The sequence below is a fragment of the Apostichopus japonicus genome, chromosome 2 (assembly GCF_037975245.1).
Source record: "Apostichopus japonicus isolate 1M-3 chromosome 2, ASM3797524v1, whole genome shotgun sequence".
In the NCBI taxonomy this organism is placed as follows: domain Eukaryota; kingdom Metazoa; phylum Echinodermata; class Holothuroidea; order Aspidochirotida; family Stichopodidae; genus Apostichopus; species Apostichopus japonicus.
In genome coordinates, this window is record NC_092562.1 from 11,251,491 (window position 1) to 11,305,593 (window position 54,103).

Consider the following 54,103-nt stretch of genomic DNA (forward strand, 5'->3'; position numbering starts at 1 on the left):
TTATATTTGGTCTTTGGATTTCCTCTGAAACAGACCCGGTGTCATTTTACAGAATGGGGAAAAGTTACGATATATCACATTCCATTAGTCAGGAACCTCTCCATGGCGACAGTGTCGTCATTTCGGTCAATGGTACAGATTCCGAGCGGAGTTGGACAACGGATGAAAAGATTAGATATTTCGCAATAACAATCGCATTGGCGACGTGGTTCGGAGCGACATTCTTTGTCGCATTCTATCTGAACCACCCTGACAAGTTTTAACTCATCTTCGTCAGAAATATAGCCCATTTTACGTCATGGCGTCAACTATATACATGGGGCGAGGATCGTTGTGATCGCCATGGTTACCGTCACGGTGTCAGCCATCTTGTTTTTAATCTTCCTGCAAAATGGATAAACTAACCCCGAAAGCTGTCTAATTTTGGATGTCTGCAGTAATGCTTTGGTTTCGACACTTGCAACACCATTGCATGTAGCTAAACTAAGTTATACTTAGTAGCTTAGTAAACTATTGTACCAGGATATAGTGACAGAAGACTGGTAAATGATATAAAAACATTTCAGTGATCCACAGACCAAGGATGGATTTGTATAGAGATACCGACAGAACCAACCCAGTACACCTCGGCACACTTGGAATGAGCTGTCGGTGAACAACACACAATCATCATGTTTCGAGATATCGCTGGAAACCACGTGAAACGTTATATATTTGCATAACACTCGTGTGACTGTATATGATCGTATACCAAAGTTATAATTTCGGTTGTTCAGTGTGTGAGTATAGGAGGGACCATCGATAAAAAGAGAAATATATATTGGATCACATTTGACGTGACATCGGTTATGATCATACGGTTTCATGTCCGATGTATGGGGATCGGCATGGGTTGAGAATGGATCAGTTCATAGCGTCATTATAATACGGATTCATTCTCGATGTATGGGGACAGGCCGTGGTTGAGAATGGATCAGTTAATATCGTCATGATCATACGGTTTCATTCTCGATGTAAGGGGACAGGCCGTGGATGAGAATGGATCAGTTAAGATCGTCATGGTCATACGGTTTCATCTCGATGTAAGGGGGCCGGGGTTGAGAATGGATCAGTTAATATCGTCATGATCATACGGTTTCATTATCGATGTAAGGGGACTGGCCTGGTTTGAGAATGGATCAGATAAGGTCGTAGCGTGGGTTAAGTCGGCAAGTTTAACACCTTACCGTATTAATTATAGATTAGCTTGTAATTAATTGAACTTTAAAAAGAGTATCTTTATAAAATGAAATGGTTCTATTAATTTTCTAATATTTCTTCGCAAACTGTTTCTCATTCATATAGGCTCATTATATAACATGTAACACTCAATTTGAGAATTGGAATGGGTGGGGGGGGGGTCGACTTTTACTTTATCTTTAGAAACAAGCACTTGAATAGTCAAGCTAACCAACTAATGTATTTATTATAGTGATGAAGAGAGAGAGGTAAGAGATGAACCTTGAAATTGAAATTGAAAATATGCAAGTATTATCTTCCAGATGTATGATAATCTCTTCAAAGTCATAAGATATTTTCTACGGGAATTAATATCCTTATCGCGTACTGTTTATATGAATAGCAATGCAATAACTAAATCAATACAAGTAATGCCCATATAGTTAATTCGAAAGTTGCCTATTTGTATTTGAATATTTATATATTTCATTATTTTTATTTATTTCTTATTTTTGCAGTTTTCGTTTTCGTTTTCTTCAGCTCTCATTTCTAACAAGATGCATTCATACTATTAAAAATGTGTGTGTGGGGGCGGGGCGGGGGGGGTATACAATATAAGACCATGTCCACAAGTTTAACTCAATATTTACGTTATTCATGATGTACACTAGATATTGTATTTTTATAGCAAAGTTATAGAACATTAAAGGATAACAAACACTGATTTATTGTTGTATTGTTTTGTTGCATATCACGTGCCGTTCATTCTCATACTATTAATCCTTCTCCGTCTCAAATCAAGCGCGCATTTGTCGAAAACGAAGACAAGTTTGACTACATGTGTAGTGTATGTATGTTGCCATTAGTTGACGACGTAATTCTTATCGAGGCAGACTTGTGACGTCAGCGAGCCACATCGATATAGTTAACAGAAGCAAAGCAAAATCCGTTGCCAATCAACAATCAGACCAAAAATATATTTGAATGTATTTATTAAAATAACTTGATAACTCCAATTTGAGCTATTAGTTTTCAAACTGTACTAAATCAATTATTTCAAATTATTCAATGTGTCATGATATTATTTGTAACTGGTGTCTCGTTTAACAACAAAAACAATATGGATATCATCCTGCGCAATGGCAAATCGAAGCCATTTAACGTTAACAGTTAGGCCTACTTATACTAACACGTCAGGTCTACGTAAGGACAATACGGTAGGCTGAGCAGGTTAGGACCCGTGCACTTATAGATTGGCATCTTTACAACATGATAGCATCAAAGTCCGCGTGGTAAGTCAGAGAATGTGGTGTTTTGGCAGTCCTTGAAATTCGTTGGTAGACTCTGATCAGTGCCCCACCAGGGAGCAGATAATGCAAGTTTGTTTGTACACGGAGTTGCGAGGGCGGACATTTTAAGCCCCGGGGTCATTCATCATGTAATTCAATTTGATTTGAAATGTTGATCCGTAATTTTTTCTTTCATCCTGTAGGAAAGAAAGTGTACATTTCCTGTATTAAATCACATTATGAAATTGAACATTATCTTCCAATTGTTGTTTGGGGGGACTTGCCCTAATTCGTGAAGGTATGTGGTACGTATGGGATTATATCTTATGCTCGGCAGCTCGGTCCCTTGAACTGCTGTTGTTATAAAACATGATGCAACAACGTTCGCTGACGGGTCGCATGGTGTCACAGGTATAACACGAGGTGAAACACATGCAGTGAGAGGTCTCATAGAGGGAATATGAAAGATCAAAAAGATGACAAAGCCAAATAATTTATGATAATATATATTAACCTAGATATTAAGGGAATTTATCAATGGCTTGCCTCTGTTTGCGTCCGTCTAAAGAATTTGAGTAATTTGATTTAAAAGATGCTTACTGGCAATTGGCTGATTCAGCTTCCAAGCATTACATTTATAGCTTTCTAGAAGTGCATTTTTCAAATGTATGATGCCATATTTTCCACAGAAAGTAAACTCTCCACCCCCACCCTTTCACTAATGTCTTTCTGCTCATATTTTCATGACTAAAGTAATCATTGTTATTAATGAATTCAGTCTGTAATATTTAATATACGACTCAGGTGCACATATCATGTAGATACAGTAAGCCATTTCACGATTTTATAACTGCACCTGCGCAATACACAGTTGTGATTGAAACTATAATAGGAAACTCGACTATGATGTTGACTTGAACCCCTCCTTACTTCTCGGAGTTGACTAATAATATGTGATTAAGTTTAAATATGCATGTGCATGGTACACACTTAACATCACTCACCAACCTTGAAAGAAGGATATTTGGTCTTTTTATTTTTCATGATATTTATAGACCAAGCGAAAATGAGTGCAAGTTTTTTTTCTATTTATTCTGGTTTTCAAGATATGAACATTGCAAATATATGCTTAATCTTAGGGAACCTCTCCTTTAAGGCTAAATTGACGATGACCTCGGCGCATAATCCTAATTAACGTTTATCTCTGACTTCTAAAAGAGAAACGGTGTAGTCTATAGATACATTCGATACGGTGAGAGTTGTAATGTAATTGGTATTTTTCTGTGTTGTTATAAACGCCTGTTGAAAAAAAAAGCCTCCTTGTTGTTAAAAAACCAATCCAAACTAGATTATGTTTAGTATCAATTCCTTACATGTAGGCTATATCTGTACACGATGCACAGTGTAGATCGCTAACCAACCTTTCACCTGATCGTACTCATAGGCTATATTCCCTTTCCATGGGACTTTTGATATCTCCCTCGCCGGTTACGGTCTTGATGTCAGGGGACTAGCCTGCATGGTTATTTGGTTTTCCTGTCCGGGCTCTATCTTGGGTAACTTTTCTTAGAAAGGATTTCTTTCCTAACTCCATGGAATCGTCCTAATGCACTTGACGTAACACTTCGATTTTATGCAACACTATACCGTAAACGTACGTTACTGTATAACTAAAGACAGGCTTTCCAACTACCACAAATAAACGAAATAGTACTTTTTGTTCGGTGTTTAATCAAGTTTAACCGACGACGATATGTTAAGTTACTGGCCATGTCACCAATATGCACTCTTTTCTGTTTGGGATTGAAAAGTAAATCCATCAGGATTGCAACAAAGGCAATTCCCTCTCCTTGTGCGGGAAGTAAAAGCGATGGCGCTAGCCAAATAATAGTTTCATTTATATATTAAATATTGTGATGAAACTTGTGAGCTTCCTTGGTACAATTTTAGGAGGATAGCGTCTCATTGAGCCACGTATTCAGTGGACATGGGTTGCACACATGCCGGTCGCAGAGAGTGTTTTGACCCTCTGGCCAAAGGCAAGGATTCACGCACGCCACCTAAAATGCTTCTGGTCGACCTGATCAACCGACCCTCCCGGGTTCTTTTGCGACAACAAGGGAGACATGGCACGGGATCCTAGGCCACCAAAAGCACCATACCTACAGCCGGAGGTATTATCGCCTCCAGTCTGTCTCGAACCCTAGCCACGGTTTTCTCGATTAGCAGTGCAAGGTCTTTCGCTTACACCGTCGCGCTAACCAACACATCAGCTAGAAAACTAACTTCAGAACTAATACTTAATTTCTTTCAGTTTATTCACATTTTCACTTTACAAACCTACTAGAAAGCAATAAATACAGGATTAAACAAGAAAGAAAGACAAGAATTACTTATGTTTACTACCTAAGAATAAAAGAATAAGTTAATCTACACTCTAACACTACGGTAACTTAATTTGTACTTCCCCCGTACCATTACACAGAACGACGAACCATGAATCCACGTTTTCATAAATTTGATTGCTGACCATCTTCTAAGATCAATTTCAATGCCTTCTTGTATATCTCTTTTAATCAATTTGACCACCTCCTTTATTATCAATAATTCTCTTTTAAAAAACCAGCCGCCATCTTCTATTCCAAACTATCTTTTTAACAACACTAAAAACTAAAACAAGTCTTTCCTATGTTAACCTACTATATTCCAGGGTTAGGAACACCACGTAAAAATACATCGCAACTTGAGTTAAACATTCCTACCAACTACTCTTTCGAAAAATGTATAAACCCAGGAAATAACTCTCGATATATGTGGACACTCCCAAAACATATGTAGAATAGTTTCTGGATTTTTGCAAAACGAACAGAGACCATCCCCAATCCCCCACCTGTGCAGTTTCTCTGCCGTGCACATTGTCCCGTGAGTAATTCTCCATTGCAATTTAAAACTTTAAACTTATTACATAAAATGGGGAGAAACACCATTTTCCAAATGCTGTCCCAGTCGCAAGATGGACTAACTTGACATTTATGAAAACGTGGATTCATGGTTCGTCGTTCTGTGAAATGGTACGGGGGGTAGTACAAATTAAGTTACCGTAGTGTTAAGGCCCGGTCACACTATACCGATTTTTTATCGGAATACTACCCGATTTTCCCGGAGGAATCGAAACAGCCAGTTTTTCGTTCGGGTCTTCTAGCCACAGTGATAAAGGACCTGATTTGCTATCTGTTGAGCCATTCCAATGTGGAATAGCCCTCTCCTAACTTTTGATATTGACTCCCGTTTCCTTTTATCGGATAGCTATCCGATTACTCTTCCGATTGTTATCGTTTTTCGATGTGACGTCACTTCAGAATGTAGTCCGTTCCAGAACCCCTCAGATTTGGAGTAGGTATTCGAATATTCCACTGCATTCATTACATTCACTACCACAAACCTCACTCTTCGGCCTACAATCGGAAAAATCGGACCGTATTCCGATAAAATATCGCTGTAGTGTGACCGGGCCTTTAGAGTGTAGATTAGCTTATTCTTTTATTCTTAGCTTGTAAACATAAGTAATTCTTGTCTTTCTTTCTTGTCTAATCCTAACTTGACTGAAATATAGAGGTAAAAGTCAAAATAATATTTTCTTTGGTTGGTTTCGTACTCTAGATTTCAACTTCATAGTCCTCTGCTAAACCCACTGAACTATCGGACTAAACTTAAAGATTGAATTGAATTGAATTTAACATAATAAGCTGGGCAAGTGAAACCACCATTGCTAGTTGCAGTGAAGCAGAAATCTACGGAAGCGTAGAAGGGACATTGCATTGACGAGTTACCAACTTGACAAAACGACAATTATCTGCAAATTGACGAGTTGTCGAGATGGTAACGTGACAAAATTCAGAAAATTGACGTTTTGACGAGATAACGGATCTCGTCAATGCATCAATTTTTTTAATTTTGTCATCTTGTCGAGATGGTATACGTAGTAAGTGTGCAACTCGTCAATTTGCAATGTCCCTTCTACGCTTCCGTAGATTTCTGCTTCACTGCAACTAGCAATGGTGGTTTCACTTGCCCAGCTTATGTTAAATTCAATTCAATTCAATCTTTAAGTTTAGTCCGATAGTTCAGTGGGTTTAGCAGAGGACTATGAAGTTGAAATCTAGAGTACGCTTCCGTAGAAATCATAGCAGATAATGCTTGGTTTGTAGAGCGCAATCTTATTATATTTTTGAAAGTGCGCCACTACTTTCACACTTAAGAGATAGCTAAAGAAGTTGGCAGTAAGTGATAAGAAGGAAGTTTAACAATCTTAAGTAAATCGTTCATAATCTTACCCTTAATCCACTGGATCCGCGCGAGATATTTTCAACCATTTATCAAGGAAAGCGTACAGCGGTTCATTACATTAATAATTTGTGTAGATGAACATTATATTAATCTAAACTTTTTCCCGCATGCGAATTATATGTGAGGAGGGCTACCGTATTACCCGTAACCACATGTTACTCAAGTGACGTTTTTTGTTTTACATTAGTTTCAATTATAAACTTTACGCTGTGGTAAACCTTGTCGTAAGTACGACTCCGTTTACAATCGCAGCACTTTAATTGCATACACGTCCAGCTAAATGTCTTGGTATTTTTGTGAACACACGGCAAGGAGTGTGCGTGGATTTCTTTTCGGACTTAACGAAGGTAGCAGGATTAAGCCATATATTTGCCTTTCAATTGGATTCCTCTTACGGAATGCGGACCATTATTGTGTAGCTACCCTCATGGAGATTATCGAACAATAAGTTGGAGGTTAGAAATTTTAATTATATATCTAGCCAACAGATTATTGATAGTTCTAATTAACATTAGGCTTACGTTAGGCTATCAAATGTTGCTTCCTATAAGACATGAAGGATTTTACATTGCAGAAATACTTCCTTGACGATGGATTAAAGCTCAAGTGAAATGCTTTTTACCACAAATTAGTTGCCTCCGATTAAATCAACTTTTAAAATAATCAATGAGGTGCACTGGATTTCTAAGTGAGTGGGGGGGGGGCGGGCGCCTTTTCCGCAGAGGTCTAAAGAACACTACCAAAAGCAACATTGCATATATTTGCATTATCTCATTCTAGAAGGGGGGGGGGGGGGGTGACACGAGTCTGGAGAGCACTTTATAAAGGCTTGGGATTTGCATCGTTTGATGAGGTTTTATAGTTTCATTTTGATAAGTCAAATGGACAGAGAAGTATCCAAATTATGCTCCATATCTACTGAATAATTAGATACACTTCCTGTATAGACTCACCTTCACAAATTGTGAGTAGCTCTAAATAGAAGACATACCACTATCACTGAAATAAAAAATATAATAATAAAAAATTCCTAAAGGTATTCTCAGAAATGTAGGCATAGCTCAATGCTAAAGAATCACTTTGATTCTGGAGATGGAAAGGGTCAATAAAAGGAACTGTTACGAACTATACACTTTGTCTGTGAAGTTAACTTCTCTTCACAAACTCAGAAATGATTCAGCAACCACACTATTATTAGATTTGTTTGTTTGTTAACTGATTTCCTGGTGACGTTACATGACCCTCACCTATGTACATCCCTTGTTTTAAAGGCTAGAAGAAAAGTGGTGGGTAGGGGAAGTTGGGGGGGGGGGTTCTCGGGGTCAATGAGGAGCCCCGGGTAAATATGATCAAATAAAAATGTAGGCCTATATGCATTTTCATAATGAACTTTCAGACTTTCAAAAAGGGACCCGATGCTATAATTGCCTCGGGGCCCAACATTGATCTCGACGCCACAGGCAAGGGGAAGGGGTACAATAAGTGGGTCTAACATCTAGACAATTTGATCACGTTACTGACGTCTATGAGTGAAGTAAAAATCCGACATGAAAACTTTACCATCTGTATAGGAACACAAGGAGAGAAGTCTCACGAGTTTTAAAAGTGTTTTTTTATTTTTTAGTAAGTTTAGTTTTTGAGTAAAATTAGTCACAATAAAAGCAAACGAAATCTGTTGTAACGTACGATTTGATTATTACTAGGAGTTAGCTGATACAAAAAGAAACTAAGCCATTAATTAATAAAAGACAAACTACGAGGAAGATTTCCTTCGTATGTTTATGATATATAATACGAAGCTCGATTAGTTATTCAAAAATGACACACAAGACAAAAGTTACATGGAAAATTATTTTTAAAAATTTAAACAGCAAACAATTAAACACGCTGGGGTATGCTCCTCTGAAGAAGGTGCTCTGAAATGTGTACATGAACGGAGAAAAACGTTAAAGACCCTGTTTCCTTGCCCTGCACCTCCTATCAATGTAACAGCCCCCCCCCCACCCCCTCTCTCTCTCATCTATGTACTTGTCCACTTAATTAAGATTCTTAGCCAACCAGTTTCTCAAGCAACAATTTGCAGTGCTATGTTTACAATGTTTAGTGATTTACGAAACTTAAAAAGCTCGATTGATATTTAAATCGATTTCATTATTTAAATTTTGGACGGTTTTGCCATGATCCAGGAGAAGTCACTTTCGCGGCACTTTCTTAAACACGAATGGAGTCCTGACCAGACAGACGCGATCCAGAAGTTATGTTAATGAACTTTGACCTAAGGTCTATAGTTTGGCGGGAGGAGTGGCCGGCATTATTTGTTGTAGTTTCATCGCAAGTCCCATGTTCCCTTTCATCTTCATCTTACCAGAGAAAAAGGCCTGCCAAGAAAAGGAAAATACAGTTCTTACAAAATATATAAAGGCCGAAATGGAATGAAATATTCGGGCTGGCGTTTCAAAATCTTGTTGATGTCCCGACTGGACTCACATTTCAGTGGCTCGATTTTGGGGATACATTCATTACATTATGATGCATGGAACGCGAAACGTGACATTTGACACAGGTACACGCTTTACAGTGTATATCTTTCAGAGAATCATTCTATTGTCTGGTGCGTATTTTCGCCGTTCACTTTGCCTGCCACCGAAATATTTCTTAAACATGAGAAAATTTTATTTTCCACGAAAATAGAGAAAGAAGCCTCACAATGATTCAATATGGGGCTACTGCTATAGTAACTAATCTCTCAAATCTTTGTGGTTTATTTTTATACACTGTATGTGGAGTAGGTTTTAATGAGACAGTATATAAAGAAAACAAATAAAAACTCAAAAATTCATTCGTGGCAATATTTATTAATGAATAATAATAATAACAATCGAAGAACCTGATTTTTGAAGCTTTTTTCGTAGGAGACCTTACCATCCGTCGTGACTAAGTTTTAGTATTGTAATCCCTCCTTATTGTAATCCCTCCTTATTACCTTTTAAACAAACTGTTATTTTTCCGTCATATCTTCAAATTCATTTCAAACACCCTAAGTTAACCTAGGCATATATACGTAACATTTGAGCAAAAAGGGGTACAATACATGCAGCCTAGTGTTATTCTATGAAGTATACTGTGACGTGTTAGTAAGTTATACCTGTTGAGCTTTCAGCTTTCCTGTCATGAGGTCGAAAAGATCGTTGTCTGTCATCGTAAATGTACAATCCGCTTTAACTGTAAAAACAAAAAGAGGAAAGATTATATAAATACCACAAAAGTACAATTAACGGTGCTACATTAATCAGAGAATCTTTCTAGCTTATTTTTACACAGAAAAGATTGGAAAAAATAAACACAAATGGTGCGTTACAAATAACAATTTCATGGTCGATTTTGTCAACTGTCTTACATAGCCTATTAAGGTTTCTTACAAAGGTATAACTATACCAGTAAATATCAGTCTTGATTAAAAGGAAACAGTAAATCCAATATGGAGCTGCATGTTCAAAAATTTAAATTTAATACAATGCTGCATTAAAATTCGGATGTTTAACATTTTAAAATATTTTTGTCATCTATATAGTTATTAATGAAAAACGTTAATCATATCCTTCGTAGAGACGTGAACACGTACCTTTGCTTCCCCTTTCTACCGAACCGTTGCCATTCTTAACGTCAACTACCCAAGTCTCGGACGCTCCACCAGGACCTTTGGTTACGTTGAATGAATATATCCCTTTAACTTTCTTGACGTAGTTAGCACCGTCCTGATGAAAAAAATTGAAGGAATATTTGTGAAATTTATTGAAATTATTAATTGAATAATTCGACTCATTCATTCAGTGATTATATTCAGGATATTCAGGTATTATAATGTTATGCGAAAAGCAACAACTAACAAATGAATCTGTTACAGATGATTTTATAAAGAGCACCGAAATATGGTCCTCTCCTGGGTTTCCCTGGATTTTAACACTGATTACCCGATGCCCCTCTGAAGACGTTATACTCAGTTGCGTAAACAAAGTCATTTTCTCGCCTGCCAACATATACTGAGGGTTGGGTATATAGCTCAGGTATATCAGAGCAGGGAGTTTCCATAACAACTCCCTGATCAGAGCACATGTGTAAGTAAGTAATCATTCCGCAGAACGAAAGAAAACTGCGAACATCACTTTCCTTTTGCTCCAGCATCTTGTGTGATTCATTGGCTTGACCTGTAATCAAGTATGATTGTCTTTGTCTTAATTCAGACTCGAACAATAAAGATTCAATCTCGCAGCATCATCGAACCGTAATAAGTCGGTCTCGCCTCCGACCCGTGAATATCGGGGTCCAATGACGGCAGAAACGATATATGGACACAAGTGTTGAAGTTGAAACGGCACTTGCAAAGGGAGTGTTAGCTCAGTGGTTAACGCCGGTGCCTTTCAGTCATAAGGTCCCGAGTTCGAGTCACTCCAAGATTAATGTATGTCGTCCAGTTTCAGAGTTGTTGACAATTGACAATTCATAATCATGGACGTTAAAATATGAATCTAAGAGACTGACTTCGGTCAGCTTGCGGCCTTGATAAGCCAATGATGGCTTCTTTGCGAGTTCCTGCTTGCAGGAGGATATAAAATACATACATACATACATACATGTTAACGATGTTCGAAAGTTATTTGAAAGCAAGATATCTGTCACTTGTCTGGATATCCATTATGCAAATGTAACACATTTTTAATTTCAAATAAAAGTTGTAACATACCTTCTGTAAAGCTTCTTCAATCAGTTTAAAAGCAGGCTCACTTTTAAATGGCTCGGATTTTGCCTCTACTGGTCGGATTCTACTATAAAAAGATAAATTGTTATAAAACAAGTATATGAAAGTCGAGGCATGATTTCAACAACAACAAAAAACAAATTACAGAACGAGTTTCTTAGATTTATTTTAACTTTGTTTTTTACCAGCACTATAATACTTCGTGAAGATTAAAACTTACATGTTCTCCATCCTGTAACGGTATGAATTCTTCGCCTGCCGACAGAAATAAACATTTTTATCATCATCATTCACATGTCTGAAATCAGATAACATGTTGTATAGCGATCATGCGAGTCACCATTACCTACATGGGTGTAATCAGATAGAGGTATAGGGAATATTGTTTCCAATCAAACCTCACTTTTGCTCGCGCACCGCCACACATATCCTCTTGTCAACCTCCCATCGCCCACCCCACCACCCCATTTCCATCGAATGTGCAATTTAAATACCACATACCTTCATTAACTAACACATTGACTACAATATGAAATACATGGCAACAATTACAAGGCAAACCTTATTTGCGTAAGATATCCTTTGCGTAAGACAACGCTTTATCATAAATTTAACCGCAATGATTGTTAAACTATCATCAACGCCACCATGGGCGTCAAGAGCCAGTTGGAGAATCTGGGATAATAATATCATCTTCATTGTTCCATATATTTTGCTACTTTATGAACATGAGAGTATAAATTATTCTCAATCCCATATTTCCCGGGCACCGTCATAAGTACTCCGAGTTCCAGGGATGTATCCCTCTGACCGCACCCCCCCCCACCCTACAACCTCTTCAGGCCCGATCATCAATACATTTACTATAATTGCTCCAACCATGTTCTTAGTCGTTGCATTTCACCACGACTTCGACTTATCACCATTTAGATCATTCACACTATCATGACAGAAGTTAACTACCATGTTGCCACAACCATACGTTTTATCGTTATAACCACCACTTTATCAACAGTACCTTATAAATCACCAGTACCGCTATAGCATGTAAGGAACGTTATACAATAACCTCCTTGGTTATATCATTATGCATATCATCATTTCATTATATCGTTGACGCCATCACAAACACTGGCATGGTAGAAATCTGATTACCATCAACAGACCCGCCATCGTGGTACCCCCCCCCCCCCACCCCTCCAGCGCTACCACAAGCATCATCGTCATTGTCAATGACACCGACATAGCCCCTAGACAATACATCGGGGCGTGGCTGTGCTGCTCAACGGTATTAACAACACCGCCCTCTGTATCAAAGCAAAATAGTTCATGAACCTTTCCCGATGCCTTTTCGACAGATTACTGTCTGAAAATATATTTTGAACACATTTTATCGTCGAGAAATTAACAGTGTTATGTCTGTAGCATAATAATGACAAGCAAAGGGACAAACCAGACATTTACTGATACATCATCGACTATGTATTTCTCATATAAATTATCAAACAAAAATCAGATCCTAGTTTTTGTACCACAATGATGTTTTTGTCACTTGAGACAAATCGATCTATTTTCATATAATTTTCATGTCCAGCATGATGGTGTTCTTGATTGATGTAATTTAATCATTCATTCAGTATTATATACGTGTTATCATTCGCGACTAACACAGAAGCTTAAAGAATAAAACGCGATTGAATTTTCCTCACATGACTTCATTCTATGGCAAGAAGATTTTCTTAATCCCTGGTCGATTTCCAATAATCGCTTAAAGCTATAGACGTCATTGTAACCTAATAACCACATAGTAATACTCTAAAAGTAATACTTCAAAAAATGCACTTACCTTTTCAGTAAAGATATATATTCAAAGTGAGATTCTTCTCAAATATGGTAATGGCCGATGCGATATGAGAAGCGTAAAGACAGCCAAAGGGCGGGGGTATATAGTTAATATTAGGGACATATAGGCCTAAGCTATATTAAGATCTCTCTAGGTTTGATCTTTGCCCTTCAGCCCTTACAAGATTTTATCTCTTTTCTGTCGGATTAAAGAGCCTTTGCTCTTTGATAACAGGGCTCACTAATTACAGTAGAGTAACCACATATAAACTAACCTCACGTAGCTATGTGTACAAGATCTCTCTATGTACATCCTCAATGTAAATCTCTCTGTGAGTTCGTTTATCACAGCTAGCATTGTCTTTCCGATAAGGTATCACTGCTGTAAAAGAACCAATTTACGATGCATGTAGGCAGTTTAGTGAAGAGTCTCATATATATATATATATATATATATATATATATATATATATATATATATATATATATATATATATATATATATATATATATATATATATATATATATATATATATATATATATATATATATATATATTTTTTTTTTTTTTTTTTTTCAATTTAAATATGAACACTTTTATCTCAAAACATAAGCACACTACCCTCTGGTTCTGGAGTGCAATATGCTGACTACATTTACCCAATCAAGGAATCAAGGGTGTTCATGTTTTAATTTACAGCATAAGAACGGTTCGGCAAATGTCATCTGAAGAAACACAGCCCACCTTAATTCGGAGTATCCCCAACCCCTCCGATCCCAGCCTCAACATACCCCACACCTCCTCCATATTTCCCACGTTGAGACTCTCAAACTCCACATCTCCTTCAGCCGACATCAACTTATTTCCGACCCACAGGAATGGATCCGAACTAGCCATGTCGGATACCATATAGTGTCGGTGAGAATCACAACCTTGATTGGCTGTTGGCAGAAGACATTACATCTATTTTGTTGTTGTTTTTGTTTTAATGAACTTGTCAATAAATATTTGTAATTCAGACAGTACATCGTCGATACAACCCCCCCCCCCCCGATCCTCCACACCTACATATACCACATCTTTGGCCTTCTTTTCTAAGCTGCAAAGTAAGAGAAATGACATAAATCGTTACTATATATCCTCTCCCGACTATACTCGGTGTGCATGTTCGATATTACTATGGGTGGGAGTGGAGTTGGAGGAGTGGTTGTGCGATGAGAGGGGGAGGGGACAATAATTTATACGAATTAAAATTAAAATATCTATCAAATGCCGAAGACTCGTTGTTTTACACGAGTGAAAACTCCTTGTTATATTTCCCAGTCGTCCAAGCTGTTATCGTTTCCATGGTAACCACTCGCCATGTAAGTGGAGTACAAATTATTTTGCTAGTTTAAATGCGTTAATATTACAAAATCTCGCAAGGAAATATGTTACTTCAATGCAGACGTTCACACTACCCTTAGACGTTCCTCATTGCAATAGTATATGTGACTAGAAAAATCTAATTTGCAGACAATAATTATCGGGACAGACTTGTAAAGGAAAGTCATCCAGATGAAAACTTCGGAGCGAAAAACAAACAAACTCACTCTCAGGTCCAGTCAGTGGCGTGGGCAATGGTGTGTGTGTGTGTGTGGGGGGGGGGGGGGGGTGGGTGGTTGGGGGTGGACAGGGACATCCCCAGAACAGGCAAATCCATGGAATACAGCAGGAGATTTTAAAAGGAAGGAGAATCTGGCTCCTGGTGGGAGGTGCAACTGGATCCTGATGATTTTGAGCTGCAATTTTGTTTTAACCACTATACTTTAATTTAAAGTTGTAAAAAGTTTTCAAACCCTTTGGTGAAGATGTTGCAACACACTTCATTGACTACACTCGACAAGCTTAGGAGATAAATAATGTGAGTTACGTATAACGAATCATACTAATTCCTTCTCATGTTTAACATCTTTTTATTACGTTTCATTTCATTCATTATTTATTACATAGTTATATAGTTACATAGTTGTATATAGTAATAGAATTTTTCTCTGGTTGCAGAAGTGAAATAAGGAAATGATAGGATAAAATATGATAAAATAACTGACCCTACAGCCAAGACGAGATAAAAAAATATTGAATTGATCTTTGATATAAAACCCAAGGACACAAATCCACAATTCCCCTGAGTAATTTGCTGAAGGAATTTTATTTCCGTGTGACACTCTTCAAGTGGACAAAACAGGACGGTGAACCACCATTGTGACATTAAATATGAAGTACTCCAATTCCCCAGACCACCATTGTGACATTAAATATTAAGTACCCCAATTCCCCAGACCACCATTGTGACATTAAATATTAAGTACCCCAATTCCCCAGACCACCATTGTGACATTAAATATTAAGTACCCCAATTCCCCAGACCACCATTGTGACATTAAATATTAAGTACCCCAATTCCCCAGACCACCATTGTGACATTAAATATTAAGTACTCCAATCCCCAGACTGATTGTAAAACCTTCACAACGTATCACACAACATCAAGATCATGAATAGTATGCATAATACCAACTATCGCTATTCGATGATGATAAACATTGATGATTATCTTATTTTACTTTGTTGTTGTTGTTGTATACCATTGGTACAACAGATCACTCCCACCCTGTGCTCCTTCTGTCCCCCTCCCCCCATCCACATCCTGTCAGATGTTGTAGGATAACCCTAACCTTCTTCACCCCGCCCCCCTACCAGCACCATCTGATGGCTGTAGCTGGATAACCCACATCTCTATCCCTACCCTTCCCCCTCCCCCCCCCCCATCAGGACCTGATAACAGTTGTAGTAGGGTAACATCAAAACTCCTTCACCTCAAGTCACATAAATGTCAACTACTGTTAATAGCAGTAATCTTTTTTGTTACATTGTAAAATTATATCTTCCTTTGTCTTCAAAAGATAAATATGGAAAGATGCACACAATTATCCTTTACTGAATAATCAACAAGTTTTCCTTATTTCATATCTTGCAGTACGGAAGGTCACTGCAAAGTCAGTTTCTTGTGAATCCCTCTGAACAATATTAACACCCAATATCCAACTCCCAGTTCTGCGGTTCTTTCCTTCAAAAACACCATGTGATCATCATCACTTGAAAAGATTTTAAAACTGCTCGAATGTAACCCGATCATAGTTACATCACACCACCAAATTCCCATAACTTATTTAAAAAAAACAGATGTTAATTATGAAAAGATGAGTCCCTGAACCAGGAAGAATGGGAAAATATATGAAACACAAGGTAACAATCATCAAAGAGGCACAACTGTTCATATTTACTGTAAATACGTTATGGATTAACGTATTTAACGTTAGTTAATTTAACGTATTTATCGATTTACGTTATTAATAAATCACAATTTAATCTCTCTCTTTATTTAAGGTAAAAGAGCTATAATTATTTTATCTTCCTCTTCATAAGCATCATGTATGTTACATCATTATTAAAGCAGATAGCAATTCTTTGGAATTGACTGAGTCAATTTGAGTCCTTTTTTCATTTTGTGGGGTTTGGTGCCGATTAGCGATCGAGACACCGGTCATGTTTCACATCTGATCATTGCATCTGGAATTCGGAGGCCAAATTTGAGCAGCGCCATAAAAGCTTGACCACGATCACAGGTTAGCTGGTGGAACTTTTGGCATTATTTGTTGAAGCTTCATCGCAACAGCCATGTTACCATTAAACTTCATTTTTCCAGAGAAGAAGGCCTGTCAAGGCAAACAAAAACAAAAAATTATAAGAACTGGCAGAAAACAAACAAAAAGTATACTATTCATTTAATTTCTTTGTATAATGTGTGGAACTATTTTATTTGAAAGAAAATCAATAATTTAACAACAAGTACCAACAATCATAAAAACACTTTCCACCAATCACCTCCCTGCATTTCTGACTTACATTTTACTCTCATCACACCCCCTCTCCCACTTCTCATCACACCCCCTCCCTCCCACCTTACATTCCCCTCCCTCCCACCTTACATTCCCCTATATTTCCCTGCAATTGCTGAAGTTTTAGTGTCCAAATTTGTCAAAATCCCCCAAAAAATCACTTTATTGTTACCTTCTGGGGATGGGGTTGGTGGTGGGGGGACAAACATTCAAGTTACCAACTTCTAATCCAATGTACAATAAAGCACAACATGACCTATAAAACTATAGTAGCTCTGAAATTGAAATACTTCAAATTAGCAAGAACTGAAATAAGTATCATTCCCAATTTTTAACCATGTATGGAATAAAATCGCCTACTACAAAATTGTTGTGAGTTTGCTACACAATTTTTGCCCTTTATCTTTGATCTTCACATATTGTCAATGTTAAGGACAGTACATGCTACATAGTGATAACATTTTGGGACCAATTTTAATTAATACTCCTAGCATAACTATTTATAGCAGATAAGGTAATATGAATATGGTCCTTACCGCTTGAGGTTGTAGTTTACCCAGCATGAGGTCGTAAAGATCTGAATCCTTCATGGTGAATGTACAGTCGGCTTTCTCTGTAAAATTTTTCAAAGCAAAGATCCAAAATTACATGTTTATTTGGGCTAAAACTGAATGCCAAATTACTCATATCGATCGACCAACACTGCATGGGTCTCTCTTTTTCTGCTTCTGAAATGAAAGTGCATCTCCAAATAGGAATAATTACATTTGTCTGTCTGAATGTCTATCTGTCTGTCTGTCTTTCAATGTTCTTCTGTTATCTAATATTTGTAGTGAAAATCTAAAACAAAAACTATCCCCCCCCCAAAAAAAAAAAGCATCTCTCCATATATTCCATAATTTTCTATTTATCTGGAAGATAGTACCACCCAGCAGGTAGAATATCAATATATATGAGTGATGCGATAACCCTCATTGACAGGGGACAACCTATTCCGCATAGTTAAATGATTTGCAGAAAGACAAAATCATCGCCGATTTGTACACAAACTTAGTATTTTCAGAATTTTAAGGATAGCAAAATTAAAAACAACTCAACAGTTTTTATGCAAACTTTGATAACTTAATCACTTCCATCCAACTATAAAAGAAACTTTTGGGTCTGTAATTGTCAGAAAGCTAGTCTAAGGTCCATCTGCACAAATAAGTAGAGGAGTACGGTTTTAGACTTACTGTTGCTTGATCCTCGGGTCACTGACCCATTGCCGTTTTTCACGTCGATGACCCAGGTCTCCTTGGCACCTCCCGGACCATCGGTGACGTTGAAAGCAAACACTGCCTTTACCTTCTTGACGTATTCTGCCCCCTCCTGAGGTTATTGAAAAGATTTTAAAATTTGTGAGAAAAACTGATGGATTTATCCAACGACACATAAAAGACAGAAATGTTAGATTTTCAGATTAAAATAAAGAGGTGAGAATGAAAGGTAGAGCTAACTGTAGCCTAGTCAAATTTCTTGCTTAAATATATACTGGAATACTCAGAATGCGATAAGGTTCCACTGGTGCTTAGAAAATATGAGCAAACATGCACTGCTATCATATTGCTGTATCATAAAATCTCTTTGGGGTAACATGTGGGCGGTTCTTAGGCCAACTGCTACTTAGAGCAATGTTTCTGTAGGTTAGGTGACTATTAACCAATTTAAGGGTACTTTGGACGAGATCATATCTTGGGGGTAACATGTGGACCAATCTTAGGCCAACTGCTACTCAGAGCAATGTTTCTGTGAGTAAGATGAATATTAACCGTTTTGAGGGTACTCTGGACAAGATCATATCTTGGGGGGTCACATGTGGGCCATTCTTAGGCCAACTGCTACTTAGAGCAATGTCTCTGTACTTGAGAAGAATACTCACTGTTTTGAGGGTACTTTGGACGAGATCAAAGACTGGCTCGGCCTTAAAGGCCCCGGCTGCTGTAGTGGCTGGATAGAGAGCAGTTCTATTTAAAGAAAAGAAAGGTAGAAAGGACATTAATATTTCCAAAAGTGATAAAATTTCCAACTATCAAGCGATAGAAAATGGAAGCCTTACACTGTAAATAATGAGTTCATTCCTACTTTTGCATTGCATTAGCAACTTGTCATAGCCTTTGCTCTCTTGTTGCCATGGCAGCAATGAAGTATTGGGTTGGATGTGTGTCCTACCTCTTATACCTATCTTAAAGCATTGATAGACCCTGAAGATGCTGTGCTTCAAAGTCAAACTTTTGAACGCAATTTCAATCTACTTAAGCCTCAACGTAAACAGTCAAGGACGGTAACAATTTTTCTCTTATCATGCGACATGTGCTATCCTTCAGGTTGTTCCTATATATGAATATGTATATTATAAGAAAGAAGTTTTACAAAATGAAAGAAGGAAACATAGATCTTGTCTGCTGAGGCATTATCAGGAATTATTTCGCCCATTTATCCAAATCTATAAAATAAACTATATTGAATGCTCAATGTTTGCCGATTTTTTTCATTAAATTGTTCCTTCTCGCTTCGGTGGATAGCAACTAAGCCATTGATTTAATCATTTAGCTTCCAGGCAAAACTAAACCATAGAGCGACATCATAAACGCTGTCATTACTGTTTTCCTTCAAAAGAATAAATCATGCTCTGAACATCGCAGAGTCACCACACACCCTCTGATTTTAGAGTAATAAGGATCATGCTTACTGTGAATATTCGGGGAACCCCTTCTGATAGAGGGCGACAACCACTGCTCCACCCAATCCGATGTTATGTTGCAGGGCCAGCTTGACTCCAGGCACTTGTCTCTTGTCTGCTTTGTTCCTGAGCTGCCAATTGAGTTCTGTGCACTGAGCAAGTCCTGGCCAAAGGAATGTTAATGAAGGCAGAAATCACAATCTCTCATGAATTCCAGTAAAACTTACGGCAGGAAATCAACAGAACTAATTGTTGTATGCTAAAACTAACAAAAGGCCGCATCCTCTCTCACTAGTGTAACACATGCAAGATAGGTGCAGTATGAGCCAGAGCATCAAGGGAGGTCAAGAATTGGGTATACGATGGGGGGGGGGGGGTAGATGCATGCACATGTGTATTTCATTTTCATTGTCATATATTGCCCTAGTGTCTGTTATTACAAAACTGGTGGTTTAATTCATATGAAGTTTTGAAATTAATGTCAATATGTACAGTAGTGTGTCAATGTCTGTCCTAGTGGCAGCCAGAGGATGTCCAATAGGAAACCAGTCTACCAGTAGGGTCAATAACACACTGTAAGCTTGTGTGTCTGGCTTTATGTACAAATGTCTGTAGGTGTGTATTATGGTAATATTCATACCTGTGGCACCCAGAGGATGTCCTTTAGATATCAGTCCACCACTAGGGTTTATGACATACTTTCCTCCGTAGGTATTATCACCGGCATCGATAAACTCTCCTGCCTTTCCTTTAAGAGAATTAAAAAAAAAGTTTTTGAATTAATTTGATCAGACCATGTTAGTATTGATTAAGTCACCTCCAGAGATAGCTAAAAAACTTTATACACTTCTACGGCTCTGTTAATTAAAAACACTTGATTGTACTTTCTCCTTGTAAGTATGAGAAAATGGTAAACAAACCTCACCAATGTTTTAACCTAAACCTTGCTTTGAGAGTGATATTTTCAATAGCTTTTTTAATACAAGCCACTTGCAGCACCTTGTACTGAATATACAGATTTTTTTTTATCCCAATTCTTATATTTTTCCACACAAGAAAATTTTTTGAAATTATCTTTAATTAATTCCCTATTAATTTATATTTTTTGCAGTGATGCAAAATTGGATGGTGTTGAAGTTTGATAATTGCAATCATTTTCTTTACAAATAGTATTAAAACTAGCTGTAAACTAAGAATCAGAAACAGCATGCTGTTTTTAAATAATGACTTCTGAATGAGGTATCAGTTCATCAGACTGCTGTGAAGGGAATGTTTAAAGGGTGTGAAGACTGGCGCACAAAGAAACGTCTCATGCCAGTTATCTGACCTAGTATCGAATGAGGTGTAACAGAAGTGTTAGACACCATCATCGATCCCAGAAAATACACACACAGCTTGCTACCGTTGGTAATTAGACACTAGTGTACAGTCAATACTTACAGCTATGGTCAATACCTACAGCACAGTATACAAACGATACAGCGATGGACATCTCAGGTCCAGCTAAAGATAACAAGGTATCACGTTTCATTACTGTCTGCATTTTGTAGCGACAAGAAGAAAACTTCACTTGCAAGCAACGGAAAGTTAACTTTTTCAGAGCACGGCACGCGGTTTGGGGAGAGTCTTCAATGCCTTTCATGTCATATCTTAGACATTCTGCCACTAATTCGAACTAATAGATCTTAGCAAAACTTAATTTACGAGCATAAATCAATTAAGGACTAAATAAGAAATAAGCAAAGTCTTCTTGAGAACTTTTCGTTTTCGGAATAGTCTTAACGTACAGACTTCGGCAGATGGTCAGTCTTACCTTCTGGACAGAGTCCGAGGGCTTCATAGGTGATCAATTCATTCGCTGAGAAACAGTCGTGAAGTTCAATGACCTGGACATCCTCCGGAGTTTTGCCGGCTTTAGAGAAAACTTTCTCGGCTGCTTTTTTGGTCATATCGTATCCAACCTTCGAATGAATGAAGATTGATCAAAACCACTGAGTGCTAACTGTAACTTTCATGGTTTAAATACTTAAATATGAAACCATTTAGCATGGTCTAATAGTAGCACAGTTTAACTGTAGTAACAGTGCAGTGAACAATTTACTTGGTAACGCAGAGCAACATGCTGTGCAGAATGGTTTAATGATAGCAAATAATAATATCATGATTTGACATTAGTTTGTTGTTCTGTAGTTCTGTAGTTCTGTACTGTATTAGAAGCACAGGGTAATGGTAAGCTGCATAAATAATAGCAGAGTTTAGTAGAAGCAAATTAGCAATCAATAACATAGTTCAATGATAGCAATAATATCATGACTTAACATTTGTATGTTGTCATAGTACTATACTTGAATGGATCCACTTGGTAATGGTAATGGGTTTTATTTGTGTGTAAATTTAGTGGACCTGACGTTTCGATCCTAGCAGGATCTTCTTCAGAGGCTCTTCATTCAAAATAGATGCTCGTGCAAAATTAAGTACTTGTACCCATGCTTTGAGCCTTGTACTGGAAACAATGGGAATTCTACTTGTACTTGTAACAATGGAATTCTACTTGTAATTGTAACAATGGTAATTCTACTTGTACTCGTACTTATAACAATCGGAATTATACTTGTACTTATAACAGTGGTAATTCTACTTGTACTTATAACAGTGGTAGTTCTACTTGTACTTGTAACAATGGGAATTCTACTTGTACTCATAACAATGGGAATTCTACTTGTACTTGTAACAATGGGAATTCTACTTGTACTTATAACAATGGGAATTTATACTCGTACTTATAACAATGGGAATTCTACTTGTACTTATAACAGTGGTAGTTCTACTTGTACTTGTAACAATGGGAATTCTACTTGTCCTTGAAACAATGGGAATTCTACTTGTACTTATAACAATGGGAATTCTACTTGTACTTTAACAATGGGAATTCTACTTGTACTCATACTCATATGGTTGTTCTCGTCCTACAAGACTCGTCTACAAGTATTGCATATGATAGGGCATTACCAGTTTGATGGAACTTTTGTCGTCAAATGTACTGGGACCGTCAGTAACCATTTCCATTGCCAGGATCTCCACAGCGTTAGCCTGCAGGTTGTGCTTGTGTACAAACTCTTCACTGCAGACAATAGCAGCAGCACTGCCATCCGATGTTGGGCTGCAGGAAGAACCATAAAGGCAAACAAGGGGTCACTAAAAACAACTAAGTATGTATAAAGGACTATGTGATACTGCAAACATATAATTGAAACATGAACAGCTATTGAGTTTTATCCCACAAGCATACATGCAACTGTTTACCACACTGTATTCCAATAGACACGTTTTAAAACACATGTTAGTAATGTTACATAGCAACCACATATAATCCTAGTGTGAGCGTCACACACAAAGATATTCTCGTCCTAGTAAACTCAACCTCATCACGAGAAATACAGTAGTACAATGCGTACAGTGATACAAATGGTCGTACAGACAACATGTGACTTTACAGGTTTTGATCAAGCCTGAAGCCATTTGGTTAATTCTTCTTATAAATATCTCCTTAAAGGGTGTGAAGACTCGCGCACAAAAAAGAAACGTCTAATGCTGGTAATCTGACCTAGTTTCAAATGAGGTGTAACAGAAATGTTAGACACCACCATCGATCCCAGAAAATACACACACAGCTTGCTACCGTCGGTATTTAGACACTAGTGTACAGTCAATACATACAGCTACGGTCAATACCCACAACACAGTGTATATACAGTAGCAGTGATGGACATCTCAGGTCTAGATAAAAGATAACAAGGTATCATGTTTCATTACTGTCTGCATTTTGTAGCTTCACGAACAAACATCACTTGCAAGCAACAGAAAGTTAACTTTTTCAGATGGCCGCACAGTCTGGGACGGTTCTTCAATGCCTTTAATGTCCTGAAATTACTGACCCAGGAAAGATTATGAAATTATCATCAAAATGACATCATCATTTACTTTGTATCAAGAGGTAAAATAACTCCCACCCTTACTAACCTCTCTTTTCATATAGAGATGTTGTTTACATTAAACGGTCATCTATAACAATCAAACAGGCAATACTTTAGTGTACACACAATTTCAATGGCAGTTTTTAAGTTTATGAATTTTGTCATATATAGTAATACCTGAAGAAATTACAAAATTGCATTTTTGCAGCAAGTTTGACCATTTGCATTAGATTCTGTAAATTCGATACCCGATAAATGATTATTCATTAAGCATTTGACACTCACCAACATTGTAACTTGGTAACAGGATCATGAATCAGTGGAGATGCCTTGATTTGATCCAGTGTGTATTCATCTTGAAACTGGGAATATCTGTCAACCACAGATAAGAAATATGTAAATATATATATATTTATTTCTGCTTTATTTTATTACAAACTGTCGCTCTGTCTCACCAACACCATAAACCATAAACAGATACAATGATAAAACTATTAAGATGACTCAAAAGCATTTTGACATATCTTGGCACTGTTTATTTAAAAAACAAATAAGAGTTGATATAAAGCTACAACTAATTTACATGAAAATTTAATATTTCCTGTTGTACCATTGTGGAAAAGTTCATCCTCCTACCAAGCTTCAAAATAGCAGATCAGCCACAAAAGACCAAAATATGAACAGGCTCTATGTTTATGTAATCCTTTAGGATTTTATTTGCCTCTTTAAAACCCATTGTAAGTTTGTGTATTATACTTGTCCTATTTTTAGTTTAAAAGACGCTTCGTATGACAAATCTTTTGGTATAATTTCTTGTACTCCAGTAGATTTGTGTTTCCATTTTACGGAGGACACGTGATGCTGCGGTAGGCAAATATCATATGTATAAAGTTTGCTGTTCATGAGAGTGATTAACATACAAGCTACGCAGGCTCACAAGAACTTACAAATTCACAAGGCACTAACTGAAGTAATACCATAACATGTTATACCTCCATTATAGTGCAGAAAGCATGGATACAGTAAAATATAATAAGTCACTGACAGCAGTAAAACCATACAAAAATAATATATTTTCATGATTACAGTAATAGTATAACCTACAGTAAGAACACACAATACACTAAATCATATCAATCCCATTAAATACTGTTATCCATGACAGCCATAACAGAACCTATGGACACACTAAATAGTAATTTGCTGTGACACAATATAACTGTTATCCATGACAACCATAACAGAACCTATGGACACACTAAACACTAATTTGCTGTGCCACAATAACACTGTTAATCATGACAGCCATAACAGAACCTATGGACACACTAAACAACTAATTTGCTGTGCCACAATAACACTGTTTTCCATTACAGCCATAACAGAACCTATGGACACACTACTGTAAACAACTAATTTACTGTGCCACAATAACATTGTTTTCCATTGCAGCCATAACAGCACCTATGGACACACTAAACACTAATTTACTGTGCCACTATAACACTGTTTTCCATGAGAGCCATAACAGAACCTATGGACACACTAAGCAACTAATTTGCTGTGCCACAATAACACTGTTTTCCATTACAGCTATAACAGAACCTATGGACACACTATGATGCAATAATTGCAGTGACACCATAAAACTGTTACCCATTACAGCCATAACAGATTCTATAGACACACTAAGCACATTGACATTGAGCCCATAAGAGTGGTATCCATTATGTACAGCACTTAAAAGAACCTATGAACATACTTAGAAGTAATTACATTAGCAGAAACAAAAATAAACCATGATAATTCAGCACATGAGACTTAAAACAACAACCTTTATAATCTACAATCCCTGGATGAAACAGATAACACCTTGAAATTGTTTCAGGTTTCTTATTTTATCTTGCTTTAATCTTTCCAACTTGTTCATATAAAGATAAAATTTCTCATCCCTTGTAATTTGAATCATCACATGACAAAGAGATAATTGTTTGGATACTAATTATCAAAATTAATATTTGCTTCCTACCATCTATTTCTGTAAAGTTCAAAAGTTTTTTCACCCTTAGTTTTGGTGATAAGCAATCCTTTGACCCCATCAAGTCAAGATCATAAACAGTAAATAACATCAAACTTTGAGCGGCTACTGTTTGCATTGATAGGCTGATTGAAGTGTTCGTTAGGAGATACTGTGACGATGCAAAGAACTGGAAACAGAGCTCTCCGTTGGCATTGGGAACTTAACCTGTCACTTGTTTAGATTTTTGTGGTTTCATATCATGAAAATAGAAACCACCAATAATTTACTATTAACACTACTACTGTATCTCCACATATTTTGCAAAAAAGAATGAAGATGTATCTTCAAATTTAATCGTAAATAGAAAGTAATGGGCAAGGTCATAGTTAGCAAGGGTGTTAGGGAGGGGGGGAGGGGTTATTTGGAGGGCATGTGTCAGTCTTGACAATTATTGAAACTGGCATCTCAACACCAGTTTACCTAACAGGTGAATAGCAGGTGGGGCAGGAACATGCAGGTCTCTGTAAGCCCACCCTCACCACCTAAAGCCCCACCTACTACCACCTCCCAGTAGCTGAAGCAAGGACCTTGTTTGAGGAAAGGACTGGATACTAACCACTTGCTCACGTAACCTTATCACTTATTAGTTTGAGTACAACCCCATCAGTACAAGTACAATCCCCTGAGTATGAGTACAACCTTGAATTGCCATTGACGGAAGTACAAGCACCAATACAGGTTCTGAGCAAAAGTACAAGTACTTAACTTTGTACTAGCAACTATATTAGATTCCAAAAGTGCCTTGGGTACAAATATGAGTTCAAATCCATGAAGGTGAGTACCAGTGCAGACAACTTATGGTAAGATATCTGTAAAGACTCACGACAAGTCTGCATACCAGTCTGCTTTGTTCATCTAGGGACTACACTTTATTAATTGTGAAAACCTCCCAATAATGTCTCAAACACTTAAATAAAAATTTAAAGAAATTATAATATCATACTTTTGTAACAAGGCATATCAAAAGCAAATTCCTTACCATAATAAACAAACTAGAGAATCGCTAAGGTTTTAAGTTGTATTACAATCTAACAAATCAATTGTTGCTATGGTATTAAGCATCAATTCTATTCTATGAATTGCATGATAAAAGTCAAAACAGTCTGATCCTGTTTGATGTACCTTGCAGAACTACAGAAATACTTACGGGTTCCTGGTGGAGTGCTTGTGGTTTTTCCAGGCGATCTTGGCGAAGTGTTCGGGTTTGGTTCCTGTCATCAAAGCAACAAAGAAAATCCAGCGATGTTAAAATTTATCCAGGAAATATCATGTAAGGTCTCTAGGTACCTCGTACACCAGAGAGAAATCAAATACTGCCAGAGAGCCTACGCCAATAAAGTCACTAATCTTCTCAAGGCCATCTACCTTGTCTAAAACATCTGACATACAAATAATATGTAGCGTATGCCATAATAGGCTAGCATTAGTACCAGCACAGCAGTTGGTGGACATGAGACAACAACCCCCCCCCCCCCCCATCATTTCCATCCCATTCCTGCCCCACTTGAAGCCAGTTAACCCAAATTCACATAAAACAGAAAAGAAACAAAAATAAAAAAATCCACGCTCTTTCCATTACTTTTCTTTTTCCTCTTCCTTTAGAAAATTCTAGTTTCATATAAATATCAATGTTTGGAGAAATCCTCAATTTTATTGAGTGCTCAAAATATTTACATCATTTTGATGTCTGATACTACTTTGCAACCTATTTCCTTTGATGATGGGGAATCAAATCAGTTACAATACCTCACAATCTGCTTGCACGGTATCAAGGAACATTACAGACAAAAAGTCAAACATTGACATCAACCATACCATTGACTTCATTAACATGATTCATCTGTTAAAATTATGATAATTTTTAACCACTTTCAGCCAAAGATATTTCTTTGAATGATTGTCTGTCAAATATTACAATATATATATATAAATATATATATATATAAATATATATATATATATATATTTATATATATATTTATATTTATATGTATAATGTACCATCTTGCCATGATGCCTCGTATTGTTTACCCGTATTAATATATTTGCATATTGATGCTACAAATTGCTTCATCTGTTCTCAAGCCAAGAATTCCGATAATGAGCTGATGTAAAGCAATCAACTTTTTAGTCTGGTAAATAATGACAACCAGCAACTAATTCTGGACTGGTTGAGTGCTTTAATATTGATTCAATAAATGAAGAAAACATTAATTTGCACCCATTATGACATCATAATGACATCCAACTCACCATATTTGGCCATATGCTCTCTGCCAGCGTTGGCAAAGAGTTGAGCAGCTGGAGGAGATGGCGCAAATCCCTGGAGCTCGGCCATGAGGGTCACAAAATCTTCCATGGGGTTAGCTCGATCGCTGAACTACAACATTAGAAAGAGAGAGAAATACAAAGTACTTGTAAACAGAACAAGCAAATCCCTTTCAATTGGAGAAAATAATTTAAATCCTATCCAGGTCACCAGTCACTTTAATTTAAGGTCTAGTCCAGCCATTTTCAGGCATTTCTTCAAACGTAGTCAAGTCAATGACTCATGCTACTTTACCAAATGGATTTTTTTTTTTTGGGGGGCCAATGGAAAAATTTCAAAAAATTGTTTGAACCACTTCACTTTTGGAAACTTAGTGACATGAGTTACGAACATTGTTTATTAAAAGCGGCAATATGCGGCACATACTAAATGGTGATTGATCTTATATCTGGAGGAGTCTGTGACAATTACCCGTCAACTCTCATTTCCTGACTGATGTAACAGTCCCACACACTTACTGTAGATGAATAGGCCTAATGATGAATACCAATTGTTTTTAAAGTGGTTCTATAGACTGGTATGTTTGTTTCTATAATAAACTAGGCATATCATTCAATGAGGCACTCCATTGGTTCTATAGAGAGTGATGTCATATATGTCCTTATGTGTGTATCTCCACAATAACAGACATTCAGCTGCACAAAAAAAACTGCTTACAAGGACCTAAAATAAACTTGGAGATATCAGGTATAATCAGCTTACAGTATTTTTCAGTGAACCTGGCTGCATCTTTTCAAATCCTAGAGCGAGCACACAGTCAGCGAGGCCTCCCTCCACCAGATTCTTGGCCAATATCAGGGCGGTAGAGCCCGTTGAGCAGTTGTTGTTAACCTGGAAAAGAATTTCATATTACCATGTATACTTGTACACTGTAAATTAATGTTACATGGTTTCAGGTAAAACAGATTGAAAACGAACCTAATTAACTTAACATTTCAGGTCAAACATAACTGCCTTACACTTTTGGTAAATTTCGGATTAGAGGTGCATGGTGGCCTTTCTACCAAACTCTTAAGGATGTATATTTTAATCAGTATTCGTGTTTCATTACTTATAAGCAATATATACAATTCATTTATTACTCATTTAAATACGGTTTCCTTAACTAAAAGTTCCGGTTCTTACAAAACTCTAAAGATGTCTTCAATCTTGGAAGATATATATACACGGCACGCTCATTACCAGACTGACTCATTCAGCATAGATTCTTGAGATTTTATCAAACCTGATTTAATCACTAGACATTAATAGAGGGTTTTCTTTTTCTGACTCATTTCCTTTGTTCCTTTGTACACGAAAGTTCTTTTTTAAAGTTCATTTTGTTTATTTTAAAAATAACAGTGTTCCATCATTGTTAATTGGGTTTCTTTGTTCCAAACAAACTTCCATCTTCTAGTCAGAGTTATCTGTTTGAAGCTCAAGCTAACATCTGACAGTTTTGATTACATCCAATATTTGTCTTTTTAACAGTTTATATTCCAGCAATCATATTCAGTCCACTTTTCTAGATGGTAAGACTAAACTCATGTTGAGATAAAAACAACTATATAACCAATAGCTAATTTTTAATGGATTATAATCAGAGCTTTACAATACCTCTATTCTCATTTCAAAGAAGTTCAATTCTAAAAAGAAAGAAAAAAATTTTGTTTCAAAAGAGATTAAAAACATCAGCTTACATTATAGATCGGTATGCCTGTCATTCCTACACCATAAAGCGCCTTCTGGCCGCAAGTTGAATCACCGTAGCAGTAACCAACGGCAGCCTGCTCGATCTGGTCGTAGGTTAGTCCGGCATCTGCAAGGGCTTTATTAGTTGCCTCTTTTGCCATCTCTGGGTAGTCATCATGAGTACCTCTGCCAGGTTTCTCAAACTATGAATAAGAAAGTTTTTAACTAACTGTAGCTGTACGCTTATAAAATGTCAATCAGAGATTTGTAGGTAATTCCGAAAAGTGCAATAAAAATACACTAGTTATAAGTACTGTACAACATTATCCTAAAAGGGCATCGATGATGCAGAAGCTCAACTTTGTCATAGTGTGACAGCATTGTATGAATTACATATAATCGCCAAACAACTGCAAATGTAACACTTCTTTGGCAAACAAACATAAAATATCAAGCACACTGGGTTGTTAAAGGGGGAAGTAGTCTGGCGATCTTCCATTTAGAAAAGAAAAAAATATTCTCAGATGGGGCATGATGCATTGAAGCATAGGTATATATTTATGTCTACATGAATGGTTGTACCAACAACTACTTCTCTATTTTTTTTATGAGGAGCTGAAAGGGAATGGTGAGAGAGGGGGGGGGTGAGGGGTGTTAACTAAATTAATACTTCGTCACGGTCAACTTGTTTTCCTCTTGGGCAGAGCAAAATTGCACTTTGCAAGATTTTTGTTGATAAGTCAGGTCAGAACTATGGTATGAGCTGGTGCACATAGGGTTCAAATTATTCTTCACTTAATAAAATGGGTGCATGTACACATGTAACATGCATAAACCGGGCAAGATGGCTAATAAAGGCAATTAATTTAGCACTTAAAATACCCATTTGAAACAACTATCACCACCAAGTTTTCTCCCCCCACCTCTCCCCAATACATGCAGAATGAACAATGACTCCTCCCCCCTATCAGATCCTTACAATGAACGGCTTTAGACAGCTAATATTAGCATTAGAGAAAGCAACATAACTTTAATGATGCGTAAAAATACCTAGCTTTCTTATTTCAGTGGTCTAAAATTAAGTAGTACTAAACTCAGTTAAAATGTCCAAGTTTGTATAATAAAACAATTTTTTTTAATACTACTTTTGCCACAATAACAACTGTGCATAACTACAGTAGCTTAATGCAAAGTAAGAGATATCACTCCTGAAGTGCAAGGACCAGGGTTCACTTGAATTGTAATGTTAGTCTTTACTAAAATAAATACTGTACTTACTTTTGTCATCCCAACACCCACAACAAATGTCTTGGGTTTATTTGGTGCCATTTCTTCGGCAGAAGCAAGACTTGAGTTAGTCTGGACGTTAACTGAGAGAATAGAACTGTTGTTTCTCTGTGAAATGTTTTTAAGTGAGGTTGACAATGTGGACCTCGAAATAGAGAGCATTGATCTTATCATAGCTTAGCCGGGATTATGCCAACTACCAAAGTCAAGTTAACGTTACACTTAATTGACGAAGTTTAGTTGATACCTCATCCCTGGTAATTCTAAACGAGTCATTAGTCGATTTTCAAACAAGGTGACTTTCATTAACTGCTGTATTTACTTTTCGTGGAACAGGCCTAACATGTACCAACACTTTTGCGAATAACATGCCCTTTGCTCTCTGTCAGGCACCAACACTTTGAGCTTAGGTAAACAATTAGGGCAAAGTTCTATTATGTAGCCTTGCAAACTTAGTATTTAGAATAAAAGCCAAGTATTTCACAGAACCAAATATATAAATTTTCATTTGTGACGAATAGCTTCTTTTAACACTTGTTGAGTCAGCATTTCTTACAGTTTATTCGACTAAAATACTTCCTTTTCCTTCGATTCGAATAGTCTGATTCGAATCAAGCAAAGAAGAACTGGGAAGCCTTAGTGGAAGATGTCAAATGTTAATGCATCCTCTAATTACGCAATAACAACCCAGGACGAAAGAAAATGGCTGCGCCCATGAGAAGAGTCGCTTGTCGTTCTTTCCTTGCGTTTTCGCTACGTCTTCACCAAAATACAACTTTCAAAAATTTCAAAAGTTTGGCTTCATTTAAATTACCTTCGGCAACAAATTTCTGTCGGCGCATTCATGTTTCGAAAGGTAAGTTTGAGCCTAACAGTAACACAGAAACAGTAGCCAAGTTAGGGCACAGTCAGTAACACTAGTTAGTAGTACTAGTAGTAACAGTAACAGAAACACTAAGTTGGTTAAGTTAGCATCTGGCCTAACTTTAAGTTACAGTTGTCCAAGAGCCAAGTTAAGGTAGGCCAGGCCTTACTAACACAGACATATGTTGCAATGCTATGACAAACAATGTCACCGAAGATTACCAATAAATCATGATAAGGTACACCATATTCTAAACATTTGGAGACCTACAAAAAGAAGAAGTATTGTTTACCTCTAAAACTTGAAGCTAGTTATAAATTATAGTACTGCCAGGTAGACCTAGTCTCCCATGTAAGTGTAGGGTTTGTTGTGAGCACCTCTGCAATGCATGCATGTCAGCTATTATGTATGACAATTGTTTAGGTCTCACAGAAAATCACGTAGTTCATGTGCTGCTTACTGTTTGTAATGAATTAAAGAATTCTCAAAGTATGTATTATTCTTAATTTGGAATAAGCTTTCAAATTGTCTCCTCATTTTGACTTTATTCAATAATGTCAACCATCCTTTTTGTTTTAGCTGGTGGATTAAAGAATGGAGAGTTTGAAATGCAAGATCCCAAATCTGAGGATGATGTGTAAGTATTCTTTGCATCCCTAAATATTTGGTGAAAATCCATTTCAGGTTTATCATTTTTATATACCTACGTCAGCATAAATTTGCCAAAGCAACTAACAAGAAGTGTGGCAGTAAATGCTCAAACGATTTAAATCAGTAAACAAGGAAGGATGATTGATGAAATTGGACTACATGTTTATGGGTCAATCCATGCCAAATCAACAGTGGCCTCCACGTCGACCCTCTCAGAATCGCCTGAAATTGATATGGTGTCTTGCCATATGTCTCAAAGGATGAAATTGGGCAAAAAAAAAATTTTAAAAATTTTCGTTGCTAGGATACGGCCCCGCCTAGCAACCAAATCCAGATTGCATTTTAAGAGCACTTAATTTGTGTCAAGTTTGGAGGCATTTTTTGCATAAATGTAAAGTATTTTATGTCTGATATTGCAGATATTGTGGAAGACATGTGGCCAGTCTTCGAATTTAGCTAATTTTGAGGAAAATTTACGGTCTCAATTTTTCGTAACAGGTAATTAAAATGGCAGAAAATGAGATAGGGGTCTTTTCTGGCCCTACTTTGAGTGTGCTCTATATTCACAAGCAGAGGCATGTTTGAGTTTTAATTTCCATAGGATCCTTGTCCAGTGGTAGTTGTACGGGAAAAGTGCAAAAAAAAAGTCAAGCGGGTCGTACGTTTTACGAACAGCGCCCTCAAACTTAAGAAATCTCACTTCTGGCCCTAATTGGGGGTCCATTTTGGGCCTGTGGGTATTTTTTTTTTTTTTTTTAAATAGCATTTTTCAGGAGTGTATTGACCCTATTTTTAAAAACTCAAGTCAAAAAGTTGTGTATTTTGTGTTATCTAGTCAAATTTACGACTCGAAAATTGCGAAAATCACTTCGTTCATATGTATGAAAATGCTTGCACAAGCCGATTTGAGTAATTCAAATGACAACAACTTCTTAGCATTAGCATACAGGTGCTTAACAATTAGGAGGGTGGTCCACTAGCATAAGGACTACACATAAACTGCATTTTCAGGGTCATATGCCCAACGATGCCTGTGAACAGCGCCCTCAAACATCACATTTTACCAATATTTTGGGCTATTTTGGGCATTTCAAGGTCAAATTTGGTCACAATTAAAAGGTTTTTTTTTCGGTTTTTAATACAAAATTAGTAAGATATGTATAGTTATGATGCACAGAATGAGCTAAAACATCTTTTATATTAGTTATTAATGCTCTGATGAGCAGCTTAAAGTGGCGTATATGAGAGTTACATCAGCTCTACAGAAACATGCTTGCGAGGGCAAACAGTGGTAAAATTGTATCTTCATTCAAGGAGATGTTAAACAACATTAGAAACTATTGAAATGTATTTATTAAAAGTGTTCTGTCTAATACTCTTTGACTCCCTCTCACCCCCACCCCCCCCCAGCTCCCTCCCCATAGTGCACTATGCAGATTTGTATACACACAGTATGTGACTGACTTTTACTGCATAGAGACTGCATAAACATGCATTCAAGGTATACTGAATTATTTGGTATGGTAATCTTCTGCTTCAAATTGTCTGTATGCATGTAACCCACCCCTCCCACCCACATCCTCAACCCAACCCTATATCAGAATAGAAAATTGTGAACCAGTGCGTACAGTGTGCACTATATATGTGTGTACATGTTCAGTACAGTGTTATTTTACACCAAGCAAATAAATACACACTGTCCACAATCATGTACAGTATACACTGTGTACTGGTCATTCCATTCAATACTGTGCATATATCAATGTCATTTTAAATATTTGAAATGTAGTGTATGCTTTTGCTAATTCAATAAATTAAAAGACTTTCAATAATTTATATAAAGGAATGTTTAACCAGTACATAAATGTGCAGTGTGTATACTGTACATGATTTTGGACAGTGTTTATTTAAAAGTGCTTGGTCAAAAATAACACTGTACTGAACATGTACACACATATATAGTGCATAGTGCATACTGTGCATATTTCAATGTCTTTTTAAATATTTGCAATGAAGTGTATGCATTTGCTAATTCACTAAACTAAAAGACTTTTAATATTTTAAAAGGAATTTTTAACCAGTACATACATGTACAGTGTGTATACTGTACATGATTTTGGACAGTGTGTATTTAAATAGTAGTTGGTGTAAAATAACACTGTACAGAACATGTACACACATATATAGTGCACACTGTACGCACTGGTTCACATTCATTTTCTATTCTGATATAGGGTTGGGTAGAGGATGTGGGTGGGAGGGGTGGGTTACATGCATACAGACAATTTGAAGCAGAAGATTACCATACCAAATAATTCAGTATACCTTGAATGCATGTTTATGCAGTCTCTATGCAGTAAAAGTCAGTCACATACTGTGTGTATACAAATCTGCATAGTGCACTATGGGGAGGGAGCTGGGGGGGGGGGTGGGGGTGAGAGGGAGTCAAAGAGTATTAGACAGAACACTTTTAATAAATACATTTCAATAGTTTCTAATGTTGTTTAACATCTCCTTGAATGAAGATACAATTTTACCACTGTTTGCCCTCGCAAGCATGTTTCTGTAGAGCTGATGTAACTCTCATATACGCCACTTTAAGCTGCTCATCAGAGCATTAATAACTAATATAAAAGATGTTTTAGCTCATTCTGTGCATCATAACTATACATATCTTACTAATTTTGTATTAAAAACCAAAAAAAAAACTTTTAATTGTGACCAAATTTGACCTTGAAATGCCCAAAATAGCCCAAAATATTGGTAAAATGTGATGTTTGAGGGCGCTGTTCACAGGCATCGTTGGGCATATGACCCTGAAAATGCAGTTTATGTGTAGTCCTTATGCTAGTGGACCACCCTCCTAATTGTTAAGCACCTGTATGCTAATGCTAAGAAGTTGTTGTCATTTGAATTACTCAAATCGGCTTGTGCAAGCATTTTCATACATATGAACGAAGTGATTTTCGCAATTTTCGAGTCGTAAATTTGACTAGATAACACAAAATACACAACTTTTTGACTTGAGTTTTTAAAAATAGGGTCAATACACTCCTGAAAAATGCTATTTAAAAAAAAAAAAAAAAATACCCACAGGCCCAAAATGGACCCCCAATTAGGGCCAGAAGTGAGATTTCTTAAGTTTGAGGGCGCTGTTCGTAAAACGTACGACCCGCTTGACTTTTTTTTTGCACTTTTCCCGTACAACTACCACTGGACAAGGATCCTATGGAAATTAAAACTCAAACATGCCTCTGCTTGTGAATATAGAGCACACTCAAAGTAGGGCCAGAAAAGACCCCTATCTCATTTTCTGCCATTTTAATTACCTGTTACGAAAAATTGAGACCGTAAATTTTCCTCAAAATTAGCTAAATTCGAAGACTGGCCACATGTCTTCCACAATATCTGCAATATCAGACATAAAATACTTTACATTTATGCAAAAAATGCCTCCAAACTTGACACAAATTAAGTGCTCTTAAAATGCAATCTGGATTTGGTTGCTAGGCGGGGCCGTATCCTAGCAACGAAAATTAAAAAAAATTTTTTTTTGCCCAATTTCATCCTTTGAGACATATGACAAGACACCATATCAATTTCAGGCGATTCTGAGAGGGTCGACGTGGAATCGACCCAAAAATCTGTTGATTTGGCATGGATTGACCCTTATAGGTGTGACTTTTACTTTGGTCCTATCAGTGAAATGATCTTGATAAAAGCATTTTCTGGTGGGTAAAGTTGATTGCTGCAAAAAATTGCTGAAAATTTCCTGAATCTAACTGAAAACCACATCCTCATAGCATTTTGTATTACAAAGATATGAATTTTGAAAATTTAGTGATATTTTGTAAATGCATCTGGCAACAGCAGAAGAGATGATGTAATCACGGCACCTTGGCTGAAAATGTAGTTGCTTTTCTTCATAATTTGTCAATCACTTATTCACAAAGAAAATGAATATTTCAACAAAAAAGATACATTTTGAAGAAATTCTAAGTATGTACAGAGAACTTTGGCAGCTGTGCAAACATTCAAATGTATCAGGTCTCAAGGATTATGATAGCCTAAGTAAAGCTTCCAAAGAGCATTTGCCCAGATGACATCACAGACCCCCAACTGTGATCCAAGTTCCTGGAATAGTACAAGGTTTAGCCAGTCACACATGTTTCTTTCAATAAACCATATTTCAAGTTAGGGGCATGATAATGAGAATGGGTTTCAACTACAGTAGAAGTGTGGAATCTGTTTCACTTCAATATAAGTTTCACATTCTTTGTCATGAGAAAAACCATTTAAGAGTGTTTTTTTCCCCACACTTACCTGACATGTTTCTGTTTACATTCTCTGTGCAGAGTAAATATTGTTTACATTGACCGTGATGATGTCAGACATGAAATCAAAGGGAAGGTTGGAGACAATGTCATGTACCTCGCTCATCGATATGATATAGATATTGAAGGTAAGGCAAATTTATCAATAATATTCTTACAAGAGAGATATTGTGAATTGAGGCAAACTGAAACACACATTAACCAAGCCAACAGGGTATAATAATAATAATAATGATAACAGTGACAGTAACAGTGACTGTTACGACGACCACGAAGACAACGACCACCACCACCATGATCACCACGACCACAATAATAATATAAACAGCAGTGAAACACCAGGGTTGAAAGAGGGAGAAGCCCAGGAGTCTCAGAGGCACATAGAAAATGGTGCACATATCACATTGCCTTAAAAAGTGACAGGTTTAATATCAAATAAGATGAAGGAACCAAAACTTGTTGCTCTGTTTTTGTGGTCTCTCAATTCCTCGCTTTAGGGGCTCATCTAAAACTTGTCCCTTAGGCCCCAAGTTTATAGTTACACCTCTGAAAATACTTTATATGGAACAAGAACCCCACCCTACCCTATTCCTTTCCATAATTATTAAAAGAAAAATAATAATAAAAATAAGCAAAGAAGAGAAAAGTGAAAAAATTCAAGCTGTTTTTCCTTTTTGTGTGTATTACTCTGTTTCATTCTTACCAAGCCATGTAATAATCCTACATAATTTGGACATTTATTCACTAAGAGTGTACATTTCTGAGGTAACAACCATTTGGTTGCTGCATAAGGGGAGTTATTACCCATTGAATCCTGTACATATCAGAAATTTGTGTCCAGCAGATTATAAATGTACTGCCTTATTCTTTCACATTTTATTTTGTTCTTTTGGACTGCTGGTGGAGTAAAAGCAGCAGTTAATGCTTTAAAATACCATAAAACTTTCCTTCATGGGTGGGGGATGGAGGGGGTGGGGATAGGGGTTGAGAATGATACTGTACCAATCATTGTTGCTAGTTAACTATAACTGTGTCTTTAGGTTCATAGCAGACTTAAGGTAGCCATAAATCTCATTTGATCCTATTTATGAAATGTAAAATGTCTAAAGTCTTAAAATGATAATGATACAGGTTAGAGTCTTGAGGGATCATCATAAGTTTTTGTGTTTCATGAAGTACTTGTAACAATTGTCAAACCTGGTTATTTGAACACCAACTTTGGACCAGTAAGACTCTCCTCTGGGTGGATCAAAGGCCTACCACTCTTTTTTTTGTTTGATTTAAGTATCTCCAAAGGGATGAAGGGTGGTACCAATTTATTATTTTACCAATTTGGCAGCATGTTAGGTATAATGCAATCTGAATTTGATGTAAACAACTCCAAAGCTCATTACGGACGTCCAAACAGAAATTTAGTCGACCCAAATGACCTGACAACCATTCAAAAAAGAAATTGTGACCAAGAATCTGGTGGCTGAGACACATATATAGATCATATCGAGACCAACTTGGGTTACAGTTTAAAGTTTCTGAGCTGTAGCAGTTGTTTTTGTTTTGTTTTTTGGGGGGTTGGTTGGTTGCTGTGTTATAAAAATATGGCATTTTCTTTTCTGGCTGAATAGAGTTCTCTGTTCCCAAGTGTACCTTATAGTGTTGGCAATTCAACAGAATCAAGTTTTCATTGCATTATTTAACATGAAGAACTGTCTTTTCTTTGTTTTGAGATATTCTTTTTTGTTCTTCTATATTATAGGTGCTTGTGAAGCCTCCTTAGCTTGCTGTACTTGTCATGTGGTTTTACCAGACAATTTCTATGATAAATTATCAGAACCAACAGAAGAGTAAGTAAAGACTCAAAAAGGTTCTAAAAATGGGAAACCATAGATTGAATTTTTTTTCAAATCCTGTTTTCATTTCATTTTTTTTATATATCTCTATCATAGCATTCTCAGATTCTGAGACCATAGCAGTCTTATTCTAAACCTGAGTGCATATATTCTGTTAAGATTTTACTGTTTTGTTCTCTTAAACAAGGAAAACAAAACACAAATATGGCAGAATTATTGATTTCATGTCTATAGGTGGTCGTACATTCACTTTTACAACAATTTAGAAAATGTTAACATATTTGGAATTTTTAACATATTTAGACTGAATGTTTTCTTACCCTGTTTTCAGTTCAGTTTTATGTATCTTTATAATAAGAGTCCATAGCAGTCTCATTCCAAGCCTGATGGCATACCCTGTTAAGATTTTACTATCCCCCTCCTCCCCCCTTCTTAAACATGAAAGAATGAAACAATAACAAGGAAAAATTGTTGATATCATTTCTATAGGTGGTTGCATCTCACTTGACAACAAGTTAACAAAATGTAACAAAATTTAGATTTTTTTTTACCTCCATTATATAATATTTCAATGCAGTTCTACACCAATCTGTAGATCCCTTAAAATGTGACATTTACTTTGGAAGTTTTTCATCTTAGGCTTTACATCTCAGGGTTTGTATTACAATGAATCTTTTAGAATGTCAGTTAACATTGAGAAGCCACCTTGGTTAGGATCAAAAAGTTTCTGTAGAGCTCTACTGTATAGGCTTTGTCCCTCCTTGCAGTAATGGTGCATTGAAGTCTTGTACATGCATTAATAATTCCATTCTTCACACATCTTTATACTCTATATGCTCTCTAAGCCAGACCACACTCCTTCTTCTACCAATCATTTGGAGCTGATTTGGGGCCTAATGTTGCAAATATTCTTTACTCTTAAGTAAGCAGAACTCTGTTCTTTGAGTTGTCTGCAAACAAACTACCAAATGATATTCAACCAATCTATCAAAGGTGGTTCCAGGAATGCTTTCCATTTTATTCGATGAAGAATTGCAGCCATTTTGGTAATGGCTCTATCAACACAAAATGAAGTCCCACAGTGCATACTTTTGCTGGTACTGATGTTGCATATATATTGTAATAACTAAAGGCAGCTGTTTTAAAATGCTTGACTTAAATGCAGGTAGTGGTATACTTTTCTTTTTGTCTTTCTATTTTGTTGTATTGGTAGCTAGGCTACAACAGTGATTACAATTTAAAAGGAATACTCAAGTGGAAAGCATATGTTGGATTAAACTTGCTTTTATAACACAGCACTGATAAAATGAAACATGTTAAATCTAACTGCTTCTTTTTCCAATATAAAATATTGGAACATTTGTATTGTTATTTGTAGTGTTATAGGTCATATGTGAAGGTTATCTATTTTTTTTTGTGGGGGGGTAGTTCTTTTATAGGTGTTAAGGTTATCTATTTTCTTTGATGGGAGTCCTCTTTTCGATTAAGCCCAAAAGGGTTTCTTAGTTTACTTCCTTTCACATTTCTTACTAATTTGCAGTTATATTGTCTTGTTCATCTTGTTATACTATGTGATGAAACAAATAATTCAATACATAAAATATAATGTTATATGAAATTATCCAATAATCTGCGATGGCAAATTTGAACTACATCAACAACTCCTCTTGTTTCATTTAATAGGAAAATTATATTTTGATGTAGGTTTGACGTTGAGTGCTTTATGAGCAAGTTAATCAATGGATCCGATGTTGAATGATGACTTTAGTGTGGATGGAGATGGGATTTAATTGCATCATAACAAAACAAAAAATGAAGTCAGAGACCGTTTTTAGGCCTTTCCCCTAGATGTGACATGAAAACCTTTTTGTACAGTGTATTTTCTCTGAAAGGAATTGATATGGTACAACAGGAGACAGACGATATATCTGTGTGGTTAAAATAAATCCATACAGCTAATCATACAATAAAACATCTTATATAAGGCTTCTTTATTTCTTCCCATTTCTTTACGTTTTGTTTTGTTTTTGATTCACAGAGAAGAAGATATGTTGGATCTAGCACCATTTTTAACAGCAACTTCAAGATTAGGTGAGTTGATCATTTCTATCTTTATCTTACCTCTCTGTGAATTTAAAGGGTGACGTTACGCAGGATATTTTTGGTCTTGGATTAAGAGACAATAAAGAAAATCTGAATGCTAGTAATCTTTCTATATAGTTATTCAGGTAATTTTATTTCTTGCCCAAGGCTGAAGGAATCTATGCGATGGTGGTGGAGTGTGTGTGTGTGTGTATGTGACACTTTCTTGTAAATGCTCTAACTTAAGAAGGATAACTGGGGTACATTTCATATTTGGTATGTAGGTTCCCCTTTGGTTGAACTGGTTTGGGATTGTTGGTCGTGATGGTCAAAGGTCGTTTGAGGTCAGCACGAGTCAAATCATTGTTCTCCCAAAATCTCAAGAAGTAGAAGCTGCATGGAGTTCAAACTTAGTGTGTAGCTTAATGTTGGTAACAAGACGATCTGTAGTATTTTTCATAAATGTCAAAGGTCATTTGAGGTCAACAGAGGGGGAAAAAAGTGTGAAAGTCTTGTAATTGATATCTCAAGGAAGGTCGCCTATGCAGTTCTTATATTTGACATGTGGATTTCTTGTAATTAGTTCAGTGTACCCTATTGTTTGTGGTGGAGGTCAAAGGTCATTTGGGGTCAGCAGAGGGCAAAATGTAAATATATTAAAAGTTATATATCTCTAGAACCAGAACATGAAAAGAAGATCATATATGCATGATATGATAGCCTTGTGTATTGTATAGTTTTTACACATTTTGATGTAGGTCAGAGTTCATTTAAGGTCTCCGGGTATCAAAACTTTAACACTATGTAAATAGTAATACCTTATTTCCCTGTCACAAAGTGAATGTTAAAGAGTAATGGCTATATATTGCTTTTATAGCAGTATTTGTCTTTGTGAGTTTTGGCAAGGTATTGTTGACCCAGATAAAATATTTGCCTTAAAAGTAGACATTAGGTATCAAGCATATTTTATCACAATAATGCCACAAGGTAGGCATATATTTGTGCTAATAAATTTGCATGATAGGGGACCTCCTGTTAAAATAACAAGAAAGTGTTATATAAATTAAAAATATGTATATTGGCTTATTCCTTCATTGAAATAGTTAGAAAAGTGCTTGTATTAACTGATCGATATTTAAGACTGTTTGAAGTAAATGTTTGGGGGAAAAGGGTATTATTTACGATCTTTCACATTATTGCTTTTTTTTTTCTTCAGGTTGTCAAGTAATTTTAACGAAGGAATTAGAAGGCATGGAGGTTCGACTGCCACAAGCCACTAGGAACTTTTATGTTGATGGACATGTTCCAGAGCCACACTGAGATTGGTGCAATGCTCTTCAGACTGTTTACAGCTGTTGAATGAGAGGGACAGGACTGTAAGGTGTACGATACGCATCTAAAAATACATATATATATATATGCATATAGATATAGCAATGTATATATGCATGGTTTCAAAGAGGCACTCATAATGAAGGTTATGTTATGGATGTGATCAGAAGGTACAACACATATTGGACTAGCATTTTCATTCATAATTCCTACCAAAAATGTAATACCTTATTATACAAATATTACTTGACTTCATATTTCATATCTATTTATCTTTAGATTCCTCTTGTCGCACAAAGAACTAATTAATCGATGGGGCTTTCCATAATTATTTACTAGTTGGTTATAGTCTTGTATGTGTTGCATTGACAATGTTTATCTCAGTGGAGAGAGAGGTATCCATTTGAAGGCCATTTTGTTTTATCTAATGCATTTGTTGTAGAAACTGATCATTCACAACAGCTGTAAAATCTAGTCACAGATTTTGTCTCAAGTATGATCTTCCTCTTGTATGGGTTCATACTTGTTTCGTATTTTTCTCATCGGACATTGGATAAGAATTTTCTGAGGTTATGGCAAAATGTAGCTCTGTCAAGTCAGTAGGTATCCCTGTGATATAAGAAATAAAATCAATGTTTTGAAACTTGTGTCTTCCTGTCCTATCAAACATTGTTCAATTGTAAAATTTGTAAACAAAGTAACTGAGGCATTTTTATTGTAGATGTAATGAAAATTAAAGTCTGCTTAAAAGGAAGGGAGTTTGATTGGTCCAAACTTTACAATGGGTTACTTGACTATTTTCAAAGTGCATATTTTCAAGTTGTCACATATTTCGATATTGTCTAATTAAAATTATCTTAGGCTGTTGTTCTTCCAAATTGAATTGAACAATGTGAAATGCAACATTATTAATTAGACACTATAGATTAGCAATTATTATAAAACTACTTTATATTGATGAATGTTAACTGTGAACAATTTGTCAGCATAAAACTGGTGGCCAAGATACATCTTTTGATCAAATTTAGACCGACATGGATCACAGTTTTAAGAATTCTATAATTTAAGCTGCCACATCTAGTTGGTGTGCTATGATGTTATTTTGAGGAAAAAAACTCTGTTATACTTTTAATGAGCGAATTTTGATGCATGTTTAGTGATTTCATTTAGCTGAAACTTTGTACCCAGCATGGAAGCAAATAGACTTTTGAATAGTGTGAAGTTTTTATCATATAAACCATGATATCAGCATGTGTTCAGGACAATGAAAGGGTGTTTGAAAAAATTCTTGTCCAAAAATTAAGTTTGCTGAAATTTTGTGAGAAAAGATTTTCTCAAACGGATTATAAAGGGGAAACAGAAGGGAGCATTATTGTACCGAAATTCAATCAACCAGTGAACTAAAATTCTAGTATTTTGAAACTTAAATGTCTAATTTGTCCCTGGAATGTGAAAAATACTAGTTTAAGAAAGAGTGTTTGGGTAGTGAAATGCTATCGCGTATTTCTGAAAATATTTGTTGATTCTTTTTCTATAAGTTATTATTAATAATACTTATTTTGAGTAATGTTCTGTAGGTTTGATGAAAGTTTTGGAAATTGGTAAAATTTCACAAACAGCTGGTTCAGTATGCAAGGTGATCAGATAACTTTAGGAATGCAAATCATTGACATCTGTATGTTGATAAGATGAATGAATTACAGTTAACATTTCACCTTATGTGCTTATTCTGTTTGGAATCTTTGGATTTTTTTCAAATTTGTTCAAAAATTTAAGATGGGGAAAAAAAAAGAAATAGGCTACTCTTAGATAAAAATCTCACTTTACTTTAGCTGATTAGTTAACCAATACTAGCAATTTCAGGAAATGTCAGGACTCTCTTTAACAGCTGTGGATGACTGCTTTTGAACTTACCCTTGCAGGAAATTTGTTATTTATTTCTATGGCTTCACACCCCCAGGAGCCCTGCCTTGTACCCACAGGATTCATGCACCCTAGGTTTAGTAACACTTTAGTATGTTCTCTTTAGGAAACATAAGAACACAAAACAAGATATTCCATAAAAAGTGTTGTTTTTTTTGCTAGGTATGAGAAGCTTCACAATTGGGTCAGTAACTGTTGTATTGTTCAATTATGGTACGTCATAGTGCCAATAGAAGATGAAATCTTTCAATTTCTTATATTTCTGTCAAAAGAGAATATTAAAACAGGGTAATTTTAGAAAATTGGACAGTTTTGGTTTTAAGCTTTCTGTAATGTCACATGGTTTCTGTTGTTTTCAAAAATATCATAAACTCCAGTCTCCCAGGCCTCTCTCTGAGAAGTTTTGATGAACTGTTTTCAAGAGTTGGTGATTGATTCACACAAGTCAATGATGATAACTGGAATTGTATTTGATCAATTTTGACTATAACAAGCTGAAGTGACCTCTTTGTGATGTAATTTAATGAGCATGGAATTATTATAATGGGTATTATGAGGTATCCAGCTTGGTGAGGAAGTTATAAATATAAAGATATGCAAATTACTCTATTTGATCTGCATCATTTTTTTCAACATCTTGTGGGTAACCCTTCTCCTTAACATGTTTAACACCCGAATCGACAATTGAGAACTTCCCGTGCCCACCACGAACCCCAAATCACCTCACGTTTGCAAGAATTGTGAGATACAAAAACACTGCATACGACAATGACCATGGTGAAGTTGAAGACTCACAATAACCTAACTTGCCCATTCTGATATATTAAATTCCACTTACGATTCCCATGGTCCATCAAGTAGTTAAAGGGTGTGAAGACTCGCGCAAAAAGAAACGTCTCATGCCGATAATCTGACCAAGTTTCGAATGAGGTGTAACAGAAGTGTTCGACACCACCATCGATCCCAGAAAATACACACACAGCTTGCTACCGTCGGTAATTAGACACTAGTGTACAGTCAGTACATACAGCTGCGGTCAATATACCCACAGCAGTGTACAAACAATACAGCGATGGACATCTCAGGTCCAGCTAAAGGTAACAAGGTATCACGTTTCATTACTGTACTGTCATATTGTATCGATACCAACAAAACGTCACTTGCAAGCAACGGAAAGTTAACTTTTTCAGATGGCCGCACGCGGTTTGGGTTAAGTAGTAAAACCTGATTGTCATTCGGTTCAGAACCATCAACCTGGTTCCTAAAATGCCTTGTTTGAGTTTGAGAGATCCCTATGCTTTGAGTGCCTCCATCCCGGTTCTGTTAAGACTTTTAGAGTTGACACGTCACTATGGTTTAAGAACATTTATTGTTACCGTAAATGAATTTGTGGTTGACACTTCCTCCTGCAATATTTCTTTGTTGGACAATTTACCTCTACACATGAGTTTAGATGTTTTACTACACATCGTCCTGTATCACTGGAACTAAAATCTTTGGAGGAAGAAAAATGAGGCAGAGGCATGTCTTATCAATACTAAACTGCAAGACAGTCTTGACTTTCAACAGGGCTAAGAAAATGTCATTTCAACTTTTGAAGGACACTTAACAGGATAATGTAGTGGTGTGCACAAGATTCCAAAGGTGTGGGGACTAAATTTTAAACTTCCCCTTGCTGATTAAGGTAGGGGCTTCAACCTGTGTTGTAGATGTAGTGGGGGAGGGGGGGATGGGTGGTGCTGTCGTCCTTCCCCAGAAAATAGAAAAGATTAAAATCCTCAAATGATACATTGTTAGGTATATTTAGACTAAATTAGGTCTATAATTACTGTAGGTAAAATGCAAATGTACTGGTCCTTATAAATACTTTCTGACTTTTCATGTGAGGTGGAAAAGAGTGTGTACCATCTCCCCCTCGAACCCCTGGATCCATAGCTGATGCTGTCCTGGGCCTGGAGAGGCGATCTGATTCCTCCCTGAATTAAAGTTAAAACAAGTTGCATTAGTCAATGAAAAGAATTCGCCACAAGATGACTAAATAGCACGCGTCTTCCAGACCAGAGGTATCGGAGAGCATAGACGGCTCTTCAATTACCAAATTCGGTGCTTCTTGTTACCTTACCCCACATGGATCCACATGGATATGTACACCTACAACAAAAAGAATAATTTGAGTTTATATTTTCATCAATTGTTCAATAAAAATGCATATATTATTTTCTTATTTAAAGACATAACATCCACAGCATAAGGAAACCACAACTGACATTTCTGACTCCCACTATTATTTATACCTGAGTGTGTTTGAGACCAAGCACATACCAAGCTTTGTTTATTATGAAGAACAGTTACCTGTCCTGAAAACTTTATTGATTGTTAGCCAAAATGTAAAGACTTAAAGTGTTGGATGTACCACTAAGCTTTCCAATCCTGACTCATTTGAAGATTTGGAAGGAGCAAATTTTCTGTATCCATTGGACTTTGTGTGTACAGGAATATTTTTCATTCTGTATTAAAAACATTCTTATTGTAAATGTAACATACTCAAAATGTGGAATATCTTGTTATGCAACTGTTAGAAGCAGTTTCAATTCTTGCAAAGTTCACAAATTGGTTGTTAATAATTTTACCTACTGAATTTTTATTGCTATTTTACTGCTATGTTTACCCTTCTGGATCAAATTTCATACATGTACTGACCTGATACAGGAGTTTTAAGTGCGCTCTTCACAGGCTAAACTGCACTTCTAATGCAATGCAACAACAGAGAGAATACATGTAGGCTGTCTACAATATCATACTTTAAGCTTCATCAAGCAGTAGATCTCTATTAAGGCTCTGTGATCCATGTGACACTGGATTCAGTATGCAATTTAATGGAAGAGTGATGGGGGGGGGGGGGGGGAAGGGAATTGAAGTCTCTCTATATGTTCCTATTAAAAAACCAAAGCCACATTAAATATATCCTTAATCTTTACTTATTGTTTGCCTGAGAACCCTCTTAAAAACTTTATCAGTAATCTGGCTCATCACAGACCAAATAAATGTCTCATTATTGTCCTTTGACTCTTCATTTCTCTGCTGTTCCTGGGATTCAATCAACTCTTTTTCATATTCTTCGTAACGACCTAGCACTTTTTCAACTTCCCTTTCTGGCCTCACATGTACCTTCTGCAGCCGAAGCAATGGAGCAACAAGATTAAAATGAGTAATTTTCTTATTGATACCCTTCACTTCCTCTGAAAATTCCAAGACCAGCTGGGTCCACTTCTTCTGGTTAAAATCGTTGAGAGGTTCGGGGCCTAATTTTAATCTCTCTTTGTAAAGCTTGGATTTCGAATCCGTGAGTAGAAACTTGATGTCTCTCTCCAGAGCCACAAATTCAGGGACAACTCCATTGTTTACCAAAACTTGATTAAGATTATGCTGGGATATATCGATAAATGGACAGTATTGTGTTTTAGACGGTAAAGGCCGTCCTTTTCCCGAGAGATTGTCAAAGTCACCCTTTGCCATGGACTCCTGAATCAGATCTTCCACTAATCTTTCTATTGCATTTGTAACCTTGTTTCTTTTCACGGATTTCTTCTGTTTGACCGTCAAAGACTTGCCGTTGGTTGGTTGTTCTGCCTGCTTTTGTACTTTGTGATTTGACACTCTCTGAAAAGCCTTTAGCACTTGTTGCTTCTTGTATGTTTTCTCTCTTTGGCTGGGAGATCCAAAACCAAAGCCACCATAGTTCAAAAACTGTCTATGTTGAGGTGCAATATGACTGTCATCAGAAATATCATCATCTGTTTCTTCTTCTTCGTCTTCCTGATTCTCATCTGCATTTCTTAAGTAAGAGTGAACAACTTTATAAGCTTCTTGGAGTTGAGTAAACTTAACAGAATCAGCTGCAGGATTACCACTGTCAGGGTGATAAATCTTAGCCTGGTTAATATACTTTTCCCGAAGTTCTTTGAAATTTGGTTCGGCAGACAATTTCAGAATAGAAAATGACTTCTCAAGAGAAGTTGCCTTCTTCTCCTGAAACAGGAGCACACTGGTTCTGTAAAAGTTGCGATGTAAAATAACTTTATATTGGGCGACACCTATTCTTTTCCACAAGGCCCCAATGTAGGGCCTATGGTAGACCTTAAGACATCTGTACAACATTAGGAACTGTGTAATATCCTGGAGCTATAGAAGGCCCAATTTTGAGATGAATAGAGGTCTGTTGTTGGATGCTGCAGATTAATGTCACTGCAGGTTATTATCCTTAATGATTTTCTGTAACAAAAAGAACAAAGTGAACTTGGTTACTGTACCTTAATAGGCTACTGTATTACATAATAAACATCATCAGCAAGGAGACCCACTGATAAGTATTTAAACATGACCTTACATCCAGAACAATTTGAAAGATATTATTCTATATACATGAAGTTTACACTCCACTCAAAATAAACCAGCAAATGGCAGTAAGAGAAGTTGTATTAGATGTAATTAATATATACGAGACTAGCAGCTAGGATGCCAAAACTGTTTACAGCATGGTTTCCCTCTTGATTTAACCATAAAATACAAGTAGCCTGCGAATTTTCACATGGTTTGGGGCTTGCAATGAGTGTGAAGAGACCAGGCTTGAAGTCTTATAATCCATTTGTGCAGTCTTGGTACCACTGCTTTACCTTGCCTTTCAGCCAAACAACCTTGAATGTTTTACATCAGCTTAACACTTTCTCAAGTACTGAAGGTGATAAATATCTTTAAAACATGCATCATAGAGCAAAGTTGTTTTGGGACGGAACAACCAACCACACATTTCCCAATTTGATTCAGTGGGCACTACATATTTACAAAGGGATAGCCTAGCTGATGCTATCATCCGGTATACATTGGTCTGCATACTCTGCAACAGGTATAGGCCTATAATTTCAGAACCAACTTGTGTAAGGTCTATAGGCCTTCATACGTCTATTCACATAATACTAGCCCAAATTACTTTAACACCATGCAACCATTTGACTTACTAATCATCAGTTCGAGGTGCAGCCTGTAGGTTATTATGATGCTGGGCTTTTTACCTATAATAACATGGATCGGAGAACTATCAGCTGTATTGGATCGGCTCGGACGAATGTTCCATAGTAGCGTTTTTTCACGCCATATATTAGCGGTGAAACCGTGAATGTTACACAAGTAAACAAAAGTTATGCAATGCTCCAATTGGGGGCACACACTTATAAAAACACCCGTGTGCGGATTCTGCTCTTGAAGTCGTACTCGCCGTACAGGCCCGGTCACACTATACCGATTTTTTATCGGAATACCATCCGATTTTCCCAGAGGAATCGAAACAGACAGTTTTTCGTTCGGGTCTTCTAGCCACAGTGATAAAGGACCTGATTTGCTATCTGTTGAGCCATTCCGATGTGAAATAGCCATCTCCTAACTTTTGATATTGACTCCGTTTCCTTTTATAGGTTAGCTATCCGATTTCTCTTCCGATTTTTATCGTTTTTCGATGTGACGTCACTTCAGAATGTAGTCCGTTCCAGAACCCCTCAGATTTGGAGTAGGTATTCGAATACTCCACTGCATTCATTACATTCACTACCACAAACCTCACTCTTCGTCCTAAAATCGGAAAAATCGGACCGTATTCCGATAAAATATCGCTGTAGTGTGACCGGGCCTATTATGCAATGATTGTTATCTGAGGAACACTATGGACATTTTTATGTCCAGACGAAAACATTGTTAGTTACACTAGATGGAGGACTGGACTGATAATAAAGCTTGATTCAAATACATTTTAAACAGCTCATTGGTGTATTCATGTTGAAGTACTGGAAGCAGGGGGTTGTTCCCTATGCTCTACGCTGAGACCCCACGAATAGTTGATTATATAACTCCTTAATAATTATTCGAAATACGAGCGACATACAGACTCAAGACGTTTTAAGTTTAGTTTACGTATTTTGCTTATTTATTAGACTATTCTTACAATTACGTGTGAATTATTGTCAATGTTTTGACGGACTGATACATTTTGTATTGCGAATGTTGAGTTGAATTACTTCCAAATAATGTTGCTGTATTTCGTCAAAAATCCGAGGGAACTCCTGATCGGTCTGTTCAAATTGTTAACATTCTTCGTCAACTTTCTTACTTTTTGATAGCCCTTGGATTTGCCCAAAGGTTGCACCTTTGGACATATTTCATTTGCATTTTTTAAAATTTTCCTATAACGTTTCATTCCCTTGGAGAAAGAAAATTCATGTAAGGAAGAAAATAAAGGGAAATTAAAAGTTCACTTACCAGAATTTTTCTTTGCAAAAGGATATTATGAATATCAATTTCTTTCCGTTGCAAAAAGGAGATAATCCCGATGTACTGTAACTGTAGACTCAATATCTGTTCTTGCGCAACCCATCCTCCAGTGACTATTTAAAGCAGGGGTTCCCTAATTGGGGTGCATGAACCCCCAGGGGGTGCGTGAGTCCTTCCCAGGGGGTTCGTGAGACGTTTCTGAAAGTCAAAACTAGAGTACTTTTTGTTGAACTAAAATATGATATATCATATAATTTAGTAATGTACAAAAGTCGTACCTATGGAAAACTCTTTTCGCATACCGTGCATGTGATAAATAACTGAATTATGAAACAGACACAGGCTGTTATGCGTATTCTAGTATAATAATGACTCAGATCTTGTCTCGAAAAGTGGGGTTCGTGGACAACTCTGACGTCCACATGGGGTTCGTGGGTGGATAAAGTTAGGGAAACCCTGCTTTAAAGGATAACTGTTAGTCACAAAAATTTATTTTTGATAGGTTGTAGACCAGCTGTTAGAAAACCACTGCTGTCCGTCCACATTACACCTCAATAAATATCATAAATTTTTAAGAAATGACTCCTTAAAGGTCTGCTGTATAGTCCCTAACTATAGAACAAGCTATCATGGAAAAGTTTCTTGAGATAACGTAATCGACCTGCCTTGGTCGTTAAATGACCTCTTTTTACCAATTAGTCTGCAACGCCTGCCACATATATTTTCTTGTATGAGGGTCTCTGTGTGAACGCTGTATGATTAACTACACTGTAGACATGAACATATTTCCACACAGTGTTCACACAAAGCTGTTAAGAAGCTATGCAGGCTTACTGTAAAGCCTGAGGTCGAGTTACGACTGTGGCAGGTCGATTACGTAATCACAAAACTTATCCAAGCTATGGCGTGCTATAATTGGAGCCAATAAAGCAGATCTTTAAACAGCCAATGTTCATCAATTAAAATGGCTGGACTACTTTGTTTAACACTCAAAACCATTACGTCAGTTCCTCAGATGCGAGGCAAAACTCAATATAAGCAAACAGAGAACTTGTGTGGCTTCCAAATGGCATGTTTACAATGAAGTATAAATTCTTCAAGGACAAAATTAAGGTGTTGAAATGTCATCCAAGCTCTGCTGTTAATATGAAGTTCAAAGAACATTATTTTGTTGAGTGCTTAGAATTTATAAAACAATGGATTAACACTATTTATCATACAGGAAAACAACACAGGTATATATTACTTTTGTTGATATTTCTTTCATTTTATTTTTCTATTTTACAATGACAATTTTGATAAATTTCTTATTTCAGGATTAGTACAAAATATTCTCTCAGAGGAAAATAAAAGGAAAAATATAGAGGGGTATGTAATTGCACTTTTATAATACAAGATTTAGTTATAAATTTCAGTTTTTCATGATTAAAAAGGAACTTCAATAGCAAAAGCAATCCACAACTTATGACTCTGAGAAATATTCCACTGTCATCACTAAAGATATATGTACCAACTAGTATGCAGAAAGGTGAGATTCAATAAATTATATTTTAGCAAACCATGAATTTTTAATTTCCTTAAAGCACCTTTCTTGAGCTTGGGGAGCACAGAGGTGTTAAAGATGCAGAAACAATCAAGTATTGAACATTTGAAGCTATGTGCATTGCCACCTTTAATCTTGCTAATGTTTTGACAAATTAGTACAATAGCAACATACTTGGAAACGAGTGAATTATAGACAGATCTCTCTTTGCAGTCTGCTGAATGTTGTCAAGAGCACGATACCTTTGTGTATTAAACTCAGTGGTATTGCCAGCTGTCATAACTTTTTGATAAAACTTGAAGATAGTGCCACATACAAGGTGCTGTTGTCAGTGATTTGCTGATCGCCGTAGATTTGAGATTAAGATAGATCCATCGGATTTTTGAGCTCCGTGGAACACCCGGAGGCCTAAACAAAACCTATATGGAAAGATTCGTAATTTATTGCTGAACAATAATATCCACGTTAAACAGAAAAAAAAACTGGAACGCAAAGAAGTTATAAAGCATTATTTGCCGAACTAAATTATTTTCATTTAGCCTCTGAAGAAGATCCTGCGAGGATCGAAACGTCAGGTCAACTTACTTTTACACACACTAATTTATTTTGGTCGGAAGAACCAACCATTATCTGGAGGTACGGTATATATCAGGCGCGTATCCAGGATTTTCTAACCCGGGGGGCGCGAATTACTATCTAAGCGGAGCGCCACCATCGGTTGGCGCGGAGCGTACAAGAAAATTTCTGGTTTTGATACCCCCCCAGATCACCGGAAATGACACTTCTCGGGCTTGAAAATGACCAACCAAATGTACACTTTTGCCTGAGAACCAAGTATTTCCCAATTTTTTTTCCATCCATAACCTTTTTGAAGATTGTCACCAGTCACACATCATGTTCGACCTCATTGCATGTCCTATGGATCATTGCTTTTGTAGGCGATTCTACGTCACGGCCCACAATATCCGAAAGCCCCACTTTTCAAGGTTTTAAGCCCATTATTTGTTGAGAATTTGAAAATTTACATTTCTCGTGAATAAAAGTCACTTGAAAACATACCCATAATGTTGCACAAAATTCAATCTATGGACAACCAATAGGGAAAAACCTCCTTCAACCCCTAATAGACAGGTACAAATTGCACGAGTAGAGGAAAGTATGATGAAGAATGTTGGTGAGGAAATTTTCGAAAATTCAGACACAGTTAATTTGTTGGTGTAGAAATATTAAAACCTCTTATTATGGCTATTATAAAACTTGGTTGAAGGAAATGAAAAATAGCAGATATTTCCGATATCAGGTATATCGAAACCGAACACTACACACATAGACGTAGGTCCCGTAGGAGGCGGGGCTGCAGCCCCCACCCCCCCCCCCCCGCAACCAATTTTTTTCCCATTTTTTTCGGGCACCTACTGAAAGAAAAATAAATAGCAATGAATAGCTTAAAAATTATCTCCTGGTAATTAAAATAAAGTTCTAAGATTGGCCGACATTACTACTGTAAAAGAAAGTTTGACATAAATGGATCTGTATGCTTTTTCTCCATCTGCATAAGACATTTGGTTGTTTACATTAGCATCCGGCGGTATACTGTGCTACTTTGACGGACCGTAAGGTACACTATGCCATGCAATGTAATGACCGATGCTTGCTTATATGATATTGACATCGATATGTTGAACGTGCGCTTCGCGCGCGAAAAATTTTGGCTTTTTTTTCGGGCAAGTCGTTACAGCCCCAAATCCAATTG

General features: G+C 36.6%; 4 protein-coding genes across 6 annotated transcripts; 1 reads left to right on the forward strand and 3 right to left on the reverse strand.

Moving 5' to 3' along the window:
* Window positions 1-8,858: 8,858 nt before the first annotated feature.
* Window positions 8,859-13,606, reverse strand: LOC139977950 (sterol carrier protein 2-like). Of its 2 annotated transcripts, none has more exons than XM_071987730.1 (6): window positions 13,457-13,606; window positions 11,831-11,865; window positions 11,596-11,674; window positions 10,477-10,609; window positions 10,000-10,076; window positions 8,859-9,232 (listed from the first exon to the last, which is right to left on the reverse strand). In XM_071987730.1, exons 2-6 carry the CDS (start codon window positions 11,839-11,841, stop codon window positions 9,137-9,139), a joined length of 396 nt encoding a protein of 131 aa, XP_071843831.1. In that variant the 5' UTR covers window positions 11,842-11,865; window positions 13,457-13,606; the 3' UTR covers window positions 8,859-9,136. The 2 variants fall into 2 exon arrangements, with proteins under 2 accessions (XP_071843831.1, XP_071843822.1); XM_071987721.1 differs by having other exon boundaries at window positions 8,860-9,232; window positions 11,596-11,677; window positions 13,457-13,605.
* Window positions 13,607-16,908: 3,302 nt separating this feature from the next.
* LOC139977933 (sterol carrier protein 2-like) lies at window positions 16,909-31,774 on the reverse strand. The gene is made up of 14 exons (XM_071987673.1): window positions 31,447-31,774; window positions 30,177-30,371; window positions 29,200-29,328; window positions 28,422-28,548; window positions 27,316-27,379; window positions 24,374-24,460; window positions 23,124-23,274; window positions 21,928-22,075; window positions 20,755-20,862; window positions 20,124-20,277; window positions 19,314-19,398; window positions 18,628-18,763; window positions 17,932-18,008; window positions 16,909-17,212 (listed from the first exon to the last, which is right to left on the reverse strand). Exons 1-14 carry the CDS (start codon window positions 31,627-31,629, stop codon window positions 17,117-17,119), a joined length of 1,740 nt encoding a protein of 579 aa, XP_071843774.1. The 5' UTR covers window positions 31,630-31,774; the 3' UTR covers window positions 16,909-17,116.
* A 197-nt stretch (window positions 31,775-31,971) lies between these two features.
* LOC139977946 (2Fe-2S ferredoxin-like) lies at window positions 31,972-44,285 on the forward strand. Its single transcript, XM_071987709.1, has 6 exons — window positions 31,972-32,311; window positions 32,900-32,957; window positions 37,327-37,433; window positions 39,059-39,146; window positions 41,191-41,243; window positions 42,451-44,285. Exons 1-6 carry the CDS (start codon window positions 32,158-32,160, stop codon window positions 42,552-42,554), a joined length of 564 nt encoding a protein of 187 aa, XP_071843810.1. The 5' UTR covers window positions 31,972-32,157; the 3' UTR covers window positions 42,555-44,285.
* On the reverse strand, window positions 43,364-49,717 carry LOC139977939 (dnaJ homolog subfamily C member 28-like). Of its 2 annotated transcripts, none has more exons than XM_071987694.1 (2): window positions 49,559-49,717; window positions 43,364-48,761 (listed from the first exon to the last, which is right to left on the reverse strand). In XM_071987694.1, the coding sequence occupies exon 2, from the start codon at window positions 48,645-48,647 to the stop codon at window positions 47,457-47,459; it is 1,191 nt and encodes a 396-aa protein (XP_071843795.1). In that variant the 5' UTR covers window positions 48,648-48,761; window positions 49,559-49,717; the 3' UTR covers window positions 43,364-47,456. The 2 variants fall into 2 exon arrangements, with proteins under 2 accessions (XP_071843795.1, XP_071843788.1); XM_071987687.1 differs by having other exon boundaries at window positions 49,505-49,716.
* Between the last annotated feature and the right edge of the window lie 4,386 nt (window positions 49,718-54,103).

Coding starts and splice junctions, on each gene's coding strand:
- LOC139977950 (XM_071987721.1), bottom strand. Junction 10,610..11,595: donor TTGAAGAAGCTTTACAGAAG/GTATGTTACAAC, acceptor TTTTTTCATCAG/GACGGTGCTAACTACGTCAA. Junction 10,077..10,476: donor GGTAGAAAGGGGAAGCAAAG/GTACGTGTTCAC, acceptor TTGTTTTTACAG/TTAAAGCGGATTGTACATTT.
- LOC139977933 (XM_071987673.1), bottom strand. CDS start 31,629: ATGATAAGATCAATGCTCTCTATTTCGAGGTCCACATTGTCAACCTCA. Junction 19,399..20,123: donor GGGTTCCCCGAATATTCACA/GTAAGCATGATC, acceptor TTCTTTAAATAG/AACTGCTCTCTATCCAGCCA. Junction 17,213..17,931: donor GTAAACTACAACCTCAAGCG/GTAAGGACCATA, acceptor TTGCCTTGACAG/GCCTTCTTCTCTGGAAAAAT.
- LOC139977946 (XM_071987709.1), top strand. CDS start 32,158: ATGGCTGCGCCCATGAGAAGAGTCGCTTGTCGTTCTTTCCTTGCGTTT. Junction 32,312..32,899: donor GCGCATTCATGTTTCGAAAG/GTAAGTTTGAGC, acceptor TTTTTGTTTTAG/CTGGTGGATTAAAGAATGGA. Junction 37,434..39,058: donor ATATGATATAGATATTGAAG/GTAAGGCAAATT, acceptor TCTATATTATAG/GTGCTTGTGAAGCCTCCTTA.
- LOC139977939 (XM_071987694.1), bottom strand. CDS start 48,647: ATGTTGTACAGATGTCTTAAGGTCTACCATAGGCCCTACATTGGGGCC.